This window comes from Chlamydotis macqueenii, unplaced genomic scaffold (genome assembly GCF_036417535.1).
Source record: "Chlamydotis macqueenii isolate bChlMac1 unplaced genomic scaffold, bChlMac1.mat HAP1_SCAFFOLD_189, whole genome shotgun sequence".
NCBI classification, from domain to species: Eukaryota; Metazoa; Chordata; class Aves; order Otidiformes; family Otididae; genus Chlamydotis; species Chlamydotis macqueenii.
Window position 1 is genome coordinate 334305 of NW_028239080.1, and position 71193 is coordinate 405497.

Genomic DNA, 71193 nt, shown 5'->3' on the forward strand with positions numbered 1-71193 from the left:
AATGTGGGATTTGGGGGGCGAAATGGGGGAATTTGGGTCAAAAATGCGGGATTTGGGGGGCGAAATGTGGGAATTTGGGTCAAAATTGTGGGCTTTGGGGGGCGAAATTGGGGAATTTGGGGCAAAAATGTGGGATTTGGGGGGCAAAATGGGGGAATTTGGGGGGAAATCGCGGGATTTGGGGGACGAAATGTGGGAATTTGGGTCAAAATTGTGGGCTTTGGGGAGCAAAATGTGGGAATTTGGGGCAAAAATGCGGGATTTGGGGGACGAAATGTGGGAATTTGGGTCAAAATTGTGGGCTTTGGGGAGCGAAATGTGGGAATTTGGGGCAAAAATGTGGGATTTGGGGGGCGAAATGGGGGAATTTGGTGTTAAAGTTGGGAATTCAGGGCAAAAATGTGGGATTTGGGGGGCAAAATGGGGGAATTTGGGGGAAATTGCGGGACTTTGGAAGAAAAATGGGGGATTTGGGTGGCGAAATGTGGGAATTTGAGTCAAAAATGTGGGATTTGGGGGGCGAAATGTGGGAATTTGGGGCGAAATTGCAGGATTTGGGGGCAAAATGTGGGGTTTTAGGGTAAAAATGGGGGATTTTGGGGGAAATCGTGGGATTTTGGGGGCAAAATGTTGGATTTTGGTGCGAAATGCGGGGATTTGGGTCAAAAATGTGGGATTTGGGGGCAAAATGGGGGAATTTGGGTTAAAAATGTGGGATTTGGGGGGCGAAATGGGGGAATTTGGGGTAAAAATGTGGGATTTGGGGGGCAAAATGTGGGATATTGGTGTGAAATGCGGAAATTTGGGGGGAAAATGTGGGATTTGGGGGGAAATTGCAGGATTTTGGTGTAAAATGTAGGAATGCAGGGCAAAAATGTGGGATTTGGGAAGCAAAATGGGGGATTTTGGGGGGAAATTGCAGGATTTGGGGGGCAAAATGTGCGGTTTTAGGGTAAAAATGGGGGATTTGGGGGGAAATCGTGGGATTTTGGGGGCAAAATGTGGGAATTTGGTGTGAAATGTGCGAATTTGGGTCAAAATTGTGGGCTTTGGGGGGCGAAATGGGTGAATTTGGGGGGAAATCGCGGGACTTTGGAAGAAAAATGCGGGATTTGGGGGGCGAAATGTGGGAATTTGGAGCAAGAATACAGGATTTTGGGGGCAAAATGTGGGAATTTGGTGTTAAATGTGGGAATTCAGGGCAAAAATGCGGGATTTGGGGGCAAAAATGTGGGATTTTGGGGGTAAATTGTGGGATTTTGGTGCAAAATGCAGGAATTTGGGGCAAAAATGGGGGATTTGTGGGGAAATCGTGGGATTTTGGGGGCAAAATGTGGGAATTTGGTGTGAAATGTGCGAATTTGGGTCAAAATTGTGGGCTTTGGGGGGCGAAATGGGGGAATTTGGGGGGAAATCGCGGGACTTTGGAAGAAAAATGCGGGATTTGGGGGGCGAAATGTGGGAATTTTGGTCAAAAATGTGGGATTTGGGGGGCGAAATGTGGGAATTTGGGGCAAAAATGTGGGATTTGGGGGGCGAAATGTGGGAATTTGGGTCAAAATTGTGGGCTTTGGGGGGCGAAATTGGGGAATTTGGGGCAAAAATGTGGGATTTGGGGGGCGAAATGGGGGAATTTGGTGTTAAAGTTGGGAATTCAGGGCAAAAATGTGGGATTTGGGGGCCAAAATGGGGGAATTTGGGGGGAAATCGCGGGACTTTGGAAGAAAAATGCGGGATTTGGGTGGCGAAATGTGGGAATTTGGGTCAAAAATGTGGGATTTTGGGGGCGAAATGTGGGATATTGGTGTGAAATGTGGGAATTGGGGGCAAAAATGCGGGATTTGGGGGGCAAAATTGGGGATTTTGGGCGGAAATGCGGGGATTTGGGTCAAAAATGCGGGATTTGGGGGGCGAAATGGGGGAATTTGGGGCAAAAATGCGGGATTTTGTTGTGAAATTGCAGAATTTGGGGCAAAAATGGGGGATTTTGGGGGCAAAATGTGGGATATTGGTGTGAAATGTGGAAATTTGGGGGGAAATCGTGGGATTTTGGGGGCAAAATGTGGGAATTTGGTGTGAAATGTGCGAATTTGGGTCAAAATTGTGGGCTTTGGGGGGCGAAATGGGGGAATTTGGGGGGAAATCGCGGGACTTTGGAAGAAAAATGCGGGATTTGGGGGGCGAAATGTGGGAATTTGGGTCAAAAATGTGGGATTTGGGGGGCAAAATGTGGGAATTTGGGTCAAAAATGCGGGATTTGGGGGGTGAAATGTGGGAATTTGGGTCAAAATTGTGGGCTTTGGGGGGCGAAATTGGGGAATTTGGGGCAAAAATGTGGGATTTGGGGGGCGAAATGGGGGAATTTGGTGTTAAAGTTGGGAATTCAGGGCAAAAATGTGGGATTTGGGGGGCAAAATGGGGGAATTTGCGGGGAAATTGCGGGACTTTGGAAGAAAAATGGGGGATTTGGGTGGCGAAATGTGGGAATTTGGGTCAAAAATGTGGGATTTGGGGGGCGAAATGTGGGAATATGGGGCGAAATTGCAGGATTTGGGGGCAAAATGTGGGGTTTTAGGGTAAAAATGGGGGATTTTTGGGGAAATCGTGGAATTTTGGGTGGCAAAATGTGGGAATTTGGTGTGAAATGTGGGAATTCAGGGCAAAAATGCGGGATTTGGGGGCAAAATGTGGGATTTTGGGGGTAAATTGTGGGATTTTGGTGCGAAATGCGGGGATTTGGGTCAAAAATGGGGGATTTGGGGGCAAAATGGGGGAATTTGGGTCAAAAATGTGGGATTTGGGGGGCAAAATGTGGGAATTTGGTGTAAAATGTGGGAATTTGGGGCAAAAATGTGGGATTTTGGGGGCGAGATGGGGGACTTTGGGGGGAAATCGCTGGATTTTGGGGCAAAAATGTGGGAATTTGGTGTGAAATGTGGGAATTTGTGGAGAAATTGCAGGATTTTGGGTGCAAAATGTGGGGTTTTAGGGTAAAAATGGGGGATTTTGGGGGAAATCGTGGAATTTTGGGGGCGAAATGTGGGATATTGGTGTGAAATGTGGGAATTGGGGGCAAAAATGCGGGATTTGGGGGGCAAAATTGGGGATTTTGGGGGGAAATGCGGGGATTTGGGTCAAAAATGCGGGATTTGGGGGTCGAAATGGGGGAATTTGGGGCAAAAAGGCGGGATTTTGTTGTGAAATTGCAGAATTTGGGGCAAAAATGGGGGATTTTGGGGGCAAAATGTGGGATATTGGTGTGAAATGCGGAAATTTGGGGGGAAAATTGCAGGATTTTGGGTGCAAAATGTGGGATTTGGGTGTAAAATGAGGGGATTTGTGTCAAAAATGCGGGATTTGGGGGGCAAAACGGGGGAATTTGGGGGGAAATCTCGGGATTTTGGGGCAAAAATGTGGGATTTTGGTGCAAAATGCGGGAATTTGGTGCAAAGATGTGGGATTTGGGGGAAAAAATGCGGGATTTTGAGGGGCAAAATGTGGGATTTGACGGGCAAAATGTGGGAATTTGGCGGGAAATCGTGGAATTTGGGGGGCAAAATGTGGGATTTTGGTGCGAAATGCAGGAATTTGGGTTAAAATGCGGGATTTGGGGGCAAAATGGAGGAATTTGGGTCAAAAATGTGGGATTTTGGGGGCAAAATGTGGGAATTTGGTGTAAAATGTGGGAATTTGGGGCAAAAATGCGGGATTTGGGGGGCGAGATGGGGGAATTTGGGGTGAAATCACGGGATTTTGGGGCAAAATGTGAGATATTGGTGTGGAATGTGGGAATTTGGGTGAAAAATGCGGGATTTTGAGGGGGAAATTGCAGGATATTGGGGGCAAAATGTGGGGTTTTAGGTCAAAATTGGGGGATTTGGGGGGAAATTGCAGGATTTTTGGGGGCGAAATGTGGGATTTTGGTGTAAAATGTGGGGATTTGTGTCAAAAATGCGGGATTTGGGGGGCAAAACGGGGGAATTTGGGGGGAAATCACGGGATTTGGGGGCAAAAATGTGGGAATTTGGTGTGAAATGCCGGAATTTGGGGCAAAATGTGGGATTTTGTTGCGAAATGCGGGAATTTGGTGCAAAGATGTGGGATTTTGGGGAAAAATTGCGGGATTTTGAGGGGGAAATTGCAGGATTTTGGGTGCAAAATGTGGGGTTTTAGGTCAAAAATGGGGGATTTTGGGGGAAATCGTGGGGTTTTGGGTGGCAAAATGTGGGTATTTGGTGTGAAATGTGGGAATTTGTGGCAAAAATGTGGGATTTTGGTGTAAAATGCAGGAATTTGGGGCAAAAATGCGGGATTTGGGGGGCGAAATTGCAGAATTTGGGGCAAAAATGGGGGATTTTGGGGGCAAAATGTGGGATATTGGTGTGAAATGCGGAAATTTGGGGGAAAAATGTGGGATTTGGGGGGAAATTGCAGGATTTTGGTGTAAAATGTGGGAATGCAGGGCAAAACTGTGGGATTTGGGAAGCAAAATGGGGGATTTTGGGGGGAAATTGCAGGATTTTGGGGGCAAAATGTAGGGTTTTAGGTCAAAAATGGGGGGTTTTGGGGGAAATCGTGGGATTTTGGGGGCGAAATGTGGGATTTGGGTGTAAAATGAGGGGATTTGTGTCAAAAATGCGGGATTTGGGGGGCAAAACGGGGGAATTTGGGGGGAAATCACGGGATTTTGGGGCAAAAATGTGGGATTTTGGTGCAAAATGCGGGAATTTGGTGCAAAGATGTGGGATTTTGGGGAAAAATTGCGGGATTTTGAGGGGCAAAATGTGGGATTTGGGGGGCAAAATGTGGGAATTTGGTGCAAAATGCAGGAATTTGGGGCAAAAATGGGGGGAAATTGCGGGATTTTGGTGGCAAAATGTGGGATTTGGGGGGCAAAATGTGGGAATTTGGTGTAAAATGTTGGAACTTGGGGCAAAAATGCGGGATTTGGGGGGCGAGATGGGGGAATTTGGGGTGAAATCACGGGATTTTCGGGCAAAATGTGAGATATTGGTGTGAAATGTGGGAATTTGGGTGAAAAATACGGGATTTTGAGGGGGAAATTGCAGGATTTTGGGTGTAAAATGTGGGAATGCAGGGCAAAACTGTGGGATTTGGGAAGCAAAATGGGGGATTTTTGGGGAAAATTGCAGGATTTTGGGGGCAAAATGTGGGGTTTTAGGTCAAAAATGGGGGGTTTTGGGGGAAATCGTGGGATTTTGGGGGCGAAATGTGGGATTTGGGTGTAAAATGTGGGGATTTGTGTCAAAAATGCGGGATTTGGGGGGCAAAACGGGGGAATATGGGGGGAAATCACGGGATTTGGGGCAAAAATGTGGGATTTTGGTGCGAAATACGGGAATTTGGGGGGAAAATGTGGGATTTGGGGGGAAATTGCAGGATTTTGGTGTAAAATGTGGGAATGCAGGGCAAAACTGTGGGATTTGGGAAGCAAAATGGGGGATTTTGGGGGGAAATTGCAGGATTTTGGGGGCAAAATGTGCGGTTTTAGGGTAAAAATGTGGGATTTGGGGGGAAATCGCGGGATTTTGGGGGCAAAATGTGGGAATTTGGTGTGAAATGTGCGAATTTGGGTCAAAATTGTGGGCTTTGGGGGGCGAAATGGGGGAATTTGGGGGGAAATCGCGGGACTTTGGAAGAAAAATGCGGGATTTGGGGGGCGAAATGTGGGAATTTGGGTCAAAAATGTGGGATTTGGGGGGCGAAATGTGGGAATTTGGGGCAAAAATGTTGGATTTGGGGGGCGAAATGTGGGAATTTGGGTCAAAATTGTGGGCTTTGGGGGGCGAAATTGGGGAATTTGGGGCAAAAATGTGGGATTTGGGGGGCGAAATGGGGGAATTTGGGTCAAAAATGCGGGATTTGGGGGGCGAAATGTGGGAATTTGGGTCAAAATTGTGGGCTTTGGGGGGCGAAATTGGGGAATTTGGGTCAAAAATGTGGGATTTGGGGGGCAAAATGGGGGAATTTGGGGGGAAATCGCGGGATTTGGGGGACGAAATGTGGGAATTTGGGTCAAAATTGTGGGCTTTGGGGAGCAAAATGTGGGAATTTGGGGCAAAAATGCGGGATTTGGGGGACGAAATGTGGGAATTTGGGTCAAAATTGTGGGCTTTGGGGAGCGAAATGTGGGAATTTGGGGCAAAAATGTGGGATTTGGGGGGCGAAATGGGGGAATTTGGTGTTAAAGTTGGGAATTCAGGGCAAAAATGTGGGATTTGGGGGGCAAAATGGGGGAATTTGGGGGAAATTGCGGGACTTTGGAAGAAAAATGGGGGATTTGGGTGGCGAAATGTGGGAATTTGAGTCAAAAATGTGGGATTTGGGGGGCGAAATGTGGGAATTTGGGGCGAAATTGCAGGATTTGGGGGCAAAATGTGGGGTTTTAGGGTAAAAATGGGGGATTTTGGGGGAAATCGTGGGATTTTGGGGGCAAAATGTTGGATTTTGGTGCGAAATGCGGGGATTTGGGTCAAAAATGTGGGATTTGGGGGCAAAATGGGGGAATTTGGGTTAAAAATGTGGGATTTGGGGGGCGAAATTGGGGAATTTGGGGTAAAAATGTGGGATTTGGGGGGCAAAATGTGGGATATTGTTGTGAAATGCGGAAATTTGGGGGGAAAATGTGGGATTTGGGGGGAAATTGCAGGATTTTGGTGTAAAATGTAGGAATGCAGGGCAAAAATGTGGGATTTGGGAAGCAAAATGGGGGATTTTGGGGGGAAATTGCAGGATTTGGGGGGCAAAATGTGCGGTTTTAGGGTAAAAATGGGGGATTTGGGGGGAAATCGTGGGATTTTGGGGGCAAAATGTGGGAATTTGGTGTGAAATGTGCGAATTTGGGTCAAAATTGTGGGCTTTGGGGGGCGAAATGGGTGAATTTGGGGGGAAATCGCGGGGCTTTGGAAGAAAAATGCGGGATTTGGGGGGCGAAATGTGGGAATTTGGGTCAAAAATGTGGGATTTGGGGGGCAAAATGTGGGAATTTGGGTCAAAAATGCGGGATTTGGGGGGCGAAATGTGGGAATTTGGGTCAAAATTGTGGGCTTTGGGGGGCGAAATTGGGGAATTTGGGGCAAAAATGTGGGATTTGGGGGGCGAAATGGGGGAATTTGGTGTTAAAGTTGGGAATTCAGGGCAAAAATGTGGGATTTGGGGGGCAAAATGGGGGAATTTGCGGGGAAATTGCGGGACTTTGGAAGAAAAATGGGGGATTTGGGTGGCGAAATGTGGGAATTTGGGTCAAAAATGTGGGATTTGGGGGGCGAAATGTGGGAATATGGGGCGAAATTGCAGGATTTGGGGGCAAAATGTGGGGTTTTAGGGTAAAAATGGGGGATTTTTGGGGAAATCGTGGAATTTTGGGTGGCAAAATGTGGGAATTTGGTGTGAAATGTGGGAATTCAGGGCAAAAATGCGGGATTTGGGGGCAAAATGTGGGATTTTGGGGGTAAATTGTGGGATTTTGGTGCGAAATGCGGGGATTTGGGTCAAAAATGGGGGATTTGGGGGCAAAATGGGGGAATTTGGGTCAAAAATGTGGGATTTGGGGGGCAAAATGTGGGAATTTGGTGTAAAATGTGGGAATTTGGGGCAAAAATGTGGGATTTTGGGGGCGAGATGGGGGACTTTGGGGGGAAATCGCTGGATTTTGGGGCAAAATGTGAGATATTGGTGTGAAATGTGGGAATTTGTGGAGAAATTGCAGGATTTTGGGTGCAAAATGTGGGGTTTTAGGGTAAAAATGGGGGATTTTGGGGGAAATCGTGGAATTTTGGGGGCGAAATGTGGGATATTGGTGTGAAATGTGGGAATTGGGGGCAAAAATGCGGGATTTGGGGGGCAAAATTGGGGATTTTGGGGGGAAATGCGGGGATTTGGGTCAAAAATGCGGGATTTGGGGGTCGAAATGGGGGAATTTGGGGCAAAAAGGCGGGATTTTGTTGTGAAATTGCAGAATTTGGGGCAAAAATGGGGGATTTTGTGGGCAAAATGTGGGATATTGGTGTGAAATGCGGAAATTTGGGGGGAAAATGTGGGATTTGGGGGGAAATTGCAGGATTTTGGTGTAAAATGTGGGAATGCAGGGCAAAACTGTGGGATTTGGGAAGCAAAATGGGGGATTTTTGGGGGAAATTGCAGGATTTTGGGGGCAAAATGTAGGGTTTTAGGTCAAAAATGGGGGGTTTTGGGGGAAATCGTGGGATTTTGGGGGCGAAATGTGGGATTTGGGTGTAAAATGAGGGGATTTGTGTCAAAAATGCGGGATTTGGGGGGCAAAACGGGCGAATTTGGGGGGAAATCACGGGATTTTGGGGCAAAAATGTGGGATTTTGGTGCAAAATGCGGGAATTTGGTGCAAAGATGTGGGATTTTGGAGAAAAATTGCGGGATTTTGAGGGGGAAAATGCAGGATTTTGGGTGCAAAATGTGGGGTTTTAGGTCAAAAATGGGGGGTTTTGGGGGAAATCGTGAGATTTTGGGGGCGAAATGTGGGATTTTGGTGTAAAATGTGGGGATTTGTGTCAAAACTGCAGGATTTGGGGGGCAAAATGTGGGAATTTGGGGGAAAATCGTGGGATTTGGGGGGCAAAATGTGGGATTTTGGTGCAAAATGCAGGAATTTGGTGCAAAAATGTGGGATTTTGGGGTCAAAATGTGGGATTTTGGTGCAAAATGCAGGAATTTGGGGCAAAAACGGGGGATTTTGGGGGAAGTCGCGGGATTTTGGGGGCAAAATGTGGGATATTGGTGTTAAATGTGGGAATTTGGGGGAAAAATGTGGGATTTGGGGGGCAAAATGGGGGAATTTGGTGTGAAATGTGGGAATTTGGGGCAAAAATGTGGGATTTGGGGGGAAAATGGGGGAATTTGGGGGGAAATCGCGGGATTTTGGTGTAAAATGCGGGATTTGGGGGGCGAAATGTGGGAATTTGTGTCAAAAATTTTGGATATGGGGGGCAAAATGGGGGAATTTGTGGCAAAAATGTGGGAATTTGTTGCGAAATGGGGTAATTTGGGGCAAAAATGGGGGAATTTGGGGGAAATCGTGGGATTTTGGGGGCAAAATGTGGGAATTTGAGGCAAAAATGTGGGATTTGGGGGGCAAAATGTGGGATTTTGGTGGCGAAATGTGGGAATTTGGGGCAAAAATGCGGGATTTGGGGGGTGAAACGGGGGAATTTGGGGGGAAATCACAGGATTTTGGGGCAAAAATGGAGGATTTTGGGGGCAAAATGGGGGATTTGGGGGCAAAAATGTGGGATTTTGGGGGCAAAATGTGAGATTTTGGTGTAAAATGTGGGAATTCAGGTCAAAAATGTGGGATTTGCGGGGCAAAATGGGGGAATTTGGGGGGAAATCATGGGATTTTGGGGGCAAAATATTGGATTTTGGTGCGAAATGCGGGGATTTGGGTCAAAAATGTGGGATTTTGAGGGGCAAAATGGGGGAATTTGGGTCAAAAATGTGGGATTTGGGGGGCAAAATGTGGGAATTTGGTGTAAAATGTGGGAATTTGGGGCAAAATTGTGGGCTTTGGGGGGCGAAATTGGGGAATTTGGGGCAAAAATGTGGGATTTTGGGGGCAAAATGTGGGATATTGGTGTGAAATGCGGAAATTTGGGGGGAAAATGTGGGATTTGGGGGGAAATTGCAGGATTTTGTTGTAAAATGTGGGAATGCAGGGCAAAACTGTGGGATTTGGGAAGCAAAATGGGGGATTTTGGGGGGAAATTGCAGGATTTGGGGGGCAAAATGTGCGGTTTTAGGGTAAAAATGTGGGATTTGGGGGGAAATCGCGGGATTTTGGGGGCAAAATGTGGGAATTTGGTGTGAAATGTGCGAATTTGGGTCAAAATTGTGGGCTTTGGGGGGCGAAATGGGTGAATTTGGGGGGAAATCGCGGGACTTTGGAAGAAAAATGCGGGATTTGGGGGGCGAAATGTGGGAATTTGGGTCAAAAATGTGGGATTTGGGGGGCGAAATGTGGGAATTTGGGGCAAAAATGTGGGATTTGGGGGGCGAAATGTGGGAATTTGGGTCAAAATTGTGGGCTTTGGGTGGCGAAATTGGGGAATTTGGGGCAAAAATGTGGGATTTGGGGGGCGAAATGGGGGAATTTGGGTCAAAAATGCGGGATTTGGGGGGCGAAATGTGGGAATTTGGGTCAAAATTGTGGGCTTTGGGGGGCGAAATTGGGGAATTTGGGTCAAAAATGTGGGATTTGGGGGGCAAAATGGGGGAATTTGGGGGGAAATCGCGGGATTTGGGGGACGAAATGTGGGAATTTGGGTCAAAATTGTGGGCTTTGGGGAGCAAAATGTGGGAATTTGGGGCAAAAATGCGGGATTTGGGGGACGAAATGTGGGAATTTGGGTCAAAATTGTGGGCTTTGGGGAGCGAAATGTGGGAATTTGGGGCAAAAATGTGGGATTTGGGGGGCGAAATGGGGGAATTTGGTGTTAAAGTTGGGAATTCAGGGCAAAAATGTGGGATTTGGGGGGCAAAATGGGGGAATTTGGGGGAAATTGCGGGACTTTGGAAGAAAAATGGGGGATTTGGGTGGCGAAATGTGGGAATTTGAGTCAAAAATGTGGGATTTGGGGGGCGAAATGTGGGAATTTGGGGCGAAATTGCAGGATTTGGGGGCAAAATGTGGGGTTTTAGGGTAAAAATGGGGGATTTTGGGGGAAATCGTGGGATTTTGGGGGCAAAATGTTGGATTTTGGTGCGAAATGCGGGGATTTGGGTCAAAAATGTGGGATTTGGGGGCAAAATGGGGGAATTTGGGTTAAAAATGTGGGATTTGGGGGGCGAAATTGGGGAATTTGGGGTAAAAATGTGGGATTTGGGGGGCAAAATGTGGGATATTGTTGTGAAATGCGGAAATTTGGGGGGAAAATGTGGGATTTGGGGGGAAATTGCAGGATTTTGGTGTAAAATGTAGGAATGCAGGGCAAAAATGTGGGATTTGGGAAGCAAAATGGGGGATTTTGGGGGGAAATTGCAGGATTTGGGGGGCAAAATGTGCGGTTTTAGGGTAAAAATGGGGGATTTGGGGGGAAATCGTGGGATTTTGGGGGCAAAATGTGGGAATTTGGTGTGAAATGTGCGAATTTGGGTCAAAATTGTGGGCTTTGGGGGGCGAAATGGGTGAATTTGGGGGGAAATCGCGGGGCTTTGGAAGAAAAATGCGGGATTTGGGGGGCGAAATGTGGGAATTTGGGTCAAAAATGTGGGATTTGGGGGGCAAAATGTGGGAATTTGGGTCAAAAATGCGGGATTTGGGGGGCGAAATGTGGGAATTTGGGTCAAAATTGTGGGCTTTGGGGGGCGAAATTGGGGAATTTGGGGCAAAAATGTGGGATTTGGGGGGCGAAATGGGGGAATTTGGTGTTAAAGTTGGGAATTCAGGGCAAAAATGTGGGATTTGGGGGGCAAAATGGGGGAATTTGCGGGGAAATTGCGGGACTTTGGAAGAAAAATGGGGGATTTGGGTGGCGAAATGTGGGAATTTGGGTCAAAAATGTGGGATTTGGGGGGCGAAATGTGGGAATATGGGGCGAAATTGCAGGATTTGGGGGCAAAATGTGGGGTTTTAGGGTAAAAATGGGGGATTTTTGGGGAAATCGTGGAATTTTGGGTGGCAAAATGTGGGAATTTGGTGTGAAATGTGGGAATTCAGGGCAAAAATGCGGGATTTGGGGGCAAAATGTGGGATTTTGGGGGTAAATTGTGGGATTTTGGTGCGAAATGCGGGGATTTGGGTCAAAAATGGGGGATTTGGGGGCAAAATGGGGGAATTTGGGTCAAAAATGTGGGATTTGGGGGGCAAAATGTGGGAATTTGGTGTAAAATGTGGGAATTTGGGGCAAAAATGTGGGATTTTGGGGGCGAGATGGGGGACTTTGGGGGGAAATCGCTGGATTTTGGGGCAAAATGTGAGATATTGGTGTGAAATGTGGGAATTTGTGGAGAAATTGCAGGATTTTGGGTGCAAAATGTGGGGTTTTAGGGTAAAAATGGGGGATTTGGGGGGAAATCGTGGAATTTTGGGGGCGAAATGTGGGATATTGGTGTGAAATGTGGGAATTGGGGGCAAAAATGCGGGATTTGGGGGGCAAAATTGGGGATTTTGGGGGGAAATGCGGGGATTTGGGTCAAAAATGCGGGATTTGGGGGTCGAAATGGGGGAATTTGGGGCAAAAAGGCGGGATTTTGTTGTGAAATTGCAGAATTTGGGGCAAAAATGGGGGATTTTGTGGGCAAAATGTGGGATATTGGTGTGAAATGCGGAAATTTGGGGGGAAAATGTGGGATTTGGGGGGAAATTGCAGGATTTTGGTGTAAAATGTGGGAATGCAGGGCAAAACTGTGGGATTTGGGAAGCAAAATGGGGGATTTTTGGGGGAAATTGCAGGATTTTGGGGGCAAAATGTAGGGTTTTAGGTCAAAAATGGGGGGTTTTGGGGGAAATCGTGGGATTTTGGGGGCGAAATGTGGGATTTGGGTGTAAAATGAGGGGATTTGTGTCAAAAATGCGGGATTTGGGGGGCAAAACGGGCGAATTTGGGGGGAAATCACGGGATTTTGGGGCAAAAATGTGGGATTTTGGTGCAAAATGCGGGAATTTGGTGCAAAGATGTGGGATTTTGGAGAAAAATTGCGGGATTTTGAGGGGGAAAATGCAGGATTTTGGGTGCAAAATGTGGGGTTTTAGGTCAAGAATGGGGGGTTTTGGGGGAAATCGTGAGATTTTGGGGGCGAAATGTGGGATTTTGGTGTAAAATGTGGGGATTTGTGTCAAAACTGCAGGATTTGGGGGGCAAAATGTGGGAATTTGGGGGAAAATCGTGGGATTTGGGGGGCAAAATGTGGGATTTTGGTGCAAAATGCAGGAATTTGGTGCAAAAATGTGGGATTTTGGGGTCAAAATGTGGGATTTTGGTGCAAAATGCAGGAATTTGGGGCAAAAACGGGGGATTTTGGGGGAAGTCGCGGGATTTTGGGGGCAAAATGTGGGATATTGGTGTTAAATGTGGGAATTTGGGGGAAAAATGTGGGATTTGGGGGGCAAAATGGGGGAATTTGGTGTGAAATGTGGGAATTTGGGGCAAAAATGTGGGATTTGGGGGGAAAATGGGGGAATTTGGGGGGAAATCGCGGGATTTTGGTGTAAAATGCGGGATTTGGGGGGCGAAATGTGGGAATTTGTGTCAAAAATTTTGGATATGGGGGGCAAAATGGGGGAATTTGTGGCAAAAATGTGGGAATTTGTTGCGAAATGGGGTAATTTGGGGCAAAAATGGGGGAATTTGGGGGAAATCGTGGGATTTTGGGGGCAAAATGTGGGAATTTGAGGCAAAAATGTGGGATTTGGGGGGCAAAATGTGGGATTTTGGTGGCGAAATGTGGGAATTTGGGGCAAAAATGCGGGATTTGGGGGGTGAAACGGGGGAATTTGGGGGGAAATCACAGGATTTTGGGGCAAAAATGGAGGATTTTGGGGGCAAAATGGGGGATTTGGGGGCAAAAATGTGGGATTTTGGGGGCAAAATGTGAGATTTTGGTGTAAAATGTGGGAATTCAGGTCAAAAATGTGGGATTTGCGGGGCAAAATGGGGGAATTTGGGGGGAAATCATGGGATTTTGGGGGCAAAATATTGGATTTTGGTGCGAAATGCGGGGATTTGGGTCAAAAATGTGGGATTTTGAGGGGCAAAATGGGGGAATTTGGGTCAAAAATGTGGGATTTGGGGGGCAAAATGTGGGAATTTGGTGTAAAATGTGGGAATTTGGGGCAAAATTGTGGGCTTTGGGGGGCGAAATTGGGGAATTTGGGGCAAAAATGTGGGATTTTGGGGGCAAAATGTGGGATATTGGTGTGAAATGCGGAAATTTGGGGGGAAAATGTGGGATTTGGGGGGAAATTGCAGGATTTTGTTGTAAAATGTGGGAATGCAGGGCAAAACTGTGGGATTTGGGAAGCAAAATGGGGGATTTTGGGGGGAAATTGCAGGATTTGGGGGGCAAAATGTGCGGTTTTAGGGTAAAAATGTGGGATTTGGGGGGAAATCGCGGGATTTTGGGGGCAAAATGTGGGAATTTGGTGTGAAATGTGCGAATTTGGGTCAAAATTGTGGGCTTTGGGGGGCGAAATGGGTGAATTTGGGGGGAAATCGCGGGACTTTGGAAGAAAAATGCGGGATTTGGGGGGCGAAATGTGGGAATTTGGGTCAAAAATGTGGGATTTGGGGGGCGAAATGTGGGAATTTGGGGCAAAAATGTGGGATTTGGGGGGCGAAATGTGGGAATTTGGGTCAAAATTGTGGGCTTTGGGTGGCGAAATTGGGGAATTTGGGGCAAAAATGTGGGATTTGGGGGGCGAAATGGGGGAATTTGGGTCAAAAATGCGGGATTTGGGGGGCGAAATGTGGGAATTTGGGTCAAAATTGTGGGCTTTGGGGGGCGAAATTGGGGAATTTGGGGCAAAAATGTGGGATTTGGGGGGCAAAATGGGGGAATTTGGGGGGAAATCGCGGGATTTGGGGGACGAAATGTGGGAATTTGGGTCAAAATTGTGGGCTTTGGGGAGCAAAATGTGGGAATTTGGGGCAAAAATGCGGGATTTGGGGGACGAAATGTGGGAATTTGGGTCAAAATTGTGGGCTTTGGGGAGCGAAATGTGGGAATTTGGGGCAAAAATGTGGGATTTGGGGGGCGAAATGGGGGAATTTGGTGTTAAAGTTGGGAATTCAGGGCAAAAATGTGGGATTTGGGGGGCAAAATGGGGGAATTTGGGGGAAATTGCGGGACTTTGGAAGAAAAATGGGGGATTTGGGTGGCGAAATGTGGGAATTTGAGTCAAAAATGTGGGATTTGGGGGGCGAAATGTGGGAATTTGGGGCGAAATTGCAGGATTTGGGGGCAAAATGTGGGGTTTTAGGGTAAAAATGGGGGATTTTGGGGGAAATCGTGGGATTTTGGGGGCAAAATGTTGGATTTTGGTGCGAAATGCGGGGATTTGGGTCAAAAATGTGGGATTTGGGGGCAAAATGGGGGAATTTGGGTTAAAAATGTGGGATTTGGGGGGCGAAATTGGGGAATTTGGGGTAAAAATGTGGGATTTGGGGGGCAAAATGTGGGATATTGGTGTGAAATGCGGAAATTTGGGGGGAAAATGTGGGATTTGGGGGGAAATTGCAGGATTTTGGTGTAAAATGTAGGAATGCAGGGCAAAAATGTGGGATTTGGGAAGCAAAATGGGGGATTTTGGGGGGAAATTGCAGGATTTGGGGGGCAAAATGTGCGGTTTTAGGGTAAAAATGGGGGATTTGGGGGGAAATCGTGGGATTTTGGGGGCAAAATGTGGGAATTTGGTGTGAAATGTGCGAATTTGGGTCAAAATTGTGGGCTTTGGGGGGCGAAATGGGTGAATTTGGGGGGAAATCGCGGGGCTTTGGAAGAAAAATGCGGGATTTGGGGGGCGAAATGTGGGAATTTGGGTCAAAAATGTGGGATTTGGGGGGCAAAATGTGGGAATTTGGGTCAAAAATGCGGGATTTGGGGGGCGAAATGTGGGAATTTGGGTCAAAATTGTGGGCTTTGGGGGGCGAAATTGGGGAATTTGGGGCAAAAATGTGGGATTTGGGGGGCGAAATGGGGGAATTTGGTGTTAAAGTTGGGAATTCAGGGCAAAAATGTGGGATTTGGGGGGCAAAATGGGGGAATTTGCGGGGAAATTGCGGGACTTTGGAAGAAAAATGGGGGATTTGGGTGGCGAAATGTGGGAATTTGGGTCAAAAATGTGGGATTTGGGGGGCGAAATGTGGGAATATGGGGCGAAATTGCAGGATTTGGGGGCAAAATGTGGGGTTTTAGGGTAAAAATGGGGGATTTTTTGGGAAATCGTGGAATTTTGGGTGGCAAAATGTGGGAATTTGGTGTGAAATGTGGGAATTCAGGGCAAAAATGCGGGATTTGGGGGCAAAATGTGGGATTTTGGGGGTAAATTGTGGGATTTTGGTGCGAAATGCGGGGATTTGGGTCAAAAATGGGGGATTTGGGGGCAAAATGGGGGAATTTGGGTCAAAAATGTGGGATTTGGGGGGCAAAATGTGGGAATTTGGTGTAAAATGTGGGAATTTGGGGCAAAAATGTGGGATTTTGGGGGCGAGATGGGGGACTTTGGGGGGAAATCGCTGGATTTTGGGGCAAAATGTGAGATATTGGTGTGAAATGTGGGAATTTGTGGAGAAATTGCAGGATTTTGGGTGCAAAATGTGGGGTTTTAGGGTAAAAATGGGGGATTTTGGGGGAAATCGTGGAATTTTGGGGGCGAAATGTGGGATATTGGTGTGAAATGTGGGAATTGGGGGCAAAAATGCGGGATTTGGGGGGCAAAATTGGGGATTTTGGGGGGAAATGCGGGGATTTGGGTCAAAAATGCGGGATTTGGGGGTCGAAATGGGGGAATTTGGGGCAAAAAGGCGGGATTTTGTTGTGAAATTGCAGAATTTGGGGCAAAAATGGGGGATTTTGTGGGCAAAATGTGGGATATTGGTGTGAAATGCGGAAATTTGGGGGGAAAATGTGGGATTTGGGGGGAAATTGCAGGATTTTGGTGTAAAATGTGGGAATGCAGGGCAAAACTGTGGGATTTGGGAAGCAAAATGGGGGATTTTTGGGGGAAATTGCAGGATTTTGGGGGCAAAATGTAGGGTTTTAGGTCAAAAATGGGGGGTTTTGGGGGAAATCGTGGGATTTTGGGGGCGAAATGTGGGATTTGGGTGTAAAATGAGGGGATTTGTGTCAAAAATGCGGGATTTGGGGGGCAAAACGGGCGAATTTGGGGGGAAATCACGGGATTTTGGGGCAAAAATGTGGGATTTTGGTGCAAAATGCGGGAATTTGGTGCAAAGATGTGGGATTTTGGAGAAAAATTGCGGGATTTTGAGGGGGAAAATGCAGGATTTTGGGTGCAAAATGTGGGGTTTTAGGTCAAAAATGGGGGGTTTTGGGGGAAATCGTGAGATTTTGGGGGCGAAATGTGGGATTTTGGTGTAAAATGTGGGGATTTGTGTCAAAACTGCAGGATTTGGGGGGCAAAATGTGGGAATTTGGGGGAAAATCGTGGGATTTGGGGGGCAAAATGTGGGATTTTGGTGCAAAATGCAGGAATTTGGTGCAAAAATGTGGGATTTTGGGGTCAAAATGTGGGATTTTGGTGCAAAATGCAGGAATTTGGGGCAAAAACGGGGGATTTTGGGGGAAGTCGCGGGATTTTGGGGGCAAAATGTGGGATATTGGTGTTAAATGTGGGAATTTGGGGGAAAAATGTGGGATTTGGGGGGCAAAATGGGGGAATTTGGTGTGAAATGTGGGAATTTGGGGCAAAAATGTGGGATTTGGGGGGAAAATGGGGGAATTTGGGGGGAAATCGCGGGATTTTGGTGTAAAATGCGGGATTTGGGGGGCGAAATGTGGGAATTTGTGTCAAAAATTTTGGATATGGGGGGCAAAATGGGGGAATTTGTGGCAAAAATGTGGGAATTTGTTGCGAAATGGGGTAATTTGGGGCAAAAATGGGGGAATTTGGGGGAAATCGTGGGATTTTGGGGGCAAAATGTGGGAATTTGAGGCAAAAATGTGGGATTTGGGGGGCAAAATGTGGGATTTTGGTGGCGAAATGTGGGAATTTGGGGCAAAAATGCGGGATTTGGGGGGTGAAACGGGGGAATTTGGGGGGAAATCACAGGATTTTGGGGCAAAAATGGAGGATTTTGGGGGCAAAATGGGGGATTTGGGGGCAAAAATGTGGGATTTTGGGGGCAAAATGTGAGATTTTGGTGTAAAATGTGGGAATTCAGGTCAAAAATGTGGGATTTGCGGGGCAAAATGGGGGAATTTGGGGGGAAATCATGGGATTTTGGGGGCAAAATATTGGATTTTGGTGCGAAATGCGGGGATTTGGGTCAAAAATGTGGGATTTTGAGGGGCAAAATGGGGGAATTTGGGTCAAAAATGTGGGATTTGGGGGGCAAAATGTGGGAATTTGGTGTAAAATGTGGGAATTTGGGGCAAAATTGTGGGCTTTGGGGGGCGAAATTGGGGAATTTGGGGCAAAAATGTGGGATTTTGGGGGCAAAATGTGGGATATTGGTGTGAAATGCGGAAATTTGGGGGGAAAATGTGGGATTTGGGGGGAAATTGCAGGATTTTGTTGTAAAATGTGGGAATGCAGGGCAAAACTGTGGGATTTGGGAAGCAAAATGGGGGATTTTGGGGGGAAATTGCAGGATTTTGGGGGCAAAATGTGCGGTTTTAGGGTAAAAATGTGGGATTTGGGGGGAAATCGCGGGATTTTGGGGGCAAACTGTGGGAATTTGGTGTGAAATGTGCGAATTTGGGTCAAAATTGTGGGCTTTGGGGGGCGAAATGGGTGAATTTGGGGGGAAATCGCGGGACTTTGGAAGAAAAATGCGGGATTTGGGGGGCGAAATGTGGGAATTTGGGTCAAAAATGTGGGATTTGGGGGGCGAAATGTGGGAATTTGGGGCAAAAATGTGGGATTTGGGGGGCGAAATGTGGGAATTTGGGTCAAAATTGTGGGCTTTGGGTGGCGAAATTGGGGAATTTGGGGCAAAAATGTGGGATTTGGGGGGCGAAATGGGGGAATTTGGGTCAAAAATGCGGGATTTGGGGGGCGAAATGTGGGAATTTGGGTCAAAATTGTGGGCTTTGGGGGGCGAAATTGGGGAATTTGGGGCAAAAATGTGGGATTTGGGGGGCAAAATGGGGGAATTTGGGGGGAAATCGCGGGATTTGGGGGACGAAATGTGGGAATTTGGGTCAAAATTGTGGGATTTGGGGGGCGAAATGGGGGAATTTGGTGTTAAAGTTGGGAATTCAGGGCAAAAATGTGGGATTTGGGGGGCAAAATGGGGGAATTTGGGGGGAAATTGCGGGACTTTGGAAGAAAAATGCGGGATTTGGGTGGCGAAATGTGGGAATTTGAGTCAAAAATGTGGGATTTGGGGGGCGAAATGTGGGAATTTGGGGCGAAATTGCAGGATTTGGGGGCAAAATGTGGGGTTTTAGGGTAAAAATGCAGGATTTTGGGGGAAATCGTGGGGTTTGGGGTGGCAAAATGTGGGAATTTGGTGTGAAATGTGGGAATTTGGGGCAAAAAATGCGGGATTTGGGGGGCGAAATGTGGGAATTTGGAGCAAGAATACAGGATTTTGGGGGCAAAATGTGGGAATTTGGTGTTAAATGTGGGAATTCAGGGCAAAAATGCGGGATTTGGGGGCAAAAATGTGGGATTTTGGGGGTAAATTGTGGGATTTTGGTGCAAAATGCAGGAATTTGGGGCAAAAATGGGGGATTTGTGGGGAAATCGTGGGATTTTGGGGGCAAAATGTGGGAATTTGGTGTGAAATGTGCGAATTTGGGTCAAAATTGTGGGCTTTGGGGGGCGAAATGGGTGAATTTGGGGGGAAATCGCGGGACTTTGGAAGAAAAATGCGGGATTTGGGGGGCGAAATGTGGGAATTTGGGTCAAAAATGTGGGATTTGGGGGGCGAAATGTGGGAATTTGGGGCAAAAATGTGGGATTTGGGGGGCGAAATGTGGGAATTTGGGTCAAAATTGTGGGCTTTGGGGGGCTAAATTGGGGAATTTGGGGCAAAAATGTGGGATTTGGGGGGCGAAATGGGGGAATTTGGTGTTAAAGTTGGGAATTCAGGGCAAAAATGTGGGATTTGGGGGCCAAAATGGGGGAATTTGGGGGAAAATCGCGGGACTTTGGAAGAAAAATGCGGGATTTGGGTGGCGAAATGTGGGAATTTGGGTCAAAAATGTGGGATTTTGGGGGCGAAATGTGGGAATTTGGGGCGAAATTGCAGGATTTGGGGGCAAAATGTGGGGTTTTAGGGTAAAAATGGGGGATTTTGGGGGAAATCGTGGGGTTTGGGGTGGCAAAATGTGGGAATTTGGTGTGAAATGTGGGAATTTGGGGCAAAAATGTGGGATTTGGGGGGCGAAATGTGGGAATTTGGAGCAAGAATACAGGATTTTGGGGGCAAAATGTGGGAATTTGGTGTTAAATGTGGGAATTCAGGGCAAAAATGCGGGATTTGGGGGCAAAAATGTGGGATTTTGGGGGTAAATTGTGGGATTTTGGTGCAAAATGCAGGAATTTGGGGCAAAAATGGGGGATTTGTGGGGAAATCGTGGGATTTTGGGGGCAAAATGTGGGAATTTGGTGTGAAATGTGCGAATTTGGGTCAAAATTGTGGGCTTTGGGGGGCGAAATGGGTGAATTTGGGGGGAAATCGCGGGACTTTGGAAGAAAAATGCGGGATTTGGGGGGCGAAATGTGGGAATTTGGGTCAAAAATGTGGGATTTGGGGGGCGAAATGTGGGAATTTGGGGCAAAAATGTGGGATTTGGGGGGCGAAATGTGGGAATTTGGGTCAAAATTGTGGGCTTTGGGGGGCGAAATTGGGGAATTTGGGGCAAAAATGTGGGATTTGGGGGGCGAAATGGGGGAATTTGGTGTTAAAGTTGGGAATTCAGGGCAAAAATGTGGGATTTGGGGGCCAAAATGGGGGAATTTGGGGGAAAATCGCGGGACTTTGGAAGAAAAATGCGGGATTTGGGTGGCGAAATGTGGGAATTTGGGTCAAAAATGTGGGATTTTGGGGGCGAAATGTGGGATATTGGTGTGAAATGTGGGAATTGGGGGCAAAAATGCGGGATTTGGGGGGCAAAATTGGGGATTTTGGGGGGAAATGCGGGGATTTGGGTCAAAAATGCGGGATTTGGGGGGCGAAATGGGGGAATTTGGGGCAAAAATGCGGGATTTTGTTGTGAAATTGCAGAATTTGGGGCAAAAATGGGGGATTTTTGGGGCAAAATGTGGGATATTGGTGTGAAATGTGGAAATTTGGGGGGAAATCGTGGGATTTTGGGGGCAAAATGTGGGAATTTGGTGTGAAATGTGCGAATTTGGGTCAAAATTGTGGGCTTTGGGGGGCGAAATGGGGGAATTTGGGGGGAAATCGCGGGACTTTGGAAGAAAAATGCGGGATTTGGGGGGCGAAATGTGGGAATTTGGGTCAAAAATGTGGGATTTGGGGGGCAAAATGTGGGAATTTGGGTCAAAAATGCGGGATTTGGGGGGCGAAATGTGGGAATTTGGGTCAAAATTGTGGGCTTTGGGGGGCGAAATTGGGGAATTTGGGGCAAAAATGTGGGATTTGGGGGGCGAAATGGGGGAATTTGGTGTTAAAGTTGGGAATTCAGGGCAAAAATGTGGGATTTGGGGGGCAAAATGGGGGAATTTGGGGGGAAATTGCGGGACTTTGGAAGAAAAATGCGGGATTTGGGTGGCGAAATGTGGGAATTTGGGTCAAAAATGTGGGATTTGGGGGGCGAAATGTGGGAATATGGGGCGAAATTGCAGGATTTGGGGGCAAAATGTGGGGTTTTAGGGTAAAAATGCAGGATTTTGGGGGAAATCGTGGGGTTTGGGGTGGCAAAATGTGGGAATTTGGTGTGAAATGTGGGAATTTGGGGCAAAAAATGCGGGATTTGGGGGGCGAAATGTGGGAATTTGGAGCAAGAATACAGGATTTTGGGGGCAAAATGTGGGAATTTGGTGTTAAATGTGGGAATTCAGGGCAAAAATGCGGGATTTGGGGGCAAAAATGTGGGATTTTGGGGGTAAATTGTGGGATTTTGGTGCAAAATGCAGGAATTTGGGGCAAAAATGGGGGATTTGTGGGGAAATCGTGGGATTTTGGGGGCAAAATGTGGGAATTTGGTGTGAAATGTGCGAATTTGGGTCAAAATTGTGGGCTTTGGGGGGCGAAATGGGTGAATTTGGGGGGAAATCGCGGGACTTTGGAAGAAAAATGCGGGATTTGGGGGGCGAAATGTGGGAATTTGGGTCAAAAATGTGGGATTTGGGGGGCGAAATGTGGGAATTTGGGGCAAAAATGTGGGATTTGGGGGGCGAAATGTGGGAATTTGGGTCAAAATTGTGGGCTTTGGGGGGCTAAATTGGGGAATTTGGGGCAAAAATGTGGGATTTGGGGGGCGAAATGGGGGAATTTGGTGTTAAAGTTGGGAATTCAGGGCAAAAATGTGGGATTTGGGGGCCAAAATGGGGGAATTTGGGGGAAAATCGCGGGACTTTGGAAGAAAAATGCGGGATTTGGGTGGCGAAATGTGGGAATTTGGGTCAAAAATGTGGGATTTTGGGGGCGAAATGTGGGAATTTGGGGCGAAATTGCAGGATTTGGGGGCAAAATGTGGGGTTTTAGGGTAAAAATGGGGGATTTTGGGGGAAATCGTGGGGTTTGGGGTGGCAAAATGTGGGAATTTGGTGTGAAATGTGGGAATTTGGGGCAAAAATGTGGGATTTGGGGGGCGAAATGTGGGAATTTGGAGCAAGAATACAGGATTTTGGGGGCAAAATGTGGGAATTTGGTGTTAAATGTGGGAATTCAGGGCAAAAATGCGGGATTTGGGGGCAAAAATGTGGGATTTTGGGGGTAAATTGTGGGATTTTGGTGCAAAATGCAGGAATTTGGGGCAAAAATGGGGGATTTGTGGGGAAATCGTGGGATTTTGGGGGCAAAATGTGGGAATTTGGTGTGAAATGTGCGAATTTGGGTCAAAATTGTGGGCTTTGGGGGGCGAAATGGGTGAATTTGGGGGGAAATCGCGGGACTTTGGAAGAAAAATGCGGGATTTGGGGGGCGAAATGTGGGAATTTGGGTCAAAAATGTGGGATTTGGGGGGCGAAATGTGGGAATTTGGGGCAAAAATGTGGGATTTGGGGGGCGAAATGTGGGAATTTGGGTCAAAATTGTGGGCTTTGGGGGGCGAAATTGGGGAATTTGGGGCAAAAATGTGGGATTTGGGGGGCGAAATGGGGGAATTTGGTGTTAAAGTTGGGAATTCAGGGCAAAAATGTGGGATTTGGGGGCCAAAATGGGGGAATTTGGGGGAAAATCGCGGGACTTTGGAAGAAAAATGCGGGATTTGGGTGGCGAAATGTGGGAATTTGGGTCAAAAATGTGGGATTTTGGGGGCGAAATGTGGGATATTGGTGTGAAATGTGGGAATTGGGGGCAAAAATGCGGGATTTGGGGGGCAAAATTGGGGATTTTGGGGGGAAATGCGGGGATTTGGGTCAAAAATGCGGGATTTGGGGGGCGAAATGGGGGAATTTGGGGCAAAAATGCGGGATTTTGTTGTGAAATTGCAGAATTTGGGGCAAAAATGGGGGATTTTTGGGGCAAAATGTGGGATATTGGTGTGAAATGTGGAAATTTGGGGGGAAATCGTGGGATTTTGGGGGCAAAATGTGGGAATTTGGTGTGAAATGTGCGAATTTGGGTCAAAATTGTGGGCTTTGGGGGGCGAAATGGGGGAATTTGGGGGGAAATCGCGGGACTTTGGAAGAAAAATGCGGGATTTGGGGGGCGAAATGTGGGAATTTGGGTCAAAAATGTGGGATTTGGGGGGCAAAATGTGGGAATTTGGGTCAAAAATGCGGGATTTGGGGGGCGAAATGTGGGAATTTGGGTCAAAATTGTGGGCTTTGGGGGGCGAAATTGGGGAATTTGGGGCAAAAATGTGGGATTTGGGGGGCGAAATGGGGGAATTTGGTGTTAAAGTTGGGAATTCAGGGCAAAAATGTGGGATTTGGGGGGCAAAATGGGGGAATTTGGGGGGAAATTGCGGGACTTTGGAAGAAAAATGCGGGATTTGGGTGGCGAAATGTGGGAATTTGGGTCAAAAATGTGGGATTTGGGGGGCGAAATGTGGGAATATGGGGCGAAATTGCAGGATTTGGGGGCAAAATGTGGGGTTTTAGGGTAAAAATGGGGGATTTTTGGGGAAATCGTGGAATTTTGGGTGGCAAAATGTGGGAATTTGGTGTGAAATGTGGGAATTCAGGGCAAAAAATGCGGGATTTGGGGGCAAAATGTGGGATTTTGGGGGTAAATTGTGGGATTTTGGTGCGAAATGCGGGGATTTGGGTCAAAAATGTGGGATTTGGGGGCAAAATGGGGGAATTTGGGTCAAAAATGTGGGATTTGGGGGGCAAAATGTGGGAATTTGGTGTAAAATGTGGGAATTTGGGGCAAAAATGTGGGATTTTGGGGGCGAGATGGGGGAATTTGGGGGGAAATCGCTGGATTTTGGGGCAAAATGTGAGATATTGGTGTGAAATGTGGGAATTTGTGGAGAAATTGCAGGATTTTGGGTGCAAAATGTGGGGTTTTAGGGTAAAAATGGGGGATTTTGGGGGAAATCGTGGAATTTTGGGGGCGAAATGTGGGATATTGGTGTGAAATGTGGGAATTGGGGGCAAAAATGCGGGATTTGGGGGGCAAAATTGGGGATTTTGGGGGGAAATGCGGGGATTTGGGTCAAAAATGCGGGATTTGGGGGTCGAAATGGGGGAATTTGGGGCAAAAAGGCGGGATTTTGTTGTGAAATTGCAGAATTTGGGGCAAAAATGGGGGATTTTGGGGGCAAAATGTGGGATATTGGTGTGAAATGCGGAAATTTGGGGGGAAAATTGCAGGATTTTGGGTGCAAAATGTGGGATTTGGGTGTAAAATGAGGGGATTTGTGTCAAAAATGCGGGATTTGGGGGGCAAAACGGGGGAATTTGGGGGGAAATCTCGGGATTTTGGGGCAAAAATGTGGGATTTTGGTGCAAAATGCGCGAATTTGGTGCAAAGATGTGGGATTTGGGGGAAAAAATGCGGGATTTTGAGGGGCAAAATGTGGGATTTGACGGGCAAAATGTGGGAATTTGGCGGGAAATCGTGGAATTTGGGGGGCAAAATGTGGGATTTTGGTGCGAAATGCAGGAATTTGGGTTAAAATGCGGGATTTGGGGGCAAAATGGAGGAATTTGGGTCAAAAATGTGGGATTTTGGGGGCAAAATGTGGGAATTTGGTGTAAAATGTGGGAATTTGGGGCAAAAATGCGGGATTTGGGGGGCGAGATGGGGGAATTTGGGGTGAAATCACGGGATTTTGGGGCAAAATGTGAGATATTGGTGTGGAATGTGGGAATTTGGGTGAAAAATGCGGGATTTTGAGGGGGAAATTGCAGGATATTGGGGGCAAAATGTGGGGTTTTAGGTCAAAATTGGGGGATTTGGGGGGAAATTGCAGGATTTTTGGGGGCGAAATGTGGGATTTTGGTGTAAAATGTGGGGATTTGTGTCAAAAATGCGGGATTTGGGGGGCAAAACGGGGGAATTTGGGGGGAAATCACGGGATTTGGGGGCAAAAATGTGGGAATTTGGTGTGAAATGCCGGAATTTGGGGCAAAATGTGGGATTTTGTTGCGAAATGCGGGAATTTGGTGCAAAGATGTGGGATTTTGGGGAAAAATTGCGGGATTTTGAGGGGGAAATTGCAGGATTTTGGGTGCAAAATGTGGGGTTTTAGGTCAAAAATGGGGGATTTTGGGGGAAATCGTGGGGTTTTGGGTGGCAAAATGTGGGTATTTGGTGTGAAATGTGGGAATTTGTGGCAAAAATGTGGGATTTTGGTGTAAAATGCAGGAATTTGGGGCAAAAATGCGGGATTTGGGGGGCGAAATTGCAGAATTTGGGGCAAAAATGGGGGATTTTGGGGGCAAAATGTGGGATATTGGTGTGAAATGCGGAAATTTGGGGGAAAAATGTGGGATTTGGGGGGAAATTGCAGGATTTTGGTGTAAAATGTGGGAATGCAGGGCAAAACTGTGGGATTTGGGAAGCAAAATGGGGGATTTTGGGGGGAAATTGCAGGATTTTGGGGGCAAAATGTAGGGTTTTAGGTCAAAAATGGGGGGTTTTGGGGGAAATCGTGGGATTTTGGGGGCGAAATGTGGGATTTGGGTGTAAAATGAGGGGATTTGTGTCAAAAATGCGGGATTTGGGGGGCAAAACGGGGGAATTTGGGGGGAAATCACGGGATTTTGGGGCAAAAATGTGGGATTTTGGTGCAAAATGCGGGAATTTGGTGCAAAGATGTGGGATTTTGGGGAAAAATTGCGGGATTTTGAGGGGCAAAATGTGGGATTTGGGGGGCAAAATGTGGGAATTTGGTGCAAAATGCAGGAATTTGGGGCAAAAATGGGGGGAAATTGCGGGATTTTGGTGGCAAAATGTGGGATTTGGGGGGCAAAATGTGGGAATTTGGTGTAAAATGTTGGAACTTGGGGCAAAAATGCGGGATTTGGGGGGCGAGATGGGGGAATTTGGGGTGAAATCACGGGATTTTCGGGCAAAATGTGAGATATTGGTGTGAAATGTGGGAATTTGGGTGAAAAATACGGGATTTTGAGGGGGAAATTGCAGGATTTTGGGTGTAAAATGTGGGAATGCAGGGCAAAACTGTGGGATTTGGGAAGCAAAATGGGGGATTTTTGGGGAAAATTGCAGGATTTTGGGGGCAAAATGTGGGGTTTTAGGTCAAAAATGGGGGGTTTTGGGGGAAATCGTGGGATTTTGGGGGCGAAATGTGGGATTTGGGTGTAAAATGTGGGGATTTGTGTCAAAAATGCGGGATTTGGGGGGCAAAACGGGGGAATATGGGGGGAAATCACGGGATTTGGGGCAAAAATGTGGGATTTTGGTGCGAAATGCGGGAATTTGGGGGGAAAATGTGGGATTTGGGGGGAAATTGCAGGATTTTGGTGTAAAATGTGGGAATGCAGGGCAAAACTGTGGGATTTGGGAAGCAAAATGGGGGATTTTGGGGGGAAATTGCAGGATTTTGGGGGCAAAATGTGCGGTTTTAGGGTAAAAATGTGGGATTTGGGGGGAAATCGCGGGATTTTGGGGGCAAAATGTGGGAATTTGGTGTGAAATGTGCGAATTTGGGTCAAAATTGTGGGCTTTGGGGGGCGAAATGGGGGAATTTGGGGGGAAATCGCGGGACTTTGGAAGAAAAATGCGGGATTTGGGGGGCGAAATGTGGGAATTTGGGTCAAAAATGTGGGATTTGGGGGGCGAAATGTGGGAATTTGGGGCAAAAATGTGGGATTTGGGGGGCGAAATGTGGGAATTTGGGTCAAAATTGTGGGCTTTGGGTGGCGAAATTGGGGAATTTGGGGCAAAAATGTGGGATTTGGGGGGCGAAATGGGGGAATTTGGGTCAAAAATGCGGGATTTGTGGGGCGAAATGTGGGAATTTGGGTCAAAATTGTGGGCTTTGGGGGGCGAAATTGGGGAATTTGGGGCAAAAATGTGGGATTTGGGGGGCAAAATGGGGGAATTTGGGGGGAAATCGCGGGATTTGGGGGACGAAATGTGGGAATTTGGGTCAAAATTGTGGGCTTTGGGGAGCAAAATGTGGGAATTTGGGGCAAAAATGCGGGATTTGGGGGACAAAATGTGGGAATTTGGGTCAAAATTGTGGGCTTTGGGGAGCGAAATGTGGGAATTTGGGGCAAAAATGTGGGATTTGGGGGGCGAAATGGGGGAATTTGGTGTTAAAGTTGGGAATTCAGGGCAAAAATGTGGGATTTGGGGGGCAAAATGGGGGAATTTGGGGGAAATTGCGGGACTTTGGAAGAAAAATGGGGGATTTGGGTGGCGAAATGTGGGAATTTGAGTCAAAAATGTGGGATTTGGGGGGCGAAATGTGGGAATTTGGGGCGAAATTGCAGGATTTGGGGGCAAAATGTGGGGTTTTAGGGTAAAAATGGGGGATTTTGGGGGAAATCGTGGGGTTTGGGGTGGCAAAATGTGGGAATTTGGTGTGAAATGTGGGAATTTGGGGCAAAAATGTGGGATTTGGGGGGCGAAATGTGGGAATTTGGAGCAAGAATACAGGATTTTGGGGGCAAAATGTGGGAATTTGGTGTTAAATGTGGGAATTCAGGGCAAAAATGTGGGATTTGGGGGCAAAAATGTGGGATTTTGGGGGTAAATTGTGGGATTTTGGTGCAAAATGCAGGAATTTGGGGCAAAAATGGGGGATTTGTGGGGAAATCGTGGGATTTTGGGGGCAAAATGTGGGAATTTGGTGTGAAATGTGCGAATTTGGGTCAAAATTGTGGGCTTTGGGGGGCGAAATGGGGGAATTTGGGGGGAAATCGCGGGACTTTGGAAGAAAAATGCGGGATTTGGGGGGCGAAATGTGGGAATTTGGGTCAAAAATGTGGGATTTGGGGGGCGAAATGTGGGAATTTGGGGCAAAAATGTGGGATTTGGGGGGCGAAATGTGGGAATTTGGGTCAAAATTGTGGGCTTTGGGGGGCGAAATTGGGGAATTTGGGGCAAAAATGTGGGATTTGGGGGGCGAAATGGGGGAATTTGGGTCAAAAATGCGGGATTTGTGGGGCGAAATGTGGGAATTTGGGTCAAAATTGTGGGCTTTGGGGGGCGAAATTGGGGAATTTGGGGCAAAAATTTGGGATTTGGGGGGCGAAATGTGGGAATTTGGTGTTAAAGTTGGGAATTTGGGGCAAAAATGTGGGATTTGGGGGGCAAAATTGCAGGATTTGGGGGGAAATTGCGGGACTTTGGAAGAAAAATGCGGGATTTGGGTGGCGAAATGTGGGTTTTTAGGGTAAAAATGGGGGATTTTGGGGGAAATCGTGGGGTTTTGGGTTGCAAAATGTGGAATTTGGTGTGAAATGTGGGAATTCAGGGCAAAAATGCAGGATTTGGGGGCAAAATGTGGGATTTTTGGGGTAAATTGTGGGATTTTGGTGCAAAATGCAGGAATTTGGGTCAAAAATGTGGGATTTGGGGTCAAAATGGGGGAATTTGGGTCAAAAATGTGGGATTTGGGGGGCAAAATGTGGGAATTTGGTGTAAAATGTGGGAATTTGGGGCAAAAATGGGGGATTTGGGGGTAAAATTGGGGAATTTGGGTCAAAAATGCGGGATTTGGGGGGCAAAATGTGGGATATTGGTGTGAAATGCGGAAATTTGGCGGAAAAATGTGGGATTTGGGGGTAAATTGCAGGATTTTGGTGTAAAATGTGGGAATGCAGGGCAAAAATGTGGGATTTGGGAAGCAAAATGGGGGATTTTGGGGGGAAATTGCAGGATTTGGGGGGCAAAATGTGCGGTTTTAGGGTAAAAATGGGGGATTTGGGGGGAAATCGCGGGATTTTGGGGGCAAAATGTGGGAATTTGGTGTGAAATGTGCGAATTTGGGTCAAAATTGTGGGCTTTGGGGGGCGAAATGGGGGAATTTGGGGGGAAATCGCGGGACTTTGGAAGAAAAATGCGGGATTTGGGGGGCGAAATGTGGGAATTTGGGTCAAAAATGTGGGATTTGGGGGGCGAAATGTGGGAATTTGGGGGAAATTGCGGGATGTTGGGGCAAAAATGTGGGCTTCAGGGGGCGAAATGTGGGATTTTGGTGCGAAATGTGGGGATTTGGGTCAAAAATGTGGGATTTTGGGGGGCGAAACGGGGGGATTTGGGGGGAAATCGTGGGATTTTGGGGCAAAAATGCGAGATTTGTGGAGCGAAATTGGTGAATTTGGGGCAAAAATGGGGGAATTTGGGGGGAAATCGTGGGATTTTGGGGGCAAAATGTGGGATTTTGGTGCAAAATGCAGGAATTTGGGGCAAAAATGGGGGATTTTGGGGGGAAATAGCGGGATTTTGGGGGCAAAATGTGGGAATTTGGGTCAAAATTGTGGGCTTTGGGGGGCGAAATTGGGGAATTTGGGGAAAAAAGCGGGATTTGGGGGGCGAAATGGGGGAATTTGGTGTAAAAGGTGGGAATTCAGGGCAAAAATGTGGGATTTTGGGGGCAAAATGGGGGAATTTGGGGGGAAATCGCGGGACTTTGGAAGAAAAATGCGGGATTTGGGTGGCGAAATGTGGGAATTTGGGTCAAAAATGTGGGATTTGGGGGGCGAAATGTGGGAATTTGGGGCAAAAATGCGGGATTTGTGGGGCGAAATGTGGGAATTTGGGTCAAAATTGTGGGCTTTGGGGGGCGAAATTGGGGAATTTGGGGCAAAAATTTGGGATTTGGGGGGCGAAATGTGGGAATTTGGTGTTAAAGTTGGGAATTTGGGGCAAAAATGTGGGATTTGGGGGGCAAAATTGCAGGATTTGGGGGGAAATTGCGGGACTTTGGAAGAAAAATGCGGGATTTGGGTGGCGAAATGTGGGTTTTTAGGGTAAAAATGGGGGATTTTGGGGGAAATCGTGGGGTTTTGGGTTGCAAAATGTGGAATTTGGTGTGAAATGTGGGAATTCAGGGCAAAAATGCGGGATTTGGGGGCAAAATGTGAGAATTTTGGGGTAAATTGTGGGATTTTGGTGCAAAATGCGGGGATTTGGGTCAAAAATGTGGGATTTGGGGGCAAAATGGGGGAATTTGGGTCAAAAATATGGGATTTGGGGGGCAAAATGTGGGATTTTGGTGTAAAATGTGGGAATCTGGGGCAAAAATGTGGGATTTTGGGGGGAAACAGCAGGATTTTGGGGGCGAAATGTGGGAATTTGGGTCAAAATTGTGGGCTTTGGGGGCGAAATGGGGGTATTTGGGGGGAAATCGCGGGACTTTGGAAGAAAAATGCGGGATTTGGGGGGCGAAATGTGGGAATTTGGGTCAAAAATGTGGGATTTGGGGGGCGAAATGTGGGAATTTGGGGGAAATTGCGGGATGTTGGGGCAAAAATGTGGGATTTGGGGGGCAAAATGTGGGATTTTGGTGCGAAATGTGGACTTTGGGGCAAAAATGTGGGATTTGGGGCACGAAACGGTGGAATTTGGGGGTAATTGCGGGATTTTGGGGCAAAAATGTGGGATTTTGGGGGCAAAATGTGGGATTTTGGTGCGAAATGTGGAATTTGGGGCAAAAATGCGGGATTTGGGGCACGAAACGGGGGAATTTGGGGGGAAATTGCGGGATTTTCGGTCAAAAATGTGGGATTTGGGGGGATAAACGGGGGAATTTGGGGGAAATCGCGGGATTTTGGGGGCAAAATGGGGGAATTTGGTGCGAAATGCGGGGTTTGGGGTCAAAAATGCGTGATTTGGGGGCAAAATTGAGGAATTTGGGGCAAAAATGTGGGATTTGGGGGGCAAAATGTGGGATTTGGGTGTAAAATGTGGGGATTTGGGTCAAAAATGTGGGATTTTGGGGGGAAATTGCAGGATTTTGGTGTAAAATGTGGGAATTCAGGGCAAAACTGTGGGATTTGGGAAGCAAAATGGGGGATTTTGGGGGGAAATTGCAGGATTTTGGGGGCAAAATGTAGGGTTTTAGGTCAAAAATGGGGGGTTTTGGGGGAAATCGCGGGATTTTGGGGGCGAAATGTGGGATTTGGGTGTAAAATGAGGGGATTTGTGTCAAAAATGTGCAGGATTTGGGGGGCAAAACGGGGGAATTTGGGGGGAAATCACGGGATTTTGGGGCAAAAATGTGGGATTTTGGTGCAAAATGCGGGAATTTGGTGCAAAGATGTGGGATTTTGGGGAAAAATTGCGGGATTTTGAGGGGCAAAATGTGGGATTTGATGGGCAAAATGTGGGAATTTGGGGGGAAATCGTGGAATTTGGGGGGCAAAATGTGGGATTTTGGTGCAAAATGCAGGAATTTGGGGCAAAAATGGGGGATTTTGGGGGGAAATTGCGGGATTTTGGGGGCAAAATGTGGGATTTTGGTGCGAAATGGAGGAATTTGGGTTAAAATGCGGGATTTGGGGGCAAAATGGAGGAATTTGGGTCAAAAATGTGGGATTTTGGGGGCAAAATGTGGGAATTTGGTGTAAAATGTGGGAATTTGGTGCAAAAATGCAGGATTTGGGGGGCGAGATGGGGGAATTTGGGGTGAAATCACGGGATTTTGGGGCAAAATGTGAGATATTGGTGTGGAATGTGGGAATTTGGGTGAAAAATGCGGGATTTTGAGGGGGAAATTGCAGGATTTTGGGTGCAAAATGTGGGGTTTTAGGTCAAAAATGGGGGGTTTTGGGGGAAATCGTGGGATTTTGGGGGCGAAATGTGGGATTTTGGTGTAAAATGTGGGGATTTGTGTCAAAAATGCGGGATTTGCGGGGCAAAACGGGGGAATTTGGGGGGAAATCACGGGATTTGGGGGCAAAAATGTGGGAATTTGGTGTGAAATGCGGGAATTTGGGGCAAAATGTGGGATTTTGTTGCGAAATGCGGGAATTTGGTGCAAAGATGTGGGATTTTGGGGAAAAATTGCGGGATTTTGAGGGGGAAATTGCAGGATTTTGGGTGCAAAATGTGGGGTTTTAGGTCAAAAATGGGGGATTTTGGGGGAAATCGTGGGGTTTTGGGTGGCAAAATGTGGGTATTTGGTGTGAAATGTGGGAATTTGGGGCAAAAATGTGGGATTTGTGGGGCAAAATGTGGGAATTTGGGGCAAAAATACGGGATTTTGGGGGCAAAATGTGGGAATTTGGTGTTAAATGTGAGAATTCAGGGCAAAAATGCAGGATTTGGGGGTAAAATGTGGGATTTTGGGGGTAAATTGTGGGATTTTGGTGCAAAATGCAGGAATTTGGGGCAAAAATGTGGGATTTGTGGGGAAATCGTGGGATTTAGGGGGCAAAATGTTGGATTTTGGTGCGAAATGCGGGGATTTGGGTCAAAAATGTGGGATTTGGGGGCAAAATGGGGGAATTTGGGTCAAAAATGTGGGATTTGGGGGGCAAAATGTGGGATTTTGGTGTAAAATGTGGGAATCTGGGGCAAAAATGTGGGATTTTGGGGGCAAAATGTGGGATTTTGGTGCGAAATGTGGAATTTGGGGCAAAAATGTGGGATTTGGGGCACGAAACGGGGGAATTTGGGGGGAAATTGCGGGATTTTGGGTCAAAAATGTGGGATTTGGGGGGCTAAACGGGGGAATTTGGGGGAAATCGCGGGATTTTGGGGGCAAAATGGGGGAATTTGGTGCGAAATGCGGGGTTTGGGGTCAAAAATGCGTGATTTGGGGGCAAAATTGAGGAATTTGGGGCAAAAATGTGGGATTTGGGGGGCAAAATGTGGGAATTTGGTGTGAAATGTGCGAATTTGGGTCAAAAATGTGGGATTTTGGGGGGAAATTGCAGGATTTTGGTGTAAAATGTGGGAATTCAGGGCAAAACTGTGGGATTTGGGAAGCAAAATGGGGGATTTTGGGGGGAAATTGCAGGATTTTGGGTGCAAAATGTAGGGTTTTAGGTCAAAAATGGGGGGTTTTGGGGGAAATCGCAAGATTTTGGGGGCGAAATGTGGGATTTGGGTGTAAAATGAGGGGATTTGTGTCAAAAATGCGGGATTTGGGGGGCAAAATGTGGGAATTTGGGGCAAAAATACGGGATTTTGGGGGCAAAATGTGGGAATTTGGTGTTAAATGTGGGAATTCAGGGCAAAAATGCAGGATTTGGGGGTAAAATGTGGGATTTTGGGGGTAAATTGTCGGATTTGACGGGCAAAATGTGGGAATTTGGCGGGAAATCGTGGAATTTGGGGGGCAAAATGTGGGATTTTGGTGCAAAATGCAGGAATTTGTGGCAAAAATGGGGGATTTTGGGGGGAAATCGTGGGATTTTGGGGGCGAAATGTGGGATTTTGGTGTAAAATGTGGGGATTTGTGTCAAAAATGCGGGATTTGCGGGGCAAAACGGGGGAATTTGGGGGGAAATCACGGGATTTGGGGGCAAAAATGTGGGAATTTGGTGTGAAATGCGGGAATTTGGGGCAAAATGTGGGATTTTGTTGCGAAATGCGGGAATTTGGTGCAAAGATGTGGGATTTTGGGGAAAAATTGCGGGATTTTGAGGGGGAAATTGCAGGATTTTGGGTGCAAAATGTGGGGTTTTAGGTCAAAAATGGGGGATTTTGGGGGAAATCGTGGGGTTTTGGGTGGCAAAATGTGGGTATTTGGTGTGAAATGTGGGAATTTGGGGCAAAAATGTGGGATTTGTGGGGCAAAATGTGGGAATTTGGGGCAAAAATACGGGATTTTGGGGGCAAAATGTGGGAATTTGGTGTTAAATGTGGGAATTCAGGGCAAAAATGCAGGATTTGGGGGTAAAATGTGGGATTTTGGGGGTAAATTGTGGGATTTTGGTGCAAAATGCAGGAATTTGGGGCAAAAATGGGGGATTTGTGGGGAAATCGTGGGATTTAGGGGGCAAAATATTGGATTTTGGTGCGAAATGCGGGGAGTTGGGTCAAAAATGTGGGATTTGGGGGCAAAATGGGGGAATTTGGGTCAAAAATGTGGGATTTGGGGGGCAAAATGTGGGAATTTGGTGTAAAATGTGGGAATTTGGGGCAAAAATGGGGGATTTGGGGGGCGAAATTGGGGAATTTGGGGCAAAAATGCGGGATTTGGGGGGCAAAATGTGGGATATTGGTGTGAAATGCGGAAATTTGGGGGAAAAATGTGGGATTTGGGGGTAAATTGCAGGATTTTGGTGTAAAATGTGGGAATGCAGGGCAAAAATGTGGGATTTGGGAAGCAAAATGGGGGATTTTGGGGGGAAATTGCAGGATTTGGGGGGCAAAATGTGCGGTTTTAGGGTAAAAATGGGGGATTTGGGGGGAAATCGCGGGATTTTGGGGGCAAAATGTGGGAATTTGGTGTGAAATGTGGGAATTTGGGTCAAAATTGTGGGCTTTGGGGGGCGAAATGGGGGAATTTGGGGGGAAATCGCGGGACTTTGGAAGAAAAATGTGGGATTTGGGGGGCGAAATGTGGGAATTTGGGTCAAAAATGTGGGATTTGGGGGGCGAAATGTGGGAATTTGGGGGAAATTGCGGGATTTTGGGGCAAAAATGTGGGCTTCAGGGGGCGAAATGTGGGATTTTGGTGCGAAATGTGGGGATTTGGGTCAAAAATGTGGGATTTTGGGGGGCGAAACGGGGGGATTTGGGGGGAAATCGTGGGATTTTGGGGCAAAAATGCGAGATTTGTCGAGCGAAATGGGTGAATTTGGGGCAAAAATCGGGGATTTTTGGGGGAAATTGCAGGATTTTGGGGGCAAAATGTGCGGTTTTAGGGTAAAAATGGGGGATTTGGGGGGAAATCGCGGGATTTTGGGGGCAAAATGTGGTATATTGGTGTGAAATGTGGGAATTTGGGGCAAAAAAGTGGGATTTGGGGGGCAAAATGGGGGATTTGGGGGGAAATCGTGGGATTTGGGGGCCAAATGTGGGATTTTGGTGTAAAACGTGGGAATTTGGGGCAAAAATGTGGGATTTGGGGGGAAATAGCGGGATTTTGGGGGCGAAATGTGGGAATTTGGGTCAAAATTGTGGGCTTTGGGGGGCGAAATTGGGGAATTTGGGGAAAAAAGCGGGATTTGGGGGGCAAAATGGGGGAATTTGGTGTAAAAGGTGGGAATTCAGGGCAAAAATGTGGGATTTGGGGGGCAAAATGGGGGAATTTGGGGGGAAATCGCAGGACTTTGGAAGAAAAATGCGGGATTTGGGTGGCGAAATGTGGGAATTTGGGTCAAAAATGCGGGATTTGTGGGGCGAAATGTGGGAATTTGGGTCAAAATTGTGGGCTTTGGGGGGCGAAATTGGGGAATTTGGGGCAAAAATTTGGGATTTGGGGGGCGAAATGTGGGAATTTGGTGTTAAAGTTGGGAATTTGGGGCAAAAATGTGGGATTTGGGGGGCAAAATTGCAGGATTTGGGGGGAAATTGCGGGACTTTGGAAGAAAAATGCGGGATTTGGGTGGCGAAATGTGGGTTTTTAGGGTAAAAATGGGGGATTTTGGGGGAAATCGTGGGGTTTTGGGTTGCAAAATGTGGAATTTGGTGTGAAATGTGGGAATTCAGGGCAAAAATGCGGGATTTGGGGGCAAAATGTGGGATTTTTGGGGTAAATTGTGGGATTTTGGTGCGAAATGCCGGGATTTGGGTCAAAAATGTGGGATTTGGGGTCAAAATGGGGGAATTTGGGTCAAAAATGTGGGATTTGGGGGGCAAAATGTGGGAATTTGGTGTAAAATGTGGGAATTTGGGGCAAAAATGGGGGATTTGGGGGGCAAAATTGGGGAATTTGGGTCAAAAATGCGGGATTTGGGGGGCAAAATGTGGGATATTGGTGTGAAATGCGGAAATTTGGGGGAAAAATGTGGGATTTGGGGGTAAATTGCAGGATTTTGGTGTAAAATGTGGGAATGCAGGGCAAAAATGTGGGATTTGGGAAGCAAAATGGGGGATTTTGGGGGGAAATTGCAGGATTTGGGGGGCAAAATGTGCGGTTTTAGGGTAAAAATGGGGGATTTGGGGGGAAATCGCGGGATTTTGGGGGCAAAATGTGGGAATTTGGTGTGAAATGTGCGAATTTGGGTCAAAATTGTGGGCTTTGGGGGGCGAAATGGGGGAATTTGGGGGGAAATCGCGGGACTTTGGAAGAAAAATGTGGGATTTGGGGGGCGAAATGTGGGAATTTGGGTCAAAAATGTGGGATTTGGGGGGCGAAATGTGGGAATTTGGGGGAAATTGCGGGATGTTGGGGCAAAAATGTGGGCTTCAGGGGGCGAAATGTGGGATTTTGGTGCGAAATGTGGGGATTTGGGTCAAAAATGTGGGATTTTGGGGGGCGAAACGGGGGGATTTGGGGGGAAATCGTGGGATTTTGGGGCAAAAATGCGAGATTTGTCGAGCGAAATGGGTGAATTTGGGGCAAAAATGGGGGAATTTGGGGGGAAATCGTGGGATTTTGGGGGCAAAATGTGGGATTTTGGTGCAAAATGCAGGAATTTGGGGCAAAAATCGGGGATTTTGGGGGGAAATAGCGGGATTTTGGGGGCAAAATGTGGGAATTTGGGTCAAAATTGTGGGCTTTGGGGGGCGAAATTGGGGAATTTGGGGAAAAAAGCGGGATTTGGGGGGCGAAATGGGGGAATTTGGTGTAAAAGGTGGGAATTCAGGGCAAAAATGTGGGATTTTGGGGGCAAAATGGGGGAATTTGGGGGGAAATCGCGGGACTTTGGAAGAAAAATGCGGGATTTGGGTGGCGAAATGTGGGAATTTGGGTCAAAAATGTGGGATTTGGGGGGCGAAATGTGGGAATTTGGGGCAAAAATGCGGGATTTGTGGGGCGAAATGTGGGAATTTGGGTCAAAATTGTGGGCTTTGGGGGGCGAAATTGGGGAATTTGGGGCAAAAATTTGGGATTTGGGGGGCGAAATGTGGGAATTTGGTGTTAAAGTTGGGAATTTGGGGCAAAAATGTGGGATTTGGGGGGCAAAATTGCAGGATTTGGGGGGAAATTGCGGGACTTTGGAAGAAAAATGCGGGATTTGGGTGGCGAAATGTGGGTTTTTAGGGTAAAAATGGGGGATTTTGGGGGAAATCGTGGGGTTTTGGGTTGCAAAATGTGGAATTTGGTGTGAAATGTGGGAATTCAGGGCAAAAATGCGGGATTTGGGGGCAAAATGTGGGATTTTTGGGGTAAATTGTGGGATTTTGGTGCAAAATGCGGGGATTTGGGTCAAAAATGTGGGATTTGGGGGCAAAATGGGGGAATTTGGGTCAAAAATATGGGATTTGGGGGGCAAAATGTGGGATTTTGGTGTAAAATGTGGGAATCTGGGGCAAAAATGTGGGATTTTGGGGGGAAACAGCAGGATTTTGGGGGCGAAATGTGGGAATTTGGGTCAAAATTGTGGGCTTTGGGGGCGAAATGGGGGTATTTGGGGGGAAATCGCGGGACTTTGGAAGAAAAATGCGGGATTTGGGGGGCGAAATGTGGGAATTTGGGTCAAAAATGTGGGATTTGGGGGGCGAAATGTGGGAATTTGGGGGAAATTGCGGGATGTTGGGGCAAAAATGTGGGATTTGGGGGGCAAAATGTGGGATTTTGGTGCGAAATGTGGACTTTGGGGCAAAAATGTGGGATTTGGGGCACGAAACGGGGGAATTTGGGGGGAAATTGCGGGATTTTGGGGCAAAAATGTGGGATTTTGGGGGCAAAATGTGGGATTTTGGTGCGAAATGTGGAATTTGGGGCAAAAATGCGGGATTTGGGGCACGAAACGGGGGAATTTGGGGGGAAATTGCGGGATTTTCGGTCAAAAATGTGGGATTTGGGGGGCTAAACGGGGGAATTTGGGGGAAATCGCGGGATTTTGGGGGCAAAATGGGGGAATTTGGTGCGAAATGCGGGGTTTGGGGTCAAAAATGCGTGATTTGGGGGCAAAATTGAGGAATTTGGGGCAAAAATGTGGGATTTGGGGGGCAAAATGTGGGATTTGGGTGTAAAATGTGGGGATTTGGGTCAAAAATGTGGGATTTTGGGGGGAAATTGCAGGATTTTGGTGTAAAATGTGGGAATTCAGGGCAAAACTGTGGGATTTGGGAAGCAAAATGGGGGATTTTGGGGGGAAATTGCAGGATTTTGGGTGCAAAATGTAGGGTTTTAGGTCAAAAATGGGGGGTTTTGGGGGAAATCGCGGGATTTTGGGGGCGAAATGTGGGATTTGGGTGTAAAATGAGGGGATTTGTGTCAAAAATGTGCAGGATTTGGGGGGCAAAACGGGGGAATTTGGGGGGAAATCACGGGATTTTGGGGCAAAAATGTGGGATTTTGGTGCAAAATGCGGGAATTTGGTGCAAAGATGTGGGATTTTGGGGAAAAATTGCGGGATTTTGAGGGGCAAAATGTGGGATTTGATGGGCAAAATGTGGGAATTTGGGGGGAAATCGTGGAATTTGGGGGGCAAAATGTGGGATTTTGGTGCAAAATGCAGGAATTTGGGGCAAAAATGGGGGATTTTGGGGGGAAATTGCGGGATTTTGGGGGCAAAATGTGGGATTTTGGTGCGAAATGGAGGAATTTGGGTTAAAATGCGGGATTTGGGGGCAAAATGGAGGAATTTGGGTCAAAAATGTGGGATTTTGGGGGCAAAATGTGGGAATTTGGTGTAAAATGTGGGAATTTGGTGCAAAAATGCAGGATTTGGGGGGCGAGATGGGGGAATTTGGGGTGAAATCACGGGATTTTGGGGCAAAATGTGAGATATTGGTGTGGAATGTGGGAATTTGGGTGAAAAATGCGGGATTTTGAGGGGGAAATTGCAGGATTTTGGGTGCAAAATGTGGGGTTTTAGGTCAAAAATGGGGGGTTTTGGGGGAAATCGTGGGATTTTGGGGGCGAAATGTGGGATTTTGGTGTAAAATGTGGGGATTTGTGTCAAAAATGTGGGATTTGCGGGGCAAAACGGGGGAATTTGGGGGGAAATCACGGGATTTGGGGGCAAAAATGTGGGAATTTGGTGTGAAATGCGGGAATTTGGGGCAAAATGTGGGATTTTGTTGCGAAATGCGGGAATTTGGTGCAAAGATGTGGGATTTTGGGGAAAAATTGCGGGATTTTGAGGGGGAAATTGCAGGATTTTGGGTGCAAAATGTGGGGTTTTAGGTCAAAAATGGGGGATTTTGGGGGAAATCGTGGGGTTTTGGGTGGCAAAATGTGGGTATTTGGTGTGAAATGTGGGAATTTGGGGCAAAAATGTGGGATTTGTGGGGCAAAATGTGGGAATTTGGGGCAAAAATACGGGATTTTGGGGGCAAAATGTGGGAATTTGGTGTTAAATGTGGGAATTCAGGGCAAAAATGCAGGATTTGGGGGTAAAATGTGGGATTTTGGGGGTAAATTGTGGGATTTTGGTGCAAAATGCAGGAATTTGGGGCAAAAATGTGGGATTTGTGGGGAAATCGTGGGATTTAGGGGGCAAAATGTTGGATTTTGGTGCGAAATGCGGGGATTTGGGTCAAAAATGTGGGATTTGGGGGCAAAATGGGGGAATTTGGGTCAAAAATGTGGGATTTGGGGGGCAAAATGTGGGATTTTGGTGTAAAATGTGGGAATCTGGGGCAAAAATGTGGGATTTTGGGGGGAAACAGCAGGATTTTGGGGGCAAAATGTGGGAATTTGGGTCAAAATTGTGGGCTTTGTGGGCGAAATGGGGGTATTTGGGGGGAAATCGCGGGACTTTGGAAGAAAAATGCGGGATTTGGGGGGCGAAATGTGGGAATTTGGGTCAAAAATGTGGGATTTGGGGGGCGAAATGTGGGAATTTGGGGGAAATTGCAGGATGTTGGGGCAAAAATGTGGGCTTCAGGGGGCAAAATGTGGGATTTTCGTGCGAAATGTGGAATTTGGGGCAAAAGTGTGGGATTTGGGGCACGAAACGGGGGAATTTGGGGGGAAATTGCGGGATTTTGGGGCAAAAATGTGGGATTTTGGGGGCAAAATGTGGGATTTTGGTGCGAAATGTGGAATTTGGGGCAAAAATGCGGGATTTGGGGCACGAAACGGGGGAATTTGGGGGGAAATTGCGGGATTTTCGGTCAAAAATGTGGGATTTGGGGGGCTAAACGGGGGAATTTGGGGGAAATCGCGGGATTTTGGGGGCAAAATGGGGGAATTTGGTGCGAAATGCGGGGTTTGGGGTCAAAAATGCGTGATTTGGGGGCAAAATTGAGGAATTTGGGGCAAAAATGTGGGATTTGGGGGGCAAAATGTGGGATTTTGGTGTAAAATGTGGGGATTTGGGTCAAAAATGTGGGATTTTGGGGGGAAATTGCAGGATTTTGGTGTAAAATGTGGGAATTCAGGGCAAAACTGTGGGATTTGGGAAGCAAAATGGGGGATTTTGGGGGGAAATTGCAGGATTTTGGGGGCAAAATGTAGGGTTTTAGGTCAAAAATGGGGGGTTTTGGGGGAAATCGCGGGATTTTGGGGGCGAAATGTGGGATTTGGGTGTAAAATGAGGGGATTTGTGTCAAAAATGCGGGATTTAGGGGGCAAAATGCGGGAATTTGGTGCAAAGATGTGGGATTTTGGGGAAAAATTGCGGGATTTTGAGGGGCAAAATGTGGGATTTTATGGGCAAAATGTGGGAATTTGGGGGGAAATCGTGGAATTTGGGGGGCAAAATGTGGGATTTTTGTGCAAAATGCAGGAATTTGGGGCAAAAATGGGGGATTTTGGGGGGAAATTGCGGGATTTTGGGGGCAAAATGTGGGATTTTGGTGCGAAATGGAGGAATTTGGGTTAAAATGCGGGATTTGGGGGCAAAATGGAGGAATTTGGGTCAAAAATGTGGGATTTTGGGGGCAAAATGTGGGAATTTGGTGTAAAATGTGGGAATTTGGTGCAAAAATGCAGGATTTGGGGGGCGAGATGGGGGAATTTGTGGTGAAATCACGGGATTTTGGTGCAAAATGTGAGATATTGGTGTGGAATGTGGGAATTTGGGTGAAAAATGCGGGATTTTGAGGGGGAAATTGCAGGATTTTGGGTGCAAAATGTGGGGTTTTAGGTCAAGAATGGGGGGTTTTGGGGGAAATCGTGGGATTTTGGGGGCGAAATGTGGGATTTTGGTGTAAAATGTGGGGATTTGTGTCAAAAATGTGGGATTTGCGGGGCAAAACGGGGGAATTTGGGGGGAAATCACGGGATTTGGGGGCAAAAATGTGGGAATTTGGTGTGAAATGCGGGAATTTGGGGCAAAATGTGGGATTTTGTTGCGAAATGCGGGAATTTGGTGCAAAGATGTGGGATTTTGGGGAAAAATTGCGGGATTTTGAGGGGGAAATTGCAGGATTTTGGGTGCAAAATGTGGGGTTTTAGGTCAAAAATGGGGGATTTTGGGGGAAATCGTGGGGTTTTGGGTGGCAAAATGTGGGTATTTGGTGTGAAATGTGGGAATTTGGGGCAAAAATGTGGGATTTGTGGGGCAAAATGTGGGAATTTGGGGCAAAAATACGGGATTTTGGGGGCAAAATGTGGGAATTTGGTGTTAAATGTGGGAATTCAGGGCAAAAATGCAGGATTTGGGGGTAAAATGTGGGATTTTGGGGGTAAATTGTGGGATTTTGGTGCAAAATGCAGGAATTTGGGGCAAAAATGTGGGATTTGTGGGGAAATCGTGGGATTTAGGGGGCAAAATGTTGGATTTTGGTGCGAAATGCGGGGATTTGGGTCAAAAATGTGGGATTTGGGGGCAAAATGGGGGAATTTGGGTCAAAAATGTGGGATTTGGGGGGCAAAATGTGGGATTTTGGTGTAAAATGTGGGAATCTGGGGCAAAAATGTGGGATTTTGGGGGGAAACAGCAGGATTTTGGGGGCAAAATGTGGGAATTTGGGTCAAAATTGTGGGCTTTGTGGGCGAAATGGGGGTATTTGGGGGGAAATCGCGGGACTTTGGAAGAAAAATGCGGGATTTGGGGGGCGAAATGTGGGAATTTGGGTCAAAAATGTGGGATTTGGGGGGCGAAATGTGGGAATTTGGGGGAAATTGCAGGATGTTGGGGCAAAAATGTGGGCTTCAGGGGGCAAAATGTGGGATTTTCGTGCGAAATGTGGAATTTGGGGCAAAAGTGTGGGATTTGGGGCACGAAACGGGGGAATTTGGGGGGAAATTGCGGGATTTTGGGGCAAAAATGTGGGATTTTGGGGGCAAAATGTGGGATTTTGGTGCGAAATGTGGAATTTGGGGCAAAAATGCGGGATTTGGGGCACGAAACGGGGGAATTTGGGGGGAAATTGCGGGATTTTGGGTCAAAAATGTGGGATTTGGGGGGCTAAACGGGGGAATTTGGGGGAAATCGCGGGATTTTGGGGGCAAAATGGGGGAATTTGGTGCGAAATGCGGGGTTTGGGGTCAAAAATGCGTGATTTGGGGGCAAAATTGAGGAATTTGGGGCAAAAATGTGGGATTTGGGGGGCAAAATGTGGGATTTTGGTGTAAAATGTGGGGATTTGGGTCAAAAATGTGGGATTTTGGGGGGAAATTGCAGGATTTTGGTGTAAAATGTGGGAATTCAGGGCAAAACTGTGGGATTTGGGAAGCAAAATGGGGGATTTTGGGGGGAAATTGCAGGATTTTGGGGGCAAAATGTAGGGTTTTAGGTCAAAAATGGGGGGTTTTGGGGGAAATCGCGGGATTTTGGGGGCGAAATGTGGGATTTGGGTGTAAAATGAGGGGATTTGTGTCAAAAATGCGGGATTTAGGGGGCAAAATGTGGGAATTTGGGGCAAAAATACGGGATTTTGGGGGCAAAATGTGAGAATTTGGTGTTAAATGTGGGAATTCAGGGCAAAAATGCAGGATTTGGGGGTAAAATGTGGGATTTTGGGGGTAAATTGTCGGATTTGACGGGCAAAATGTGGGAATTTGGTGGGAAATCGTGGAATTTGGGGGGCAAAATGTGGGATTTTGGTGCAAAATGCAGGAATTTGGGGCAAAAATGGGGGATTTTGGGGGGAAATTGCGGGATTTTGGTGGCAAAATGTGGGATTTTGGTGCGAAATGCAGGAATTTGGGTTAAAATGCGGGATTTGGGGGCAAAATGGAGGAATTTGGGTCAAAAATGTGGGATTTTGGGGGCAAAATGTGGGAATTTGGTGCGAAATGCAGGAATTTGGGGCAAAAATGCAGGATTTGGGGGGCGAGATGGGGGAATTTGGGGTGAAATCACGGGATTTTGGGGCAAAATGTGAGATATTGGTGTGGAATGTGGGAATTTGGGTGAAAAATGCGGGATTTTGAGGGGGAAATTGCAGGATTTTGGGTGCAAAATGTGGGGTTTTAGGTCAAAAATGGGGGGTTTTGGGGGAAATCGTGGGATTTTGGGGGCGAAATGTGGGATTTTGGTGTAAAATGTGGGGATTTGTGTCAAAAATGTGGGATTTGGGGGGCAAAACGGGGGAATTTGGGGGGAAATCACGGGATTTTGGGGCAAAATGTGGGAATTTGGTGTGAAATGCGGGAATTTGGGGCAAAATGTGGGATTTTGTTGCGAAATGCGGGAATTTGGTGCAAAGATGTGGGATTTTGGGGAAAAATTGCGGGATTTTGAGGGGGAAATTGCAGGATTTTGGGTGCAAAATGTGGGGTTTTAGGTCAAAAATGGGGGATTTTGGGGGAAATCGTGGGGGTTTGGGTGGCAAAATGTGGGTATTTGGTGTGAAATGTGGGAATTTGGGGCAAAAATGTGGGATTTGTGGGGCAAAATGTGGGAATTTGGGGCAAAAATGTGGGATTTTGGGGGCAAAATGTGGGAATTAGGTGTTAAATGTGGGAATTCAGGGCAAAAATGCAGGATTTGGGGGCAAAATGTGGGATTTTGGGGGTAAATTGTGGGATTTTGGTGCAAAATGCAGGAATTTGGGGCAAAAATGGGGGATTTGTGGGGAAATCGTGGGATTTAGGGGGCAAAATGTTGGATTTTGGTGCAAAATGCGGGGATTTGGGTCAAAAATGTGGGATTTGGGGGCAAAATGGGGGAATTTGGGTCAAAAATGTGGGATTTGGGGGGCAAAATGTGGGATTTTGGTGTAAAATGTGGGAATTTGGGGCAAAAATGGGGGATTTGGGGGGCGAAATTGCAGAATTTGGGGCAAAAATGCGGGATTTGGGGGGCAAAATGTGGGATATTGGTGTGAAATGCGGAAATTTGGGGGAAAAATGTGGGATTTGGGGGTAAATTGCAGGATTTTGGTGTAAAATGTGGGAATGCAGGGCAAAAATGTGGGATTTGGGAAGCAAAATGGGGGATTTTGGGGGGAAATTGCAGGATTTGGGGGGCAAAATGTGCGGTTTTAGGGTAAAAATGGGGGATTTGGGGGGAAATCGCGGGATTTTGGGGGCAAAATGTGGGAATTTGGTGTGAAATGTGGGAATTTGGGTCAAAATTGTGGGCTTTGGGGGGCGAAATGGGGGAATTTGGGGGGAAATCGCGGGACTTTGGAAGAAAAATGTGGGATTTGGGGGGCGAAATGTGGGAATTTGGGTCAAAAATGTGGGATTTGGGGGGCGAAATGTGGGAATTTGGGGGAAATTGCGGGATGTTGGGGCAAAAATGTGGGCTTCAGGGGGCGAAATGTGGGATTTTGGTGCGAAATGTGGGGATTTGGGTCAAAAATGTGGGATTTTGGGGGGCGAAACGGGGGGATTTGGGGGGAAATCGTGGGATTTTGGGGCAAAAATGAGAGATTTGTCGAGCGAAATGGGTGAATTTGGGGCAAAAATCGGGGATTTTTGGGGGAAATTGCAGGATTTTGGGGGCAAAATGTGCGGTTTTAGGGTAAAAATGGGGGATTTGGGGGGAAATCGCGGGATTTTGGGGGCAAAATGTGGTATATTGGTGTGAAATGTGGGAATTTGGGGCAAAAAAGTGGGATTTGGGGGGCGAAATGGGGGATTTGGGGGGAAATCGCGGGATTTGGGGGCCAAATGTGGGATTTTGGTGTAAAACGTGGGAATTTCGGGCAAAAATGTGGGATTTGGGGGGAAATAGCGGGATTTTGGGGGCGAAATGTGGGAATTTGGGTCAAAAATGTGGGATTTGGGGGCGAAATGTGGGAATTTGGTGTAAAATGTGGGAATTTGGTGCAAAATGCAGGAATTTGGGGCAAAAATGGGGGATTTTGGGGGGAAATTGCGGGATTTTGGTGGCAAAATGTGGGATTTTGGTGCGAAATGGAGGAATTTGGGTTAAAATGCGGGATTTGGGGGCAAAATGGAGGAATTTGGGTCAAAAATGTGGGATTTTGGGGGCAAAATGTGGGAATTTGGTGTAAAATGTGGGAATTTGGTGCAAAAATGCAGGATTTGGGGGGCGAGATGGGGGAATTTGTGGTGAAATCACGGGATTTTGGTGCAAAATGTGAGATATTGGTGTGGAATGTGGGAATTTGGGTGAAAAATGCGGGATTTTGAGGGGGAAATTGCAGGATTTTGGGTGCAAAATGTGGGGTTTTAGGTCAAGAATGGGGGGTTTTGGGGGAAATCGTGGGATTTTGGGGGCGAAATGTGGGATTTTGGTGTAAAATGTGGGGATTTGTGTCAAAAATGTGGGATTTGCGGGGCAAAACGGGGGAATTTGGGGGGAAATCACGGGATTTGGGGGCAAAAATGTGGGAATTTGGTGTGAAATGCGGGAATTTGGGGCAAAATGTGGGATTTTGTTGCGAAATGCGGGAATTTGGTGCAAAGATGTGGGATTTTGGGGAAAAATTGCGGGATTTTGAGGGGGAAATTGCAGGATTTTGGGTGCAAAATGTGGGGTTTTAGGTCAAAAATGGGGGATTTTGGGGGAAATCGTGGGGGTTTGGGTGGCAAAATGTGGGTATTTGGTGTGAAATGTGGGAATTTGGGGCAAAAATGTGGGATTTGTGGGGCAAAATGTGGGAATTTGGGGCAAAAATACGGGATTTTGGGGGCAAAATGTGGGAATTTGGTGTTAAATGTGGGAATTCAGGGCAAAAATGCAGGATTTGGGGGTAAAATGTGGGATTTTGGGGGTAAATTGTGGGATTTTGGTGCAAAATGCAGGAATTTGGGGCAAAAATGTGGGATTTGTGGGGAAATCGTGGGATTTAGGGGGCAAAATGTTGGATTTTGGTGCGAAATGCGGGGATTTGGGTCAAAAATGTGGGATTTGGGGGCAAAATGGGGGAATTTGGGTCAAAAATGTGGGATTTGGGGGGCAAAATGTGGGATTTTGGTGTAAAATGTGGGAATCTGGGGCAAAAATGTGGGATTTTGGGGGGAAACAGCAGGATTTTGGGGGCAAAATGTGGGAATTTGGGTCAAAATTGTGGGCTTTGTGGGCGAAATGGGGGTATTTGGGGGGAAATCGCGGGACTTTGGAAGAAAAATGCGGGATTTGGGGGGCGAAATGTGGGAATTTGGGTCAAAAATGTGGGATTTGGGGGGCGAAATGTGGGAATTTGGGGGAAATTGCAGGATGTTGGGGCAAAAATGTGGGCTTCAGGGGGCAAAATGTGGGATTTTCGTGCGAAATGTGGAATTTGGGGCAAAAGTGTGGGATTTGGGGCACGAAACGGGGGAATTTGGGGGGAAATTGCGGGATTTTGGGGCAAAAATGTGGGATTTTGGGGGCAAAATGTGGGATTTTGGTGCGAAATGTGGAATTTGGGGCAAAAATGCGGGATTTGGGGCACGAAACGGGGGAATTTGGGGGGAAATTGCGGGATTTTGGGTCAAAAATGTGGGATTTGGGGGGCTAAACGGGGGAATTTGGGGGAAATCGCGGGATTTTGGGGGCAAAATGGGGGAATTTGGTGCGAAATGCGGGGTTTGGGGTCAAAAATGCGTGATTTGGGGGCAAAATTGAGGAATTTGGGGCAAAAATGTGGGATTTGGGGGGCAAAATGTGGGATTTTGGTGTAAAATGTGGGGATTTGGGTCAAAAATGTGGGATTTTGGGGGGAAATTGCAGGATTTTGGTGTAAAATGTGGGAATTCAGGGCAAAACTGTGGGATTTGGGAAGCAAAATGGGGGATTTTGGGGGGAAATTGCAGGATTTTGGGGGCAAAATGTAGGGTTTTAGGTCAAAAATGGGGGGTTTTGGGGGAAATCGCGGGATTTTGGGGGCGAAATCGTGGGATTTGGGTGTAAAATGAGGGGATTTGTGTCAAAAATGCGGGATTTAGGGGGCAAAATGTGGGAATTTGGGGCAAAAATACGGGATTTTGGGGGCAAAATGTGGGAATTTGGTGTTAAATGTGGGAATTCAGGGCAAAAATGCAGGATTTGGGGGTAAAATGTGGGATTTTGGGGGTAAATTGTCGGATTTGACGGGCAAAATGTGGGAATTTGGTGGGAAATCGTGGAATTTGGGGGGCAAAATGTGGGATTTTGGTGCAAAATGCAGGAATTTGGGGCAAAAATGGGGGATTTTGGGGGGAAATTGCGGGATTTTGGTGGCAAAATGTGGGATTTTGGTGCGAAATGCAGGAATTTGGGTTAAAATGCGGGATTTGGGGGCAAAATGGAGGAATTTGGGTCAAAAATGTGGGATTTTGGGGGCAAAATGTGGGAATTTGGTGCGAAATGCAGGAATTTGGGGCAAAAATGCAGGATTTGGGGGGCGAGATGGGGGAATTTGGGGTGAAATCACGGGATTTTGGGGCAAAATGTGAGATATTGGTGTGGAATGTGGGAATTTGGGTGAAAAATGCGGGATTTTGAGGGGGAAATTGCAGGATTTTGGGTGCAAAATGTGGGGTTTTAGGTCAAAAATGGGGGGTTTTGGGGGAAATCGTGGGATTTTGGGGGCGAAATGTGGGATTTTGGTGTAAAATGTGGGGATTTGTGTCAAAAATGTGGGATTTGGGGGGCAAAACGGGGGAATTTGGGGGGAAATCACGGGATTTTGGGGCAAAATGTGGGAATTTGGTGTGAAATGCGGGAATTTGGGGCAAAATGTGGGATTTTGTTGCGAAATGCGGGAATTTGGTGCAAAGATGTGGGATTTTGGGGAAAAATTGCGGGATTTTGAGGGGGAAATTGCAGGATTTTGGGTGCAAAATGTGGGGTTTTAGGTCAAAAATGGGGGATTTTGGGGGAAATCGTGGGGGTTTGGGTGGCAAAATGTGGGTATTTGGTGTGAAATGTGGGAATTTGGGGCAAAAATGTGGGATTTGTGGGGCAAAATGTGGGAATTTGGGGCAAAAATGTGGGATTTTGGGGGCAAAATGTGGGAATTAGGTGTTAAATGTGGGAATTCAGGGCAAAAATGCAGGATTTGGGGGCAAAATGTGGGATTTTGGGGGTAAATTGTGGGATTTTGGTGCAAAATGCAGGAATTTGGGGCAAAAATGGGGGATTTGTGGGGAAATCGTGGGATTTAGGGGGCAAAATGTTGGATTTTGGTGCAAAATGCGGGGATTTGGGTCAAAAATGTGGGATTTGGGGGCAAAATGGGGGAATTTGGGTCAAAAATGTGGGATTTGGGGGGCAAAATGTGGGATTTTGGTGTAAAATGTGGGAATTTGGGGCAAAAATGGGGGATTTGGGGGGCGAAATTGCAGAATTTGGGGCAAAAATGCGGGATTTGGGGGGCAAAATGTGGGATATTGGTGTGAAATGCGGAAATTTGGGGGAAAAATGTGGGATTTGGGGGTAAATTGCAGGATTTTGGTGTAAAATGTGGGAATGCAGGGCAAAAATGTGGGATTTGGGAAGCAAAATGGGGGATTTTGGGGGGAAATTGCAGGATTTGGGGGGCAAAATGTGCGGTTTTAGGGTAAAAATGGGGGATTTGGGGGGAAATCGCGGGATTTTGGGGGCAAAATGTGGGAATTTGGTGTGAAATGTGGGAATTTGGGTCAAAATTGTGGGCTTTGGGGGGCGAAATGGGGGAATTTGGGGGGAAATCGCGGGACTTTGGAAGAAAAATGTGGGATTTGGGGGGCGAAATGTGGGAATTTGGGTCAAAAATGTGGGATTTGGGGGGCGAAATGTGGGAATTTGGGGGAAATTGCGGGATGTTGGGGCAAAAATGTGGGCTTCAGGGGGCGAAATGTGGGATTTTGGTGCGAAATGTGGGGATTTGGGTCAAAAATGTGGGATTTTGGGGGGCGAAACGGGGGGATTTGGGGGGAAATCGTGGGATTTTGGGGCAAAAATGAGAGATTTGTCGAGCGAAATGGGTGAATTTGGGGCAAAAATCGGGGATTTTTGGGGGAAATTGCAGGATTTTGGGGGCAAAATGTGCGGTTTTAGGGTAAAAATGGGGGATTTGGGGGGAAATCGCGGGATTTTGGGGGCAAAATGTGGTATATTGGTGTGAAATGTGGGAATTTGGGGCAAAAAAGTGGGATTTGGGGGGCGAAATGGGGGATTTGGGGGGAAATCGCGGGATTTGGGGGCCAAATGTGGGATTTTGGTGTAAAACGTGGGAATTTCGGGCAAAAATGTGGGATTTGGGGGGAAATAGCGGGATTTTGGGGGCGAAATGTGGGAATTTGGGTCAAAAATGTGGGATTTGGGGGCGAAATGTGGGAATTTGGTGTAAAATGTGGGAATTTGGTGCAAAATGCAGGAATTTGGGGCAAAAATGGGGGATTTTGGGGGGAAATTGCGGGATTTTGGTGGCAAAATGTGGGATTTTGGTGCGAAATGGAGGAATTTGGGTTAAAATGCGGGATTTGGGGGCAAAATGGAGGAATTTGGGTCAAAAATGTGGGATTTTGGGGGCAAAATGTGGGAATTTGGTGTAAAATGTGGGAATTTGGTGCAAAAATGCAGGATTTGGGGGGCGAGATGGGGGAATTTGTGGTGAAATCACGGGATTTTGGTGCAAAATGTGAGATATTGGTGTGGAATGTGGGAATTTGGGTGAAAAATGCGGGATTTTGAGGGGGAAATTGCAGGATTTTGGGTGCAAAATGTGGGGTTTTAGGTCAAGAATGGGGGGTTTTGGGGGAAATCGTGGGATTTTGGGGGCGAAATGTGGGATTTTGGTGTAAAATGTGGGGATTTGTGTCAAAAATGTGGGATTTGCGGGGCAAAACGGGGGAATTTGGGGGGAAATCACGGGATTTGGGGGCAAAAATGTGGGAATTTGGTGTGAAATGCGGGAATTTGGGGCAAAATGTGGGATTTTGTTGCGAAATGCGGGAATTTGGTGCAAAGATGTGGGATTTTGGGGAAAAATTGCGGGATTTTGAGGGGGAAATTGCAGGATTTTGGGTGCAAAATGTGGGGTTTTAGGTCAAAAATGGGGGATTTTGGGGGAAATCGTGGGGTTTTGGGTGGCAAAATGTGGGTATTTGGTGTGAAATGTGGGAATTTGGGGCAAAAATGTGGGATTTGTGGGGCAAAATGTGGGAATTTGGGGCAAAAATGTGGGATTTTGGGGGCAAAATGTGGGAATTTGGTGTTAAATGTGGGAATTCAGGGCAAAAATGCAGGATTTGGGGGTAAAATGTGGGATTTTGGGGGTAAATTGTGGGATTTTGGTGCAAAATGCAGGAATTTGGGGCAAAAATGTGGGATTTGTGGGGAAATCGTGGGATTTAGGGGGCAAAATGTTGGATTTTGGTGCGAAATGCGGGGATTTGGGTCAAAAATGTGGGATTTGGGGGCAAAATGGGGGAATTTGGGTCAAAAATGTGGGATTTGGGGGGCAAAATGTGGGATTTTGGTGTAAAATGTGGGAATCTGGGGCAAAAATGTGGGATTTTGGGGGGAAACAGCAGGATTTTGGGGGCAAAATGTGGGAATTTGGGTCAAAATTGTGGGCTTTGTGGGCGAAATGGGGGTATTTGGGGGGAAATCGCGGGACTTTGGAAGAAAAATGCGGGATTTGGGGGGCGAAATGTGGGAATTTGGGTCAAAAATGTGGGATTTGGGGGGCGAAATGTGGGAATTTGGGGGAAATTGCAGGATGTTGGGGCAAAAATGTGGGCTTCAGGGGGCAAAATGTGGGATTTTCGTGCGAAATGTGGAATTTGGGGCAAAAGTGTGGGATTTGGGGCACGAAACGGGGGAATTTGGGGGGAAATTGCGGGATTTTGGGGCAAAAATGTGGGATTTTGGGGGCAAAATGTGGGATTTTGGTGCGAAATGTGGAATTTGGGGCAAAAATGCGGGATTTGGGGCACGAAACGGGGGAATTTGGGGGGAAATTGCGGGATTTTGGGTCAAAAATGTGGGATTTGGGGGGCTAAACGGGGGAATTTGGGGGAAATCGCGGGATTTTGGGGGCAAAATGGGGGAATTTGGTGCGAAATGCGGGGTTTGGGGTCAAAAATGCGTGATTTGGGGGCAAAATTGAGGAATTTGGGGCAAAAATGTGGGATTTGGGGGGCAAAATGTGGGATTTTGGTGTAAAATGTGGGGATTTGGGTCAAAAATGTGGGATTTTGGGGGGAAATTGCAGGATTTTGGTGTAAAATGTGGGAATTCAGGGCAAAACTGTGGGATTTGGGAAGCAAAATGGGGGATTTTGGGGGGAAATTGCAGGATTTTGGGGGCAAAATGTAGGGTTTTAGGTCAAAAATGGGGGGTTTTGGGGGAAATCGCGGGATTTTGGGGGCGAAATCGTGGGATTTGGGTGTAAAATGAGGGGATTTGTGTCAAAAATGCGGGATTTAGGGGGCAAAATGTGGGAATTTGGGGCAAAAATACGGGATTTTGGGGGCAAAATGTGGGAATTTGGTGTTAAATGTGGGAATTCAGGGCAAAAATGCAGGATTTGGGGGTAAAATGTGGGATTTTGGGGGTAAATTGTCGGATTTGACGGGCAAAATGTGGGAATTTGGTGGGAAATCGTGGAATTTGGGGGGCAAAATGTGGGATTTTGGTGCAAAATGCAGGAATTTGGGGCAAAAATGGGGGATTTTGGGGGGAAATTGCGGGATTTTGGTGGCAAAATGTGGGATTTTGGTGCGAAATGCAGGAATTTGGGTTAAAATGCGGGATTTGGGGGCAAAATGGAGGAATTTGGGTCAAAAATGTGGGATTTTGGGGGCAAAATGTGGGAATTTGGTGCGAAATGCAGGAATTTGGGGCAAAAATGCAGGATTTGGGGGGCGAGATGGGGGAATTTGGGGTGAAATCACGGGATTTTGGGGCAAAATGTGAGATATTGGTGTGGAATGTGGGAATTTGGGTGAAAAATGCGGGATTTTGAGGGGGAAATTGCAGGATTTTGGGTGCAAAATGTGGGGTTTTAGGTCAAAAATGGGGGGTTTTGGGGGAAATCGTGGGATTTTGGGGGCGAAATGTGGGATTTTGGTGTAAAATGTGGGGATTTGTGTCAAAAATGTGGGATTTGGGGGGCAAAACGGGGGAATTTGGGGGGAAATCACGGGATTTTGGGGCAAAATGTGGGAATTTGGTGTGAAATGCGGGAATTTGGGGCAAAATGTGGGATTTTGTTGCGAAATGCGGGAATTTGGTGCAAAGATGTGGGATTTTGGGGAAAAATTGCGGGATTTTGAGGGGGAAATTGCAGGATTTTGGGTGCAAAATGTGGGGTTTTAGGTCAAAAATGGGGGATTTTGGGGGAAATCGTGGGGGTTTGGGTGGCAAAATGTGGGTATTTGGTGTGAAATGTGGGAATTTGGGGCAAAAATGTGGGATTTGTGGGGCAAAATGTGGGAATTTGGGGCAAAAATGTGGGATTTTGGGGGCAAAATGTGGGAATTAGGTGTTAAATGTGGGAATTCAGGGCAAAAATGCAGGATTTGGGGGCAAAATGTGGGATTTTGGGGGTAAATTGTGGGATTTTGGTGCAAAATGCAGGAATTTGGGGCAAAAATGGGGGATTTGTGGGGAAATCGTGGGATTTAGGGGGCAAAATGTTGGATTTTGGTGCAAAATGCGGGGATTTGGGTCAAAAATGTGGGATTTGGGGGCAAAATGGGGGAATTTGGGTCAAAAATGTGGGATTTGGGGGGCAAAATGTGGGATTTTGGTGTAAAATGTGGGAATTTGGGGCAAAAATGGGGGATTTGGGGGGCGAAATTGCAGAATTTGGGGCAAAAATGCGGGATTTGGGGGGCAAAATGTGGGATATTGGTGTGAAATGCGGAAATTTGGGGGAAAAATGTGGGATTTGGGGGTAAATTGCAGGATTTTGGTGTAAAATGTGGGAATGCAGGGCAAAAATGTGGGATTTGGGAAGCAAAATGGGGGATTTTGGGGGGAAATTGCAGGATTTGGGGGGCAAAATGTGCGGTTTTAGGGTAAAAATGGGGGATTTGGGGGGAAATCGCGGGATTTTGGGGGCAAAATGTGGGAATTTGGTGTGAAATGTGGGAATTTGGGTCAAAATTGTGGGCTTTGGGGGGCGAAATGGGGGAATTTGGGGGGAAATCGCGGGACTTTGGAAGAAAAATGTGGGATTTGGGGGGCGAAATGTGGGAATTTGGGTCAAAAATGTGGGATTTGGGGGGCGAAATGTGGGAATTTGGGGGAAATTGCGGGATGTTGGGGCAAAAATGTGGGCTTCAGGGGGCGAAATGTGGGATTTTGGTGCGAAATGTGGGGATTTGGGTCAAAAATGTGGGATTTTGGGGGGCGAAACGGGGGGATTTGGGGGGAAATCGTGGGATTTTGGGGCAAAAATGAGAGATTTGTCGAGCGAAATGGGTGAATTTGGGGCAAAAATCGGGGATTTTTGGGGGAAATTGCAGGATTTTGGGGGCAAAATGTGCGGTTTTAGGGTAAAAATGGGGGATTTGGGGGGAAATCGCGGGATTTTGGGGGCAAAATGTGGTATATTGGTGTGAAATGTGGGAATTTGGGGCAAAAAAGTGGGATTTGGGGGGCGAAATGGGGGATTTGGGGGGAAATCGCGGGATTTGGGGGCCAAATGTGGGATTTTGGTGTAAAACGTGGGAATTTCGGGCAAAAATGTGGGATTTGGGGGGAAATAGCGGGATTTTGGGGGCGAAATGTGGGAATTTGGGTCAAAAATGTGGGATTTGGGGGCGAAATGTGGGAATTTGGTGTAAAATGTGGGAATTTGGTGCAAAATGCAGGAATTTGGGGCAAAAATGGGGGATTTTGGGGGGAAATTGCGGGATTTTGGTGGCAAAATGTGGGATTTTGGTGCGAAATGGAGGAATTTGGGTTAAAATGCGGGATTTGGGGGCAAAATGGAGGAATTTGGGTCAAAAATGTGGGATTTTGGGGGCAAAATGTGGGAATTTGGTGTAAAATGTGGGAATTTGGTGCAAAAATGCAGGATTTGGGGGGCGAGATGGGGGAATTTGTGGTGAAATCACGGGATTTTGGTGCAAAATGTGAGATATTGGTGTGGAATGTGGGAATTTGGGTGAAAAATGCGGGATTTTGAGGGGGAAATTGCAGGATTTTGGGTGCAAAATGTGGGGTTTTAGGTCAAGAATGGGGGGTTTTGGGGGAAATCGTGGGATTTTGGGGGCGAAATGTGGGATTTTGGTGTAAAATGTGGGGATTTGTGTCAAAAATGTGGGATTTGCGGGGCAAAACGGGGGAATTTGGGGGGAAATCACGGGATTTGGGGGCAAAAATGTGGGAATTTGGTGTGAAATGCGGGAATTTGGGGCAAAATGTGGGATTTTGTTGCGAAATGCGGGAATTTGGTGCAAAGATGTGGGATTTTGGGGAAAAATTGCGGGATTTTGAGGGGGAAATTGCAGGATTTTGGGTGCAAAATGTGGGGTTTTAGGTCAAAAATGGGGGATTTTGGGGGAAATCGTGGGGTTTTGGGTGGCAAAATGTGGGTATTTGGTGTGAAATGTGGGAATTTGGGGCAAAAATGTGGGATTTGTGGGGCAAAATGTGGGAATTTGGGGCAAAAATGTGGGATTTTGGGGGCAAAATGTGGGAATTTGGTGTTAAATGTGGGAATTCGGGGCAAAAATGCAGGATTTGGGGGTAAAATGTGGGATTTTGGGGGTAAATTGTGGGATTTTGGTGCAAAATGCAGGAATTTGGGGCAAAAATGTGGGATTTGTGGGGAAATCGTGGGATTTAGGGGGCAAAATGTTGGATTTTGGTGCGAAATGCGGGGATTTGGGTCAAAAATGTGGGATTTGGGGGCAAAATGGGGGAATTTGGGTCAAAAATGTGGGATTTGGGGGGCAAAATGTGGGATTTTGGTGTAAAATGTGGGAATCTGGGGCAAAAATGTGGGATTTTGGGGGGAAACAGCAGGATTTTGGGGGCAAAATGTGGGAATTTGGGTCAAAATTGTGGGCTTTGTGGGCGAAATGGGGGTATTTGGGGGGAAATCGCGGGACTTTGGAAGAAAAATGCGGGATTTGGGGGGCGAAATGTGGGAATTTGGGTCAAAAATGTGGGATTTGGGGGGCGAAATGTGGGAATTTGGGGGAAATTGCAGGATGTTGGGGCAAAAATGTGGGCTTCAGGGGGCAAAATGTGGGATTTTCGTGCGAAATGTGGAATTTGGGGCAAAAGTGTGGGATTTGGGGCACGAAACGGGGGAATTTGGGGGGAAATTGCGGGATTTTGGGGCAAAAATGTGGGATTTTGGGGGCAAAATGTGGGATTTTGGTGCGAAATGTGGAATTTGGGGCAAAAATGCGGGATTTGGGGCACGAAACGGGGGAATTTGGGGGGAAATTGCGGGATTTTGGGTCAAAAATGTGGGATTTGGGGGGCTAAACGGGGGAATTTGGGGGAAATCGCGGGATTTTGGGGGCAAAATGGGGGAATTTGGTGCGAAATGCGGGGTTTGGGGTCAAAAATGCGTGATTTGGGGGCAAAATTGAGGAATTTGGGGCAAAAATGTGGGATTTGGGGGGCAAAATGTGGGATTTTGGTGTAAAATGTGGGGATTTGGGTCAAAAATGTGGGATTTTGGGGGGAAATTGCAGGATTTTGGTGTAAAATGTGGGAATTCAGGGCAAAACTGTGGGATTTGGGAAGCAAAATGGGGGATTTTGGGGGGAAATTGCAGGATTTTGGGGGCAAAATGTAGGGTTTTAGGTCAAAAATGGGGGGTTTTGGGGGAAATCGCGGGATTTTGGGGGCGAAATCGTGGGATTTGGGTGTAAAATGAGGGGATTTGTGTCAAAAATGCGGGATTTAGGGGGCAAAATGTGGGAATTTGGGGCAAAAATACGGGATTTTGGGGGCAAAATGTGGGAATTTGGTGTTAAATGTGGGAATTCAGGGCAAAAATGCAGGATTTGGGGGTAAAATGTGGGATTTTGGGGGTAAATTGTCGGATTTGACGGGCAAAATGTGGGAATTTGGTGGGAAATCGTGGAATTTGGGGGGCAAAATGTGGGATTTTGGTGCAAAATGCAGGAATTTGGGGCAAAAATGGGGGATTTTGGGGGGAAATTGCGGGATTTTGGTGGCAAAATGTGGGATTTTGGTGCGAAATGCAGGAATTTGGGTTAAAATGCGGGATTTGGGGGCAAAATGGAGGAATTTGGGTCAAAAATGTGGGATTTTGGGGGCAAAATGTGGGAATTTGGTGCGAAATGCAGGAATTTGGGGCAAAAATGCAGGATTTGGGGGGCGAGATGGGGGAATTTGGGGTGAAATCACGGGATTTTGGGGCAAAATGTGAGATATTGGTGTGGAATGTGGGAATTTGGGTGAAAAATGCGGGATTTTGAGGGGGAAATTGCAGGATTTTGGGTGCAAAATGTGGGGTTTTAGGTCAAAAATGGGGGGTTTTGGGGGAAATCGTGGGATTTTGGGGGCGAAATGTGGGATTTTGGTGTAAAATGTGGGGATTTGTGTCAAAAATGTGGGATTTGGGGGGCAAAACGGGGGAATTTGGGGGGAAATCACGGGATTTTGGGGCAAAATGTGGGAATTTGGTGTGAAATGCGGGAATTTGGGGCAAAATGTGGGATTTTGTTGCGAAATGCGGGAATTTGGTGCAAAGATGTGGGATTTTGGGGAAAAATTGCGGGATTTTGAGGGGGAAATTGCAGGATTTTGGGTGCAAAATGTGGGGTTTTAGGTCAAAAATGGGGGATTTTGGGGGAAATCGTGGGGGTTTGGGTGGCAAAATGTGGGTATTTGGTGTGAAATGTGGGAATTTGGGGCAAAAATGTGGGATTTGTGGGGCAAAATGTGGGAATTTGGGGCAAAAATGTGGGATTTTGGGGGCAAAATGTGGGAATTTGGTGTTAAATGTGGGAATTCAGGGCAAAAATGCAGGATTTGGGGGCAAAATGTGGGATTTTGGGGGTAAATTGTGGGATTTTGGTGCAAAATGCAGGAATTTGGGGCAAAAATGGGGGATTTGTGGGGAAATCGTGGGATTTAGGGGGCAAAATGTTGGATTTTGGTGCAAAATGCGGGGATTTGGGTCAAAAATGTGGGATTTGGGGGCAAAATGGGGGAATTTGGGTCAAAAATGTGGGATTTGGGGGGCAAAATGTGGGATTTTGGTGTAAAATGTGGGAATTTGGGGCAAAAATGGGGGATTTGGGGGGCGAAATTGCAGAATTTGGGGCAAAAATGCGGGATTTGGGGGGCAAAATGTGGGATATTGGTGTGAAATGCGGAAATTTGGGGGAAAAATGTGGGATTTGGGGGTAAATTGCAGGATTTTGGTGTAAAATGTGGGAATGCAGGGCAAAAATGTGGGATTTGGGAAGCAAAATGGGGGATTTTGGGGGGAAATTGCAGGATTTGGGGGGCAAAATGTGCGGTTTTAGGGTAAAAATGGGGGATTTGGGGGGAAATCGCGGGATTTTGGGGGCAAAATGTGGGAATTTGGTGTGAAATGTGCGAATTTGGGTCAAAATTGTGGGCTTTGGGGGGCGAAATGGGGGAATTTGGGGGGAAATTGCGGGACTTTGGAAGAAAAATGTGGGATTTGGGGGGCGAAATGTGGGAATTTGGGTCAAAAATGTGGGATTTGGGGGGCGAAATGTGGGAATTTGGGGGAAATTGCGGGATGTTGGGGCAAAAATGTGGGCTTCAGGGGGCGAAATGTGGGATTTTGGTGCGAAATGTGGGGATTTGGGTCAAAAATGTGGGATTTTGGGGGGCGAAACGGGGGGATTTGGGGGGAAATCGTGGGATTTTGGGGCAAAAATGAGAGATTTGTCGAGCGAAATGGGTGAATTTGGGGCAAAAATCGGGGATTTTTGGGGGAAATCGCGGGATTTTGGGGGCAAAATGTGGTATATTGGTGTGAAATGTGGGAATTTGGGGCAAAAAAGTGGGATTTGGGGGGCGAAATGGGGGATTTGGGGGGAAATCGCGGGATTTGGGGGCCAAATGTGGGATTTTGGTGTAAAACGTGGGAATTTCGGGCAAAAATGTGGGATTTGGGGGGAAATAGCGGGATTTTGGGGGCGAAATGTGGGAATTTGGGTCAAAAATGTGGGATTTGGGGGCGAAATGTGGGAATTTGGTGTAAAATGTGGGAATTTGGTGCAAAATGCAGGAATTTGGGGCAAAAATGGGGGATTTTGGGGGGAAATTGCGGGATTTTGGTGGCAAAATGTGGGATTTTGGTGCGAAATGGAGGAATTTGGGTTAAAATGCGGGATTTGGGGGCAAAATGGAGGAATTTGGGTCAAAAATGTGGGATTTTGGGGGCAAAATGTGGGAATTTGGTGTAAAATGTGGGAATTTGGTGCAAAAATGCAGGATTTGGGGGGCGAGATGGGGGAATTTGTGGTGAAATCACGGGATTTTGGTGCAAAATGTGAGATATTGGTGTGGAATGTGGGAATTTGGGTGAAAAATGCGGGATTTTGAGGGGGAAATTGCAGGATTTTGGGTGCAAAATGTGGGGTTTTAGGTCAAGAATGGGGGGTTTTGGGGGAAATCGTGGGATTTTGGGGGCGAAATGTGGGATTTTGGTGTAAAATGTGGGGATTTGTGTCAAAAATGTGGGATTTGCGGGGCAAAACGGGGGAATTTGGGGGGAAATCACGGGATTTGGGGGCAAAAATGTGGGAATTTGGTGTGAAATGCGGGAATTTGGGGCAAAATGTGGGATTTTGTTGCGAAATGCGGGAATTTGGTGCAAAGATGTGGGATTTTGGGGAAAAATTGCGGGATTTTGAGGGGGAAATTGCAGGATTTTGGGTGCAAAATGTGGGGTTTTAGGTCAAAAATGGGGGATTTTGGGGGAAATCGTGGGGTTTTGGGTGGCAAAATGTGGGTATTTGGTGTGAAATGTGGGAATTTGGGGCAAAAATGTGGGATTTGTGGGGCAAAATGTGGGAATTTGGGGCAAAAATACGGGATTTTGGGGGCAAAATGTGGGAATTTGGTGTTAAATGTGGGAATTCAGGGCAAAAATGCAGGATTTGGGGGTAAAATGTGGGATTTTGGGGGTAAATTGTGGGATTTTGGTGCAAAATGCAGGAATTTGGGGCAAAAATGTGGGATTTGTGGGGAAATCGTGGGATTTAGGGGGCAAAATGTTGGATTTTGGTGCGAAATGCGGGGATTTGGGTCAAAAATGTGGGATTTGGGGGCAAAATGGGGGAATTTGGGTCAAAAATGTGGGATTTGGGGGGCAAAATGTGGGATTTTGGTGTAAAATGTGGGAATCTGGGGCAAAAATGTGGGATTTTGGGGGGAAACAGCAGGATTTTGGGGGCAAAATGTGGGAATTTGGGTCAAAATTGTGGGCTTTGTGGGCGAAATGGGGGTATTTGGGGGGAAATCGCGGGACTTTGGAAGAAAAATGCGGGATTTGGGGGGCGAAATGTGGGAATTTGGGTCAAAAATGTGGGATTTGGGGGGCGAAATGTGGGAATTTGGGGGAAATTGCAGGATGTTGGGGCAAAAATGTGGGCTTCAGGGGGCAAAATGTGGGATTTTCGTGCGAAATGTGGAATTTGGGGCAAAAGTGTGGGATTTGGGGCACGAAACGGGGGAATTTGGGGGGAAATTGCGGGATTTTGGGGCAAAAATGTGGGATTTTGGGGGCAAAATGTGGGATTTTGGTGCGAAATGTGGAATTTGGGGCAAAAATGCGGGATTTGGGGCACGAAACGGGGGAATTTGGGGGGAAATTGCGGGATTTTGGGTCAAAAATGTGGGATTTGGGGGGCTAAACGGGGGAATTTGGGGGAAATCGCGGGATTTTGGGGGCAAAATGGGGGAATTTGGTGCGAAATGCGGGGTTTGGGGTCAAAAATGCGTGATTTGGGGGCAAAATTGAGGAATTTGGGGCAAAAATGTGGGATTTGGGGGGCAAAATGTGGGATTTTGGTGTAAAATGTGGGGATTTGGGTCAAAAATGTGGGATTTTGGGGGGAAATTGCAGGATTTTGGTGTAAAATGTGGGAATTCAGGGCAAAACTGTGGGATTTGGGAAGCAAAATGGGGGATTTTGGGGGGAAATTGCAGGATTTTGGGGGCAAAATGTAGGGTTTTAGGTCAAAAATGGGGGGTTTTGGGGGAAATCGCGGGATTTTGGGGGCGAAATCGTGGGATTTGGGTGTAAAATGAGGGGATTTGTGTCAAAAATGCGGGATTTAGGGGGCAAAATGTGGGAATTTGGGGCAAAAATACGGGATTTTGGGGGCAAAATGTGGGAATTTGGTGTTAAATGTGGGAATTCAGGGCAAAAATGCAGGATTTGGGGGTAAAATGTGGGATTTTGGGGGTAAATTGTCGGATTTGACGGGCAAAATGTGGGAATTTGGTGGGAAATCGTGGAATTTGGGGGGCAAAATGTGGGATTTTGGTGCAAAATGCAGGAATTTGGGGCAAAAATGGGGGATTTTGGGGGGAAATTGCGGGATTTTGGTGGCAAAATGTGGGATTTTGGTGCGAAATGCAGGAATTTGGGTTAAAATGCGGGATTTGGGGGCAAAATGGAGGAATTTGGGTCAAAAATGTGGGATTTTGGGGGCAAAATGTGGGAATTTGGTGCGAAATGCAGGAATTTGGGGCAAAAATGCAGGATTTGGGGGGCGAGATGGGGGAATTTGGGGTGAAATCACGGGATTTTGGGGCAAAATGTGAGATATTGGTGTGGAATGTGGGAATTTGGGTGAAAAATGCGGGATTTTGAGGGGGAAATTGCAGGATTTTGGGTGCAAAATGTGGGGTTTTAGGTCAAAAATGGGGGGTTTTGGGGGAAATCGTGGGATTTTGGGGGCGAAATGTGGGATTTTGGTGTAAAATGTGGGGATTTGTGTCAAAAATGTGGGATTTGGGGGGCAAAACGGGGGAATTTGGGGGGAAATCACGGGATTTTGGGGCAAAATGTGGGAATTTGGTGTGAAATGCGGGAATTTGGGGCAAAATGTGGGATTTTGTTGCGAAATGCGGGAATTTGGTGCAAAGATGTGGGATTTTGGGGAAAAATTGCGGGATTTTGAGGGGGAAATTGCAGGATTTTGGGTGCAAAATGTGGGGTTTTAGGTCAAAAATGGGGGATTTTGGGGGAAATCGTGGGGGTTTGGGTGGCAAAATGTGGGTATTTGGTGTGAAATGTGGGAATTTGGGGCAAAAATGTGGGATTTGTGGGGCAAAATGTGGGAATTTGGGGCAAAAATGTGGGATTTTGGGGGCAAAATGTGGGAATTTGGTGTTAAATGTGGGAATTCAGGGCAAAAATGCAGGATTTGGGGGCAAAATGTGGGATTTTGGGGGTAAATTGTGGGATTTTGGTGCAAAATGCAGGAATTTGGGGCAAAAATGGGGGATTTGTGGGGAAATCGTGGGATTTAGGGGGCAAAATGTTGGATTTTGGTGCAAAATGCGGGGATTTGGGTCAAAAATGTGGGATTTGGGGGCAAAATGGGGGAATTTGGGTCAAAAATGTGGGATTTGGGGGGCAAAATGTGGGATTTTGGTGTAAAATGTGGGAATTTGGGGCAAAAATGGGGGATTTGGGGGGCGAAATTGCAGAATTTGGGGCAAAAATGCGGGATTTGGGGGGCAAAATGTGGGATATTGGTGTGAAATGCGGAAATTTGGGGGAAAAATGTGGGATTTGGGGGTAAATTGCAGGATTTTGGTGTAAAATGTGGGAATGCAGGGCAAAAATGTGGGATTTGGGAAGCAAAATGGGGGATTTTGGGGGGAAATTGCAGGATTTGGGGGGCAAAATGTGCGGTTTTAGGGTAAAAATGGGGGATTTGGGGGGAAATCGCGGGATTTTGGGGGCAAAATGTGGGAATTTGGTGTGAAATGTGGGAATTTGGGTCAAAATTGTGGGCTTTGGGGGGCGAAATGGGGGAATTTGGGGGGAAATCGCGGGACTTTGGAAGAAAAATGTGGGATTTGGGGGGCGAAATGTGGGAATTTGGGTCAAAAATGTGGGATTTGGGGGGCGAAATGTGGGAATTTGGGGGAAATTGCGGGATGTTGGGGCAAAAATGTGGGCTTCAGGGGGCGAAATGTGGGATTTTGGTGCGAAATGTGGGGATTTGGGTCAAAAATGTGGGATTTTGGGGGGCGAAACGGGGGGATTTGGGGGGAAATCGTGGGATTTTGGGGCAAAAATGAGAGATTTGTCGAGCGAAATGGGTGAATTTGGGGCAAAAATCGGGGATTTTTGGGGGAAATTGCAGGATTTTGGGGGCAAAATGTGCGGTTTTAGGGTAAAAATGGGGGATTTGGGGGGAAATCGCGGGATTTTGGGGGCAAAATGTGGTATATTGGTGTGAAATGTGGGAATTTGGGGCAAAAAAGTGGGATTTGGGGGGCGAAATGGGGGATTTGGGGGGAAATCGCGGGATTTGGGGGCCAAATGTGGGATTTTGGTGTAAAACGTGGGAATTTCGGGCAAAAATGTGGGATTTGGGGGGAAATAGCGGGATTTTGGGGGCGAAATGTGGGAATTTGGGTCAAAAATGTGGGATTTGGGGGCGAAATGTGGGAATTTGGTGTAAAATGTGGGAATTTGGTGCAAAATGCAGGAATTTGGGGCAAAAATGGGGGATTTTGGGGGGAAATTGCGGGATTTTGGTGGCAAAATGTGGGATTTTGGTGCGAAATGGAGGAATTTGGGTTAAAATGCGGGATTTGGGGGCAAAATGGAGGAATTTGGGTCAAAAATGTGGGATTTTGGGGGCAAAATGTGGGAATTTGGTGTAAAATGTGGGAATTTGGGGCAAAAATGCAGGATTTGGGGGGCGAGATGGGGGAATTTGGGGTGAAATCACGGGATTTTGGTGCAAAATGTGAGATATTGGTGTGGAATGTGGGAATTTGGGTGAAAAATGCGGGATTTTGAGGGGGAAATTGCAGGATTTTGGGTGCAAAATGTGGGGTTTTAGGTCAAAAATGGGGGGTTTTGGGGGAAATCGTGGGATTTTGGGGGCGAAATGTGGGATTTTGGTGTAAAATGTGGGGATTTGTGTCAAAAATGTGGGATTTGCGGGGCAAAACGGGGGAATTTGGGGGGAAATCACGGGATTTGGGGGCAAAAATGTGGGAATTTGGTGTGAAATGCCGGAATTTGGGGCAAAATGTGGGATTTTGTTGCGAAATGCGGGAATTTGGTGCAAAGATGTGGGATTTTGGGGAAAAATTGCGGGATTTTGAGGGGGAAATTGCAGGATTTTGGGTGCAAAATGTGGGGTTTTAGGTCAAAAATGGGGGATTTTGGGGGAAATCGTGGGGTTTTGGGTGGCAAAATGTGGGTATTTGGTGTGAAATGTGGGAATTTGGGGCAAAAATGTGGGATTTGTGGGGCAAAATGTGGGAATTTGGGGCAAAAATACGGGATTTTGGGGGCAAAATGTGGGAATTTGGTGTTAAATGTGGGAATTCAGGGCAAAAATGCAGGATTTGGGGGTAAAATGTGGGATTTTGGGGGTAAATTGTGGGATTTTGGTGCAAAATGCCGGAATTTGGGGCAAAAATGTGGGATTTGTGGGGAAATCGTGGGATTTAGGGGGCAAAATGTTGGATTTTGGTGCGAAATGCGGGGATTTGGGTCAAAAATGTGGGATTTGGGGGCAAAATGGGGGAATTTGGGTCAAAAATGTGGGATTTGGGGGGCAAAATGTGGGATTTTGGTGTAAAATGTGGGAATCTGGGGCAAAAATGTGGGATTTTGGGGGGAAACAGCAGGATTTTGGGGGCAAAATGTGGGAATTTGGGTCAAAATTGTGGGCTTTGTGGGCGAAATGGGGGTATTTGGGGGGAAATCGCGGGACTTTGGAAGAAAAATGCGGGATTTGGGGGGCGAAATGTGGGAATTTGGGTCAAAAATGTGGGATTTGGGGGGCGAAATGTGGGAATTTGGGGGAAATTGCAGGATGTTGGGGCAAAAATGTGGGCTTCAGGGGGCAAAATGTGGGATTTTCGTGCGAAATGTGGAATTTGGGGCAAAAGTGTGGGATTTGGGGCACGAAACGGGGGAATTTGGGGGGAAATTGCGGGATTTTGGGGCAAAAATGTGGGATTTTGGGGGCAAAATGTGGGATTTTGGTGCGAAATGTGGAATTTGGGGCAAAAATGCGGGATTTGGGGCACGAAACGGGGGAATTTGGGGGGAAATTGCGGGATTTTCGGTCAAAAATGTGGGATTTGGGGGGCTAAACGGGGGAATTTGGGGGAAATCGCGGGATTTTGGGGGCAAAATGGGGGAATTTGGTGCGAAATGCGGGGTTTGGGGTCAAAAATGCGTGATTTGGGGGCAAAATTGAGGAATTTGGGGCAAAAATGTGGGATTTGGGGGGCAAAATGTGGGATTTTGGTGTAAAATGTGGGGATTTGGGTCAAAAATGTGGGATTTTGGGGGGAAATTGCAGGATTTTGGTGTAAAATGTGGGAATTCAGGGCAAAACTGTGGGATTTGGGAAGCAAAATGGGGGATTTTGGGGGGAAATTGCAGGATTTTGGGGGCAAAATGTAGGGTTTTAGGTCAAAAATGGGGGGTTTTGGGGGAAATCGCGGGATTTTGGGGGCGAAATGTGGGATTTGGGTGTAAAATGAGGGGATTTGTGTCAAAAATGCGGGATTTAGGGGGCAAAATGCGGGAATTTGGTGTTAAATGTGGGATTTTGGGGAAAAATTGCGGGATTTTGAGGGGCAAAATGTGGGATTTGATGGGCAAAATGTGGGAATTTGGGGGGAAATCGTGGAATTTGGGGGGCAAAATGTGGGATTTTTGTGCAAAATGCAGGAATTTGGGGCAAAAATGGGGGATTTTGGGGGGAAATTGCGGGATTTTGGGGGCAAAATGTGGGATTTTGGTGCGAAATGGAGGAATTTGGGTTAAAATGCGGGATTTGGGGGCAAAATGGAGGAATTTGGGTCAAAAATGTGGGATTTTGGGGGCAAAATGTGGGAATTTGGTGTAAAATGTGGGAATTTGGTGCAAAAATGCAGGATTTGGGGGGCGAGATGGGGGAATTTGTGGTGAAATCACGGGATTTTGGGGCAAAATGTGAGATATTGGTGTGGAATGTGGGAATTTGGGTGAAAAATGCGGGATTTTGAGGGGGAAATTGCAGGATTTTGGGTGCAAAATGTGGTGTTTTAGGTCAAGAATGGGGGGTTTTGGGGGAAATCGTGGGATTTTGGGGGCGAAATGTGGGATTTTGGTGTAAAATGTGGGGATTTGTGTCAAAAATGCGGGATTTGCGGGGCAAAACGGGGGAATTTGGGGGGAAATCACGGGATTTGGGGGCAAAAATGTGGGAATTTGGTGTGAAATGCGGGAATTTGGGGCAAAATGTGGGATTTTGTTGCGAAATGCGGGAATTTGGTGCAAAGATGTGGGATTTTGGGGAAAAATTGCGGGATTTTGAGGGGGAAATTGCAGGATTTTGGGTGCAAAATGTGGGGTTTTAGGTCAAAAATGGGGGATTTTGGGGGAAATCGTGGGGTTTTGGGTGGCAAAATGTGGGTATTTGGTGTGAAATGTGGGAATTTGGGGCAAAAATGTGGGATTTGTGGGGCAAAATGTGGGAATTTGGGGCAAAAATACGGGATTTTGGGGGCAAAATGTGGGAATTTGGTGTTAAATGTGGGAATTCAGGGCAAAAATGCAGGATTTGGGGGTAAAATGTGGGATTTTGGGGGTAAATTGTGGGATTTTGGTGCAAAATGCAGGAATTTGGGGCAAAAATGTGGGATTTGTGGGGAAATCGTGGGATTTAGGGGGCAAAATGTTGGATTTTGGTGCGAAATGCGGGGATTTGGGTCAAAAATGTGGGATTTGGGGGCAAAATGGGGGAATTTGGGTCAAAAATGTGGGATTTGGGGGGCAAAATGTGGGATTTTGGTGTAAAATGTGGGAATCTGGGGCAAAAATGTGGGATTTTGGGGGGAAACAGCAGGATTTTGGGGGCAAAATGTGGGAATTTGGGTCAAAATTGTGGGCTTTGTGGGCGAAATGGGGGTATTTGGGGGGAAATCGCGGGACTTTGGAAGAAAAATGCGGGATTTGGGGGGCGAAATGTGGGAATTTGGGTCAAAAATGTGGGATTTGGGGGGCGAAATGTGGGAATTTGGGGGAAATTGCAGGATGTTGGGGCAAAAATGTGGGCTTCAGGGGGCAAAATGTGGGATTTTCGTGCGAAATGTGGAATTTGGGGCAAAAGTGTGGGATTTGGGGCACGAAACGGGGGAATTTGGGGGGAAATTGCGGGATTTTGGGGCAAAAATGTGGGATTTTGGGGGCAAAATGTGGGATTTTGGTGCGAAATGTGGAATTTGGGGCAAAAATGCGGGATTTGGGGCACGAAACGGGGGAATTTGGGGGGAAATTGCGGGATTTTGGGTCAAAAATGTGGGATTTGGGGGGCTAAACGGGGGAATTTGGGGGAAATCGCGGGATTTTGGGGGCAAAATGGGGGAATTTGGTGCGAAATGCGGGGTTTGGGGTCAAAAATGCGTGATTTGGGGGCAAAATTGAGGAATTTGGGGCAAAAATGTGGGATTTTGGGGGCAAAATGTGGGATTTTGGTGTAAAATGTGGGGATTTGGGTCAAAAATGTGGGATTTTGGGGGGAAATTGCAGGATTTTGGTGTAAAATGTGGGAATTCAGGGCAAAACTGTGGGATTTGGGAAGCAAAATGGGGGATTTGGGGGGGAAATTGCAGGATTTTGGGGGCAAAATGTAGGGTTTTAGGTCAAAAATGGGGGGTTTTGGGGGAAATCGCGGGATTTTGGGGGCGAAATGTGGGATTTGGGTGTAAAATGAGGGGATTTGTGTCAAAAATGCGGGATTTAGGGGGCAAAATGTGGGAATTTGGGGCAAAAATACGGGATTTTGGGGGCAAAATGTGGGAATTTGGTGTTAAATGTGGGAATTCAGGGCAAAAATGCAGGATTTGGGGGTAAAATGTGGGATTTTGGGGGTAAATTGTCGGATTTGACGGGCAAAATGTGGGAATTTGGTGGGAAATCGTGGAATTTGGGGGGCAAAATGTGGGATTTTGGTGCAAAATGCAGGAATTTGGGGCAAAAATGGGGGATTTTGGGGGGAAATTGCGGGATTTTGGTGGCAAAATGTGGGATTTTGGTGCGAAATGCAGGAATTTGGGTTAAAATGCGGGATTTGGGGGCAAAATGGAGGAATTTGGGTCAAAAATGTGGGATTTTGGGGGCAAAATGTGGGAATTTGGTGCGAAATGCAGGAATTTGGGGCAAAAATGCAGGATTTGGGGGGCGAGATGGGGGAATTTGGGGTGAAATCACGGGATTTTGGGGCAAAATGTGAGATATTGGTGTGGAATGTGGGAATTTGGGTGAAAAATGCGGGATTTTGAGGGGGAAATTGCAGGATTTTGGGTGCAAAATGTGGGGTTTTAGGTCAAAAATGGGGGGTTTTGGGGGAAATCGTGGGATTTTGGGGGCGAAATGTGGGATTTTGGTGTAAAATGTGGGGATTTGTGTCAAAAATGTGGGATTTGGGGGGCAAAACGGGGGAATTTGGGGGGAAATCACGGGATTTTGGGGCAAAATGTGGGAATTTGGTGTGAAATGCGGGAATTTGGGGCAAAATGTGGGATTTTGTTGCGAAATGCGGGAATTTGGTGCAAAGATGTGGGATTTTGGGGAAAAATTGCGGGATTTTGAGGGGGAAATTGCAGGATTTTGGGTGCAAAATGTGGGGTTTTAGGTCAAAAATGGGGGATTTTGGGGGAAATCGTGGGGGTTTGGGTGGCAAAATGTGGGTATTTGGTGTGAAATGTGGGAATTTGGGGCAAAAATGTGGGATTTGTGGGGCAAAATGTGGGAATTTGGGGCAAAAATGTGGGATTTTGGGGGCAAAATGTGGGAATTTGGTGTTAAATGTGGGAATTCAGGGCAAAAATGCAGGATTTGGGGGCAAAATGTGGGATTTTGGGGGTAAATTGTGGGATTTTGGTGCAAAATGCAGGAATTTGGGGCAAAAATGGGGGATTTGTGGGGAAATCGTGGGATTTAGGGGGCAAAATGTTGGATTTTGGTGCAAAATGCGGGGATTTGGGTCAAAAATGTGGGATTTGGGGGCAAAATGGGGGAATTTGGGTCAAAAATGTGGGATTTGGGGGGCAAAATGTGGGATTTTGGTGTAAAATGTGGGAATTTGGGGCAAAAATGGGGGATTTGGGGGGCGAAATTGCAGAATTTGGGGCAAAAATGCGGGATTTGGGGGGCAAAATGTGGGATATTGGTGTGAAATGCGGAAATTTGGGGGAAAAATGTGGGATTTGGGGGTAAATTGCAGGATTTTGGTGTAAAATGTGGGAATGCAGGGCAAAAATGTGGGATTTGGGAAGCAAAATGGGGGATTTTGGGGGGAAATTGCAGGATTTGGGGGGCAAAATGTGCGGTTTTAGGGTAAAAATGGGGGATTTGGGGGGAAATCGCGGGATTTTGGGGGCAAAATGTGGGAATTTGGTGTGAAATGTGGGAATTTGGGTCAAAATTGTGGGCTTTGGGGGGCGAAATGGGGGAATTTGGGGGGAAATCGCGGGACTTTGGAAGAAAAATGTGGGATTTGGGGGGCGAAATGTGGGAATTTGGGTCAAAAATGTGGGATTTGGGGGGCGAAATGTGGGAATTTGGGGGAAATTGCGGGATGTTGGGGCAAAAATGTGGGCTTCAGGGGGCGAAATGTGGGATTTTGGTGCGAAATGTGGGGATTTGGGTCAAAAATGTGGGATTTTGGGGGGCGAAACGGGGGGATTTGGGGGGAAATCGTGGGATTTTGGGGCAAAAATGAGAGATTTGTCGAGCGAAATGGGTGAATTTGGGGCAAAAATCGGGGATTTTTGGGGGAAATTGCAGGATTTTGGGGGCAAAATGTGCGGTTTTAGGGTAAAAATGGGGGATTTGGGGGGAAATCGCGGGATTTTGGGGGCAAAATGTGGTATATTGGTGTGAAATGTGGGAATTTGGGGCAAAAAAGTGGGATTTGGGGGGCGAAATGGGGGATTTGGGGGGAAATCGCGGGATTTGGGGGCCAAATGTGGGATTTTGGTGTAAAACGTGGGAATTTCGGGCAAAAATGTGGGATTTGGGGGGAAATAGCGGGATTTTGGGGGCGAAATGTGGGAATTTGGGTCAAAAATGTGGGATTTGGGGGCGAAATGTGGGAATTTGGTGTAAAATGTGGGAATTTGGTGCAAAATGCAGGAATTTGGGGCAAAAATGGGGGATTTTGGGGGGAAATTGCGGGATTTTGGTGGCAAAATGTGGGATTTTGGTGCGAAATGGAGGAATTTGGGTTAAAATGCGGGATTTGGGGGCAAAATGGAGGAATTTGGGTCAAAAATGTGGGATTTTGGGGGCAAAATGTGGGAATTTGGTGTAAAATGTGGGAATTTGGGGCAAAAATGCAGGATTTGGGGGGCGAGATGGGGGAATTTGGGGTGAAATCACGGGATTTTGGTGCAAAATGTGAGATATTGGTGTGGAATGTGGGAATTTGGGTGAAAAATGCGGGATTTTGAGGGGGAAATTGCAGGATTTTGGGTGCAAAATGTGGGGTTTTAGGTCAAAAATGGGGGGTTTTGGGGGAAATCGTGGGATTTTGGGGGCGAAATGTGGGATTTTGGTGTAAAATGTGGGGATTTGTGTCAAAAATGCGGGATTTGGGGGGCAAAACGGGGGAATTTGGGGGGAAATCACGGGATTTTGGGGCAAAATGTGGGAATTTGGTGTGAAATGCGGGAATTTGGGGCAAAATGTGGGATTTTGTTGCGAAATGCGGGAATTTGGTGCAAAGATGTGGGATTTTGGGGAAAAATTGCGGGATTTTGAGGGGGAAATTGCAGGATTTTGGGTGCAAAATGTGGGGTTTTAGGTCAAAAATGGGGGATTTTGGGGGAAATCGTGGGGGTTTGGGTGGCAAAATGTGGGTATTTGGTGTGAAATGTGGGAATTTGGGGCAAAAATGTGGGATTTGTGGGGCAAAATGTGGGAATTTGGGGCAAAAATGCGGGATTTTGGGGGCAAAATGTGGGAATTTGGTGTTAAATGTGGGAATTCAGGGCAAAAATGCAGGATTTGGGGGTAAAATGTGGGATTTTGGGGGTAAATTGTGGGATTTTGGTGCAAAATGCAGGAATTTGGGGCAAAAATGGGGGATTTGTGGGGAAATCGTGGGATTTAGGGGGCAAAATGTTGGATTTTGGTGCGAAATGCGGGGATTTGGGTCAAAAATGTGGGATTTGGGGGCAAAATGTGGGAAATTGGGTCAAAAATGTGGGATTTGGGGGGCAAAATGTGGGATTTTGGTGTAAAATGTGGGAATCTGGGGCAAAAATGTGGGATTTTGGGGGGAAACAGCAGGATTTTGGGGGCAAAATGTGGGAATTTGGGTCAAAATTGTGGGCTTTGTGGGCGAAATGGGGGTATTTGGGGGGAAATCGCGGGACTTTGGAAGAAAAATGCGGGATTTGGGGGGCGAAATGTGGGAATTTGGGTCAAAAATGTGGGATTTGGGGGGCGAAATGTGGGAATTTGGGGGAAATTGCAGGATGTTGGGGCAAAAATG